The following is a 72,089-nucleotide window of genomic DNA, read 5'->3' on the forward strand; positions in this document are numbered from 1 at the left end:
CTATAACGATGCAGCGTATATTGTTTTTCCTATTATTATTTTGTACATATACTTTGTGTATTTCTCGAATTTTGGCCACAAAGGTGTTCTTCCCTCGGGGTTCGAAGACCGTCGACGGTCAAAAATAGGGGACCAGATGTCCAGCCGCGGAACGAGTAATTCCGGTCCCACAGTGGAAACCCACGAATACAATACAATATAAACGTGTTACAATCGATAAAACTAGTTCGATAGCCTTTCGATGACCCGGGAACGGCATGCGATACAAAATAAAAAAAATAGAATAATAATAATAATAATAATAATAATATAAAACTGGATTGACAGGAACGACCGGTATCGGCCCTTCGGTAAAACCCGATCGAACCCCCTTTTTTTTTCTCCGATGCATATTATCGTATATCGGTTCTCGCCGTTCACTCGGATTTCGAACACATCAGTACGGCACCCGATTCAGCCTAAGTAATGTCACGATCCCGGTTCCGCACGTTAAAAACAGTAAGTACCTATCTAACATTATTTTTTCTTTTAAGTTTTTCGTCTATATTATATTAGACGCGTATTGGTTTCGGATTTCCGATGATGTTTTTTGTGTATGATATCCGCGGTTTTCCTTCCGTCGTACCGCCGTATCGAATGTGCAGTGAGTTTTTCTGTACCGATTTGTTCTGTTTTTTTTTTTCGCATTGTAATACGTATTGTAATATTTCCTCATAGTCAACGTATTATATCCGCGACAACGGTCTTCCGGCGGTACGTTTGGTATTAATACCATAAATGTTTAATGCGCACGCGATTACGCGACGTTAAAAACAATTTCTTGGCAAAATAATTAAACACGTCTCGTCGCCGCCCGATGGCTGCCGTTGACGTCGCCGCCACAACCGTGTAGTCTTTCCGGCGGCAGCGTGTGAGCCGCAGCACATATAATAAATCGGCTCGGAAACTTTATTATTACGACGTGTCCTCTTTATATATTATTTCGCCTTCTTCGTCAACGCCGCCGCCGTCGTTTTATCACCAGCACGGCTTCAGCGACTCTCAGAATTATTTCACCCGCTCATTCGTCTTTTGCCCCGCGTACGCTATGTGTATATAAATATAATGGTGTTTACGTGTGTGTGTGCACGAATAATGCTTCCTTTCAACGTGTGTATACATATACGCACACAAAAATACGCACACGCGTACGTTTATTATATATAGGTACGCTTATATAATATATAAGAGAAAGAGTAATAGTACACGCACACACACACACACACACAAGTGTGTATAATGTATATGTGTGTATGTGCGTGCGTGAATGCGTGGAGGAGAGAAAGAGAGGATTGCACGTCAAAACTAAAGTTCGCCCTCTTTTCCCGAGGTTCAGCCATTGTGCCTGCCTGCCGCTGCTATCTAACCCCCGGTCGTCGTCATCCACCACCTCCGCCGCTGCCTGTCCGAAAAACCCTTCGACTTGCAGCAAGCGGGCTTCATTATTCATACAAAAGTTTTCTCGTCAACATTTTCCTTTGCTCTGCTGCCACCGCCACCGCCGCCTTCTCCCGACGTTCCATTTTTGCCTCCTTTTGCCTCGGCTCCGAGGGCGTTCTCTGCCACACCACCACGTCTCGTCTCGTCTCGACTCCTCGTCGTGGACTCCCCCCAACCCCGTACTCTCTTACAGACATCGCATAAATTATCTATCGACCCAGACCACCGCCACAGCCTCACCTCTCAGCCTGCAAGATCCCTTCGTTTCCTTTCCTAAACACCATCACCACCGACGTTGTTTCATATGTACGTATAGTTTTTCCCTTCGACTTTAAACAGACTTCTGCTACATGCTTTGTCCATTTACGAGAATCCCCGCTCATACTCTCATCCAAATTTCATTTCATTTCTATCACTACCTACACACAGTTTCTATACTGTCTGTTCTACAGCGTATGACAACCCGTCATCACATTTTTCTCGTTGTTAGATTATGCAGTAGGTATAGTGCGTCAGTGTCAGCAAAATAATTTATTTCTGTTCAATTAGAAATGTGTCCCTTCGACACAAATATAAATTCATATTTTCACTGCAATGATACATATTCACTTTGACTTATAGCAATTAAATAAATCACAATTATTATATGCGTGGTATAGATATAATGGTATCAATTTTCTGACAATGTTATATTTTTCAAATATGATTGATTTCGATAGGTAGTTCATATGATTTAAATATCTCTATCATAGATTAATTTTTAAGACTCGTGAGTTAGGTATTTAGTAACATCCACGTGATGTCACATCATTAGTCAAGATTCATCTTGTATAATATAATAATTTGCAATATTGTTTATGCTATATTTGACGGTCAATGGGATAGTAATTCGAACAATTTAGTGCAATATACCTATAGTTTACATTAAGTCTATAACGATTTCCGACCACTTGTCTGTGGGCCGCTCAATTAAATTTAAATTAACCACTAAAAATGCATAGTGTATAAATTATAAACATTATATAAATATATGAATATGTAAACTTTAAGTATGATCGCTGTTGGATTTCCATGGCTTGAAACAGTTCGGGTGTTTGACAAAATCTAGGAAATTACGAGGGAAGAATAATATTGGAGTGTATGCAGAAGAAAAATACTAATTTTAACTAATTCAAACGTCACAACTTCATGTTAAAATAAAATATGTTTATACTTTCAACGTATTTTACCATTCAATTGTGGTAAAAAGTTAAGTTTTTTAAATTGGAAATATAACATATTTCAACTATAAAACAAATTATAACTCTTAATAACGCAAAAATAGTTAAAATAATTGTACGTATATCTACTACTTAATTATAAGAAGTTTGCATGTATATCATTGCATGATATAAGTTACTTACATAAACACTGTAGATACTGCATAATACAATATTTGGCAATTAAAAGCTAACTAATCAATAATATATACTGGTAAATAATAAAATAAAAACTTGTGTGAGTAGAGTTTGTGTTGCTCTTGGGATTTTATGTGGACATGTAGTAAATTTAAACTAGAATAAACTTTACTCATTTCTTTTAGTTTTTTTTAATACAAATGTTTTATTATTTTACTACGTTTGACTTGTTTGTTCTATTATTATTATTCTTGGTTATTTTATTAATCATAAAATAAAATAGCTTAAATTTTTTATTACATCTATAAAATATGTAGATTATATAAACTGTAAATTAATAATTAATTTGGAAGTTTTTTTTTTTTAAATGAGATCAATATCTTGATGATCAGAATAATTAATATCAAACTCATGCATTATATTGATGATACATTTTATTAACTTTTTTTGAATATGAATATTAAATGTAGGTATTTTTCGTGTAATATTATTTACTAGCGTTATTATTCCATAAGTCCAAGCTTAGTAAGTCTAAATCAAAAATAGCATACACGATACACACATGGTTATTGGTTAAATGGTTTAATTTAAAAAATATTAACGCGTTTATGCAACTATTATATTATATGGGCAACTACAATTTAATTTTTATGTACTTACAAAGAAAAACATTTTTTAGAAATATATCAATATACCTAAACATTCTTATAGGTAATACGATAAAAATCAAAAGCTATAGTACCTATTTTATAACCTAGTTTACAATGATGGCAAGTACATACTGGGTTATTAGTTCTAAACCAGACATGTCTATCTGTCAACGATTAATTTATTCTATTCTATTGCCGTTTAATATGTCTATATCATATTATCGGATTATTATTCATTTATGAATACCATATATAACTCTATATTGTGTATAGTTTTAGTTTATAAGAAAATATTATTTATTTGCCCAACTTTTTCGGTATCTATATCGGCTGTATCTCGTAGCCCGTAGGTATTATATTTAGTAAATAATGATAATAATAATGAATAATATGCAGGTTTTGCGGGCAGATAGGAAGAAGCACGCATTCCTCAGACAGGTAAAACCTTTATAGATATATGAACAGCAATTCTTATTGTGGTGCTCGCGACACGACGGTAATAATAATAATAATATGGTACCCATAGCAAAGAGCTAGGGAATATTGTTATCGTCGAATTCCTATACACATACACACACACAGACATACAGTATATATAATAAACGCACGGAAACAGCAGCGGCGTGGTCGAAGTATTTCATATTATACTTAATAGGATTTCTTGGCACGGTTTATAACCTTACGGCCGTAATTCATACGGGTCCCCCGCGACGAGCCAACCTCCTTTCGTGCCCACTATGTACCGTGCATAATGTATATATATATATATAATGTGTGTATGTGTGTGTGTATCTATGGTAGTCGGGCCGTGTCGCGTGCACGACGACGATACTGCACACCGATAACGGCAAAGATGCCTTTAAAATGTTTCTCGCGCAAAAAGGGTTAGAGCGGCGTGTCGGCATGGAAGTATAATATATAGTGGCGGGTGAGTGCAGCAGCAGCGGCAGGGTTGAGCGCACCAAGAATGTATAGTTTTCCTCCGCCCGCGCCACCCTTTTCGGCCCGCCAAAGAATCCGTGGCGCGCGCGAGGGGGCGGCGCAAAGAAAATAGGGGATTCTTTACCCCCGGGCTGCCGCTGCCGCCATTATTCATTCGGCTTAGGGTGCGGCGAAGTGGTATACGAGTTTAAAACTGCTGCCGGGGTTCAGTGTATATATATATATATATATATATATGAATGTATATGAGTGTGTGTGTGTATATATATATACGTACATGTATATTATACTCTGCGAGTTCTCTTCCCGCCGCCGCCCTGTCCCGTTTCGCGTCCCTTATCGTGCCCGACAACAAGACGCACACACACGCACGGACCCACCCTAGTTTTCTCCTCTCCCGATCTCTTATTCCGCTCTCTTTCGGCCCGGGTAATTTTATCACATAATTATTACAATATATACGCGCGTAAACTATACGGAGACCGAGACGACGTTTGAACTCTTCTTCTCCCTACATACATCGCGTTCTCTCTCTTTTTCACTCGACCGAAAGAAACTCGCTGGTAGAAGGGACCCATACACACGTGCATATAGCTTATATAACTTATTATTGTATATATGTGCGGCCCGGGAATTTAACGTTCATCCTTTAAAAGCCGTCCCACTCGTGTCCGGCGCTGTGAAAGACGAAGCGACGCGTGTACCTGCGACGTATATTATTATATTACTATATATATGATATACATGTAAATATATTATATTTTATGCCCGCAGTCTTCGTATTGGTTTATTATAATATAATGACGTACCTTTTTGGCTGGCGTACATGACAAACGTAATTAGTTTTCATTTGCTTTCAAGGTGGAGAGACCACGACCGCTATTGTATATTATAGTATGCTGTATTGACTATATTATTGACTATAGGGAATAATATTATGCACAACAAAAATGATTATTTTGTTTTTAATTTTATGGATAGTATTTATCGAATGGTAATCGATTTGTTGTCAGTACATTCAAATTTAAAATAATTGTCTTAATAGTTTCCTTTATGGTGCATGGAAAAAATAAATTACAGACAACCAATAGAAGTTTTAGAAGAATTATTCTCAGAAAGCATGATAATAAATGACTTTTGCTCTTATTTTTTTGATTTTCTGCAAAGTAGGTATCTACCGTCATTGATTTGAATTTATTACAGTTCACATAATTTTAATTTTATTAAAAACCTAAAGGTAGATATTACTGATATTAGATAGGTATTAATATTGAACAATAATACCTATATAATATTAAAAAAAAAGCAAATATAATTTAAAACACTCATAATTTTATGCTTACTTTTAAAATGATTTCAGTTATTTATTTTAATTAGATTTTTTTATACATTTTGAATAATTTCATTGAATACATTAGATCTACTACGTCCTTATTAAATGCCTAAGAGATAATACAAATGTTATAATATAATTGTTTAATATAAATAACTGTGTTATAAAACTGAAATTATTGATTTATCGAGCTTAGCTAATTTAATATTACACTTTAAGCACTGATGTTTATAATAAAGTAATTGTTCAAACAACAATATGCATTTATATTTTTTTTTTTTTTTTTTTTTTTTTTTAATGAACCTCAACAGAAAAGGTTATTGGCCTTTAACGTTAATATATTTTTTTCACAAGAATGAGTTATTAACAATAATATATACAAAACAAAGGTAATAGTATGGACAAAAAAGGATTGAGATATATCTAGGTTAAATAATTTGATATAGTTTAGTTTGTTTTAAATAACTGATTAATTTTTCAATGTTGCTTGGCTGGAGACAGAGCTTCTTCTAGATTGTCTTCTATGTTGAGCTTGGTTCTGATGTCGGTGAATTTACGGCAGTGGCATATTAGATGTTCAACCGTGGAAGTTTTACCGCAAGTTTGACATTGGTCAGGATCTGATCTGTTCATAAGGTGTTTATGGGTCACCCATGTGTGACCTATCCGTAATCTGTTTAAAATTGCATTTATATTATACATATCCATATCATATATTATGTTTTTTTTTAAATGAAAATTTAGTACATGTAAAATATTTTTTTTTATTATGTAATAGATTATATTTTATTTATTTATCGTAATAATTCGGTTGCAATAATATTATATGGAGGACTTTAGAATTTCTCCATTTCGATGCTTTGAGGAATGACATGACATTTCTGACTGACAGTCGGCCCAGTAAGGTTTGATTATTTCGTATAGGTTCGTTGGTTTATTATGTTTTCTCTTTCTTATTAATTGCATTCTATCATCAAATGCTTTATAGTTAAGGTAACTCCACATGAGGTGCATTCCGTAGCTGATTAGTTTTTTATGAGGTGTGCATGTGTGAAGCTGATTCTCATTCGATGTATTATTATTTCTAAATAAGTTTATACGTAATATATTTTATTTCAATATAATAAATAGATATTATGTTATAAAATGTTGTAAATTTTTTATTTATGTAGATATAAAAATGGTTATTATAAACATGGTTTTAACTGATGTTTTTATCTTAACAGAAAAATACATTATGTTTGACTCTATGACAATCCGTTTAGGCATACTACCTTTTTGCATTTAACGTAACTTTTTTGTCGTTGAGGGATTTTAAAAACACCTTAAGATACATATTTTTGGTTTATTGTAAGATGCAGATATATTTGTATTTTAAACGCATTTTGACTATAGATAAGCAATTATTGTTTAATCAAAATTCAAAGTAAACTGATTCCAGGGGTCTAAACTATAAAATTTACAAAATACATAATGTCTATATATAATATATATGTATTTATGTATAATATATATATATATATATCAAAATAATAAAACATATTATGAACAACTTATAAACAGTGTATTATTGTATTGATTAATTATGGTAATTATATGGTATACTGATGTTATAAAATGCTGGTTATAGGATGAATAAGCGTGATGGGTCGTGTCTACGATAATATATAATACCTTGTTAAAGGATTGGTTTCAGGATAAGTAGTTTCTTGGTGGGTAAACGACTTTTACGTTAAAGTCTTAATAGTAAGTTTTACGTTTATACTACCTAATAAAGTAATATTATAATGACGTATCAATTAAATTCATGGCGATCGTTTATTTTGTGGCTCAAATCAACTTAAATATTTTATTTAACAAACAGAAAAATTATACTTTTGAATAACGTTTACTCAATAATCTAAGACATTTAATTAATTTTCCTATGTAAAATGTACGAAATTCATTTTCTTTTGGGGCTGTATGCACCTATATTATTATTCGTATAGCGTGTAAAGAGAAAATCGAGTCGGCATCCCGTGGGATAACTGTAGTGCAGTGCGTGCGACAAAGCTGCGCAGATACTGTCTTACGATAGTCAAAAAGGGGTTGTCATTAGACTTGTTGTCCGTGTATGGTGTAATTGGAGAGGACATTTTTCAGAAGAGGGTCGGTGTCCGTGTGTTTGTACTGTATACGAAGTTTAAATACGTTTAAATTAATGCGCACTTTTGTTCTGGTAATATTTATACGCACCAAAAAAGGGCGACGGAATACATTTTACAAAAACACGGGCATAATGTTTTTCTAAATTGTTCGTTGAATATATGATATTTTTGTATAAGTCACCCCTAACCACTGGTTTTGGGGGTGCATGGCGTGGGATGACGGAGAAGGTTATGAAAAAGTGAATTCCCACGACCCGGCAGTGGTGTAATTGGACGCGTTATATTATTTTGTATATTATACACGCGTACGTATTTCTCGAGAGCACCGCCTCGGTTGGACAAGAGGTGGAAATTAAATATTAATTTTTCCGCCGGCCATTGTTTTTTTGGAAAAGGGATTTTAAATCCCTTTTTAACGGCAGTATAGCCACCACGGCTTGTAACGAGAAACGAGGTTTTCGGTCACAACACATATATAATATATATGTATAAGTTATATGCTTTTTCTCTGTTACCCCAAAAGTGTATACATCCTCAGCCTTCGTATTTTACCTAGAGACAATATTATTCCCGATGGGTGGGCGCAACACAACACACTCGGCACTAAGCAATGCTGCCAGTTCGTGCCTTTTTGTCCTTATAATGGAATTGCTTTGCAAAATATTATACATATGTTTTTATACTATGTTGTAACTCAAAACGACGTGGTAGTTTGGAAATACAATAATTGCCGAAGAAATATATTTAAATACTAGCAATTTGATATTTTCACGACACCATAATATTTAATGTCATGGCAGTTATGGTGATCCGAACTCTAATATCATATCATTTTTCATAATGTTTGTCAGAATATTTCAAAACATATATTATGTTGAGTAATAAAAATCATTCATAAATATTGATCTCATAAAAATGTAATAGTGAATGCTTACCACCTTTTTGGTACCTATCAATGTATTAAGTTTTCGCAAAAATGATGACCCGTAAGTATTGCGATTGTTGTACTAAAAGTCTAAATTGACGGTTTTCAGTGGTTAAATATTCTGTTGGAAATATCATTATATGATATTTAATTATTATAAAACATTTTGTTTGTAAAAGTTGACGGAGTATGCGACAGAGTCGTTAACTGGCGTACACGATTCGGGAAGAGGAAAAACACGGTAATCGCGTTATCAAAAAGTCGTTTTTATTTCCGTCACGTAGTAGTCGTAGTACTATGGTCTACGTTAAACCGACCAAAAGTTTTGGATAACGCCACCGTTGGCCACGTCATATACATTTATAGGCGGAGTCACGTGGCGCGTGAGATACTCCGCCAACCTGATGGTAGCTTACAGTTGTTTCAGATACTTTTAAAATTAATTTTTTTTACGAATAATCCGTTTGTTCGTGTTTAGGTCGTCTACCATGACGGCGTGATGTTGGAAATATGGTGGTGGCTGGTTATCAAACGTATTATGGGCAAGGGTTAGACATTATTATTGGTGAGGAAAGGAAATCGGCGAAGGTTGAAATCACAGGTGAACCGTAATCGCTGGAGAAGTATATAATATAATATGGGAGCAGAGGTTTAAAATATAGAATAGTTCGGTTAATGTTTCATTCGTATAACTATACCCCGGAGAATATTCTTATCGCGGTCCAAGAACATAACGGCCGCCAATAATTTAAACGAGCTCGGTACCGCAGATAAGAAGACGGTGCGTGTTGTTGTTGTTGTTGCTACGTAGTCCTTTCGCGACACTGCTGAGGTCCTCCGAGGACGCGTTATCGAATCTAACTCGTTCACGCGTAAACTTATATAATAATATAATCGAAGAAAACGTTGGCTTGACGTCTTAAACTCCTACTCTGTATAGTATAATTTATTGTATCGGTAGTATAATTGTACACTACTAAGTCTAAAATATTTGAAATGAGGTAATCGTATATACTTCATACTTTACGGAAAACGAAAAGTTAGTGTTTTTTTTTTTTTTTTTTTAATTAATATTGAACAAAATGAAACATGTTGTTGCAATAATACATTTACTGCTGCAATATATTGCAATTATAGTGCAATTATGTATTCAATCAAACATACTCCATCAAAAAAAGAACTTTCACAACATTCATAACTATGATATATACAGGTGTTGTTTTATTTATGTTTGGATAAAAATTCGAAGTATTATGCGCTGCTGCTTACAATATCAGAGTCAAGTAGACAAGTATTAGAGTTGAGTATATTTTGTGAATTATTGTATCAGTATCGTATTTTTCGGCTTACGGACAAAATGTGTGTACGTTTGATTCTTGCGATGGCCCACTCAAATTGACTATATAATAATATGGTACTAAAATTTTCTTCAAAAACAAGCTCATATGTTTGTAAGTATAGTGAGATGGTTTTTTCTACCATTAAGGAAAAAATGTGTACATTTCCTTACAAAAATAAAATAAAAATGTTTTGTTTCAAATATTTATATTGTGTATTTAATTATTTATATATGCGATAAAGTTTGTTTGCTTCAAAGTCTTGCTCGTGTATGCATACGTATATAATATATATGTGCACGTACATTATAATTAAATGGTGGAGGGGGTTGCCGGCGTGCGCGCTCCGCCGTCGTCGTTGCCAGCACTCGTTCGCTTCTCCAATAGTTTGCCGCGTGGCTTTTAATTATTATTAAAACTTAGAACTACTAGCTAATTAGTTGACGAGCCGCACTCTTGGTATTCCCACTCGTGCCCCGTAGTCCACCCACAGCGTCTTTTTCGAAGGTCCCGCACGTATTGGCACGCCGGTCTTGGTTGTTTGTTGGATAGGGTGAGAGTGGAGGTGTATGAAGGTGCGAAGCCCAAATTACATTTTCTTATTCCGTTTGCGCCTGTCGCGCGCAATTACGAGGTGCGCCCGGAAAAACCCTTTTGCCGACAATGCGTTAAAGCGTCGTGCGCACGGTGCCGACAGTAATTACGAGCACCTGTACCTACAGCTTCGTTGGCTCTTACACCCCCCCCCCCCCACCCATCACATCCATTTCCTTTTCATTCCCCTATTGTTATTATATTGTTACCACGATGTCGCACTTACACGCGTTTCGTTATGTACGTTGTCACCCCACCCCCCTCCCACAGCATCGCCAGTTAACTATACCCATCCTAAAACGAACGCATTGAATCATGTTGGGGTGAAAATATCATAAAATATTGAACGTAATTGTATGGGTTTATAGTTTTTCACTCGATTATGTGTACCGTACACCACGAAGACAACCGTGATTTAGATTTTTTCTTAAAAATATACCCTTTGTTATTATCGAGTGGAACTAATTTTTCCTCGCATTTAATATTTTATTATTATGACCGTGCGACGCAATATTGAATTTTTAGCGCAGTGCATATTTTATGAGTGATTACTTTTTACGCATTGATTTAATACATTAAATGTATTTTATAATATAACATAATTTTAAACATCGATGAAATACCTACTAAGATACGTTTAAGAATATAGAAATTTAAGGTAAAATTGTATTACCTAATGAATAACAGAATACTCATCACTTTAATAATATCTAGTAATATATATGTAAGTTATATGCTTTTTCTCTGTTGCCACAAAAGGGTATGCATCCTCAGTCCTCAGCCTTAATACCTATTTTACCTAGAAACAATATTAGTCGTGACTTGATTTTAGGTATCTTAAATTGTACAATGAGATGTCTATATCGAGTATTAACTATTAATATTGTTTCTGAATAACATTAATTCGTGGAACAATTCATATTGTTAATTATTGATCAACTTAATAAATAATGTGCAATATAAATATTCTAAAATAAATATATAAAAAAATCACGTTTATGTTCGGTTCTTCTAATTCAAATGAATTACATACTTCAAGTTGTGCAATAATGATTTCAACTAGGACAGTGGCATGGTTGTTTTTTCACCTGCACTTTTGATCGCCGTTTCTCTTTTACTCTTGTCCATTAATCTTGTACTCCATCTTGCCACTCCCCATTTCTCTACATCATAATATTGATTATTCCTATTAATTTCTTCTCGGGTTTCCTTTCATGTCTATTCCAAACACCCTTTCAACTCCCCAGTGCTCCTTTCCTATTTTGAATACGTCTAAACCATCTCAATATAATCTCTCCTGCTTAATCAACAATATAGGGACCATTCCTACACACCCTCTAAAACTCATTTCTTACCATAATTACCCATGTCACGCCAGAAGACATCCATCTCATTCTATATAATACTTCTTAGTTTACATCTAATAAGCTTTTCCTCGTGAGTCATGGTGAATAACCTCGCCATTGTCGAGTAACCCAATATGTTGTGTCAAATATTTTACAAAATAGTTCAAATTTGTTTCCTATTTCATTTTTAGATTACAATTATTAAGAGCTAATAAATTATGATTTAAAAAATCTACTTTAAAAACAAAAGTTTCATTGCTAAAACATACTTTTTTTTTTAAATCTTCTTATACTATAATATTTATGACAATACAAATCTCAAATATTTTAATTATTAAATACGAATTAAGTTACACAAGTTTAATACAATATATAAAATACAACAAATTATTTTTTTTAATACTACATTGTGTGATAAAATATTGTATAATTATGATTATTGAAGCTTTTGAAAAATAAAACATTATATCATAATCATCCGTGATATTATATTATTATATTATTTTAACCAAGTTATTATAATAAAAGAAGATAGTTTGATTATTTTTATCACAACAGAATAATGTTCGTTTTCTTAAATTCGTAGTTATTTTCTAATAAAATAAGTTGTATTTTATTCTCTATCTCTACAATACCACTTTAATGATTATAGATTAGAGCATGAACAAATAAACAATAATTCAAATTTGTATAATACTAAATAATATATGTTTAATATTGAAAAATACGTAGGTATTATATTATTTTTAATAATAAGCGCATTAAGGTTTTAAAAATGTATACAATTTAAAATTGCGTACGAAATTATATCATCAACTAATAAAAAAAAAAACATGTCTTGTGCATTTTCAAATGTTTATTTAAGTTACCAAAGATTATAAGCTAAATTATTCACTTGGATTATTCTTTATGAAACATTTTTTAAACTTCAGCAAATAAGTCTTATGTATCTGTTATGTTATAACTTTGTTTTATTTCTTAAGTCAATCCAATTTTCACTCAAAATACTAAATCGCAAATAGTATTTTCCATAATATTATCACATTGGAAACATCACGTAAATTACCTTACACAAAAATTCGTTATATCTACGATTTTCATTAAGACAACTATAAGGAAAAACTAAGAAACGATTGATTTCATCAGTACGCAAATCAGTATTTACACAATGTAATAAAAATATGTTGCGTGTCATTTGATACCTGAATAGATAACAATTTTTCTTATACCAAAGTATACTGTACATATGTTTTATAACAATAGTTATACAATTTATCGATGGATCCATCGATTTCCCGATCGTAACAAATTAAAATTAACCAAAATATTGAAAAGCAATGTATTTATTTTATGCGACATTATATACATATATTATTACCTATGGGCTATTAATGTAACTTATAAGCATCAATATCAAATAATCAAATAATTTAATAACGGTTTATCGTATACCGGAGGTCATCCATTTACTTGATTCAAATATTATTTAATATTATTTAATTCACACACCCTTCTTACCCGACCGTAACCGTATATTATAATAATATCATTTATGCCAAGTTGGTTGCATACATGTATAATAATATTATTATAACGTCGTTGTGGTCGTGATCGATGAGTTTTTTGGGGGGGCGGTCGTGATTTCCTCCTCATACACCGGTAACTGGCACGACGATTGCAGGTGAACATTTATATTATTATTAATTACTAACAAGCGTGGGACTAGGGTGGTTGTGGTGCGCGCCACAAGTCGACCGACCCGCGAGGGTGATACAACCGTGTCGTATACAATATACAATATGTCAACTAAATATTATATAATATTCTGAATTCTCGATTTAATATTGTAATATTTTTCAGTAACGTTATTATCAATTTATACGGTACACAATAAATGATAATATTCGTTTAAAATATATAATATAATATGTATAGGTACCTATAGGGGTAACGTGTACGGGTCGGGTATTTAATATAATATTCCGCGGTAGCCGCGTAAATCGAATTATTATGTGAATGTGTAGAACGGATTTGAAAAACGCCAACGGAGGACAGCACGTGCAGCATTATTAAAATATTTATACCAACCGAAGACAAATCCTCGGAGGGGTGAGGAACCGGAGGGGGTGTTTGGTGGTTTTAAAATCTTGATTCCTCCTCGGGCAAACGAAACGGCATTCGCAAGCGCGCACACGTACACACGGACGCACAGTGGAAAACATTTCCGACCAATGGGGAGCGACCGATTTTAATTGCTTTTTCCTCTTTTACTTATTCCCGGGACGGCGAGTGGAGGAGTTTTGCTACGAAAAGTAGTTCAAACACAGTGTACCGCTCCACCGTTTCCTGTTTGCAGGCGCGCGCGCACATACACACACACACACACACACACACGCACACACACACGCACACGCACGCTCGTGTACAGTCAGCGACCCTACTACTCCGCTTGCACCATACGGATCTATATTTTCTCAACGTTTTCCGTTTTCTTTCTGCCGCGCCCGCGCGCCGCTGCCGCCATTTGTAATAACCCCCAGGCTTAAAATCCCTTACGTCGCCGCCGCCGCTTACCCCTTTCTTTTACTGCCATCCCGTCGTGTGTGCATATATATGTATGTATATATTTTATGTGTATTATAATTTGCCTGTATGTGTGAGTAAGAGCGTGTGGGGTTCGCTTTTATTGTGTGTGCATACGTATGTGTTTGTGAGTACACACACACACATATGTAATATATTTTCTCCGTCTCTCTCCTCCTCACCACTGCTACTGCGCGAATTCTCTTCGCTACAGGATTTCTTCGAATATTTCCATTTGCCCAGTCTTTGCTCCTCGGCTTACTTGTCTCCCTGTGCGTACATGCGTACGTGTGTATGTGTTTGTCGACTTATCGATTTTTTCCCCTAATATGTATATATATTATGTTTATATATATTATATTACTTGTACCGGCTGCTGCTGATTACAGGACGATTGTTTATATACCTATTATGCACACATATTCATACAGACACACGCACACATATGTATAATATTTTATATATTATTATAGTTCGTTCACGTTTATAAATAGTAGATAGTCCACGCGGTTACTCGCAACAAAAAAACGCACAAGCGTTCATAAGATAATATATAGTATTCATCAACGAATGTTCTGTTCAGACACTTTCTACTATCTTTTTTTCAAATAGCTATATCTATAGTTTGTGTAATAATTATCGACAATAACAATTATATTCAATTACATTTATATTTCTAGAAAATAACTAAGCTTACTTCGGGTTCATAACTTTTAGTTCAACATGATATAAACACAAAGTATGAACATAGATCCTTTTCAAAATGTTTCTTGAAATATTTATATATAAAAAAAAAAAATTATGTGGCTTAACTATTGTACAGTGATAACTGATAATCGATAATTCTCGGTGATCAGGCCATGTGAGTAATCTGTTGATTTTTCGATAATTATACGTTTATACTGTAAGCTTATACGCAGTAAAAATGTATACAGAAATAATAGTTATTAAAACTGTGTTAACAATAATATACATAATTCAATGCAGGCTAAAGACCTTTGATGTCGAAGCCTTAATAAATTTATATATAAAAAAAAAAAAATAATATACATTTGTGGTTTGAAGTTGATACGTAACGCACTTACTGATTTATGTGAATACAGTTTTTTACAAATAGCATTCACTATTACCTACATAATAATTGGATACCATATTAACGAATACACACAATAAACATTTTTATGCATTTATTTGACCCAAATGGTAGTTAAAACAAATATAATGAAAAATCATCAATTAATATACATAAATATTGTGAAATTACAATATATTTTTGATTAAAAAAAAAATGCGTCTCTATATGTTTCCAATTTTACCATCCGAAGATAGATAATCCAATTACCATTTAATATTAAATAAATAGATATTTCATCCATACATGTTTGAATAAAAAAGAAACTATACATACACGCATGTCTTAACTTCAAACACGTACCTACCTATTAGTTAAAGGAAATATTATTAGTTCAATATTTATACAAAACCATTTTAGAAAAGTATTCGGCTTCACATAATAAAATAAAAACATAAATAATAACTTAAAACCATAAGTTCACATTCCAATCTGAAAGTGAAGTAAAGGCGTTATTTAAGTTCACTATCTTAAATTTTTTATACATCATTTTTTCAAATTAATTATTATTTTTACTTTTAACGATATTATTAGCCGCACAGTAAAATTAGAGTACATTTATTTTCAAAGTTCTTCGAATAAAATAGTATTATGAATTATGATATATGTGGAATACTGACATCATGATTTGTCTTGATTTCATTAAATAAATGGATGGTGGTTGATAAATTCTAATTTCGTGAATCATAAAGTCAATTCTAATCATTATAAATTGGTCCCTTAATGTTTATACTTGGAATGATTTTAAGACATATTTTATAGAATATAAATATCGTAATAATAACATCGCATTCAACATTTATGTTCTATTCAACCATGAATGACTAAAACAATAAAGTTTTATATTTACAAATTAATAATAATTATACATTAATAATTTCATAGCGTTATATTTACTTGGAAAACCATTGTTACCAATTTAACGTTATTCATCATAAAGTGTATTGTATCACAAAACATTTTTTTTTTTTTTTAAATTAAAATCAAAATTGGATTTACGTCATATTTTCTCATTAATTTTGTTTATCTAAGTGTGACGTTTTGTGTATAATTATTGTTATTAATATAAATATAATTTACATAAAGTTATATAATTTTGTTAAACGTTAATTTAATTTTACTCAATCAAGCCAAATGCATAACTATAAAGTAATAATAGAGCCCTTTAGATGACCTGAATAAGTGCAGTATATTAAATGTATACATTTTTGTTATTCTATAATTGAAAACCTACCATTAATTATACTCACAAAATATTAATTAATTGCTAATCATTAGTTGACATTTTTCGGTACCTACTTAATTACCAAACAATAATTATGAAAATATTGATTTTAAGACAAGTGTAATATATTATTATATAATTGGATTCAAATGATAGTTAAAATGTTATGCCACCTTTCCAATTCTTAATCATTAATTGTACAAATATGTTTTATGAAAAAAGGTTATTAGTGGCTACGCAATACATAAAATGAGGAATTGCTTTCTTGACATAATAAATATAAGCACGGTGGCTTTATTCATTTTTAATCCTTATACAATTAATCGGGCAACCTCATCGTCAAAATTAGGACGGAACTATAAGAACTTAAGAATTTTAAGTTAAAAATACCAGTTTCAAAAAGTCCTATGTCTGTTTTAATCAAACAAACTCAATACACAAAAATAACCCCTACCGTACCACCCCACACCCAATGGTCTATGTATAGCTAATGGCCTTGGTCACCGGGCTTTAGATCAATAAAAAAGAAAAGAAAAAGTATTCTATAGTACGTCCAGTATTAAACTAATATTCTTTTAATAGTTGTAAATGTTATTCTCTATGCATCTGTAATGAATCTACATAATACCTACCATATCCACGACGTAGTATATTAGTAGCGACTAGCGAGTCATTTATTCATAAGCCATATATTCATAAGAATCTGAAAAACTGGCCACTGCATAAGAATAATTAATTATATACTAATAATTAATAATAAAAAAAAGGTTTTAGAAGTTACAAACCCTGGCACAACTATTTATATCAGCGTTAGGTGCTGGTAAAACGATACCTTGTCAATGATGTAGCGAAATTGCCTATTTAAGACGCCGTCTGATTTTGATTGAATACAATAATTATTATTATTAAATTGTAAAATTTGTTTAAAAATGTGCATTAATAAATAAAATGAATTGTAATATTTTTATTGTTCATTTAAATAAAACTATCATCATAAAATATCTAACTGCTCTGCTGTTCAGAGGATATAAATATATATCATGGATATTTGACTTTTTTAAATAATGTAATATTAATAGTAAACTATTTATTATTATTATATAATTAGTAAATTTAAGAAACAGGTTAGGAAGATCCCTAGAGAGCGTGTAAATTTCCAGTTTCAAAACGTGCTTCAAACAATTCCATATATAATTTTAGAAATAACTCGTTAACTTTTAATTATGTATATAGAAATATAAATTACTTAAATTTAAGATTTTAGTTTGTAGATATAAATATGAAGTTAAAATTAAAAATAAAATAAAATATAAATCATCATAATAAATGTTATTATTCATTATATTCAAAATAGAGGTATGGTATTTTCAATCGTCTTGCAGTTCACTACATTCATTTCTCAATCATAATTTATTGTTTATTTTTAAATTTTATTGATGAATTAAACTATACAAATAGTATGTTTACTGAATTAAATTCTGATACTATGGTCAAGATAATTTCATCAATAATTATATAAATATGAATAAAAAAATTCATACTGTTTGACAAGACATTTTTATTTATTTTTTGAATACGTATGAAATAACAAATACACTACCTTTAAAAACAACTTAATAGCATATTTTAATTATAGAAATAATTTTAAATAGGTACCTATAATTATTATCATGACTAATACATTATTAAATTGAAAATAACTTAAATGAAACAATTTATAGTTAATAGTTTGCTAATATCAATATAAATTATATTTTAATTTATAATATTTTTACTAAAGAGACTTCAAAATAATTTAATGCAGCTATTGAAAACAATTAGAGGAGAACCATATACAAAGAGAAATAAACTGCCTATAATGCAATTTGTATGCAGATGATAGTCTATTTCAGTAATTGAACATAAAGCTTCAAGAGATATTGCAGAAATTAATTTATTTTATCGACATCCTAAATTCCTTAAATATTTTTGATAAGTGTTATTAAAATTAATTGTAAGTTTATTATTTTAAATAATATGTAACTACTTTCATAATAATATAAAAATTACGGTACATATTATAAATAACATTTATATATTGTAACATGTAGGTAAATACTGTTCTTATGTACCTATAATATTAAAAACTTATTTGAGGTGATTCACTTAGAGGATGGAGTGCCGTAATGATCACGTAGTTGATTGCGACTCACAGAGTCATCGGTTCGATTCATAGCAAAGTGCGAAAAAATTGCGTGGTTTTTCGCAATCACCAATTTCTCGTGCTGCCGTCCGATTAGTTTATCTGGTTTCCAACTAGATCCTAATGCACTGGGAGCGAAGACTGCACATGTCTCCTCTTTGAGAAAGGGTAGTATATATATAAATAGATCACATGATTTCCCTACTACCCACTTGTGATACGTATACATAAAGACCTTTAGGTCGTCTCAATGAACAAATACAAAGAAAAAAAAAGGAGTTGATTCACCAAGCATGCTAATCCTAAATTCTTCTTAAATAATGAATTTTTTGAAATTCTGATTTTTGGAATTTTTAAACATTCCCAAACTCAATTTTTCAAATTCTTGAATTTGTTTGTACTACTGTGCGTTTTTAAACGAGATCCCCTCCTTTTTTACTGTAAGTTATTTAGTGGATAAACGTTTTGAATATATTAATGTAGGTACCAGGTTCAAAATTCAAATGAGTAGTTTCTTCGTTATTAAAATGTTCGTACATAGGATAATATTCCTTAAAAATTATTTTTACAAAAATTATAAATAGATATTATATTGGAACTAGTATTTACTGTGCTATTTTACAATTTATGAATGTTAATCGATTTATACTAAAGACTGAAATTTTCAAATCACCAAAACCTCCATATCATATAAACGTTTTATCTTGAGAACCTAGAGTTAAATAACTCAAAAGCTACTCGTTTATACTAAATTTGTATTTTGATTTAATATTTGAACTACTCAAAAATCGTGTTTTTTTAGTAAGTTCCTTCCCTTATCGAACTACTCATCACAAATTCGTAACGTACCAAAAATATAATCAACCTATTCCGAGTGCGTTACGTCGTTGTTTATTGTAAGACTTATCGTCACGCGTGCTCACCCGTCATGGCACGTCAAAATTAACCTGACAACAGTAAGAAGAAATATGTGCCCGCAGCACTCGTCTGGGATTTATGGTGTCGGGAAAACAAAATTTCTGGAAGACATCAACATTCTGCACTCGAAAACCTTTCCATGATACCGTACAGTTGAATAATTTAATCAGCATCCTTTGCGACCCGGCCTGTCTAAGGCAACAGAGTGAACGAGTCTTCATGCGTCGCATATATGTCTTATCGGATAAATGTCTACCAGACCCCGTATATGCGATGTATATCAAATCATTTTTGTCTCAATTTCAATTAGGCTTCTTATTATACATACAAACCGTAAACACTATAACACCCGAGGTGTATAAGCAAAAAGAGGGAGAATATTAAATTAAGTTTGTGTATGTATATACATAATACATTTTATATTAGTTATATAGCAGATAATATTAAAGTAATAAACTATTTTTGCTTATCATGTTATATAACTAGCAAATATTTCACAAAGTTTTGTAATTTTATTTTTTGCGATCATTTTCAATAACATAATATATTAATATTATGATTATAGCCCATGTGTATGTTTTGTATTTGTTTAAATCAAACAGAAATATCTATACTATCTTGACTATACGAAATCGTACTTTTACTATGGGTACATAATATACGAATTTGTTGGTGTATTCGTGTATATACAGTAATCATGCTATAGTGTTACCTATACGAATTCGAGTAAAATTTACTGAATGGGATGAATATAGACAAGTATTATAATAGTATCACTTTCAAGTGTCTTTATTCTTATCGTTATTTTTTGAAACAGATTGAATAAAACATTATAAAACACAAAAAAAAAGTTTCTTATAATTCCATCGTTTAGATAATATATATTAATATTATGAAAAATGTGATGTATATCATTTATAAGATATTATATATTTACCGTAATAGTATATGTTTATAGTTTTTAGTTTCTATTTATATTTTTAAAACTATATCGAGTTCTGACTTTGGATCTTAAAAGCATAAAAGAAATAATCTTAGTTCTAGTTTCAGTAGTAGAGTAATACTACAGATAACTGAGATACATATGTTAGTTTCTTAATCTTAACATATAGAAGTGATAAAAACAAAATAAATAGTTATCATGAGAAAGTGCTTTTGAGTACCTAGCAACCTAGTAAAATCATAACAAAAAAGCGGGTAAGTCGATTTCGCTCTGCTGTACATTAGGTGGTGGGGTGGACCTCTGACTAGGGTAGGTTAGATTTGAATGCAATGATAGGTATCATTGTATACGAAAAACGATTCTGAATGGAGATGATTTGTCAGTCTAGGATATATTATAGATAATTAAAAATTTTCAAATCTTTGATTTAAAAAAAAAATTTTGTATAAATTTCTAGCTTAAAATAATTTGCGAATTTTATTTATGCGGATATATCGTTATCGTTACGTTATTTCGAAAAAATTTAAAATTTTTCCTATAACGACGATTCGAGTTTTCTCTATAGCTATTTGAAGGAAAACATAGTGTTGTATTTTTAATCCTTATTTATAAACAGAAAAAATTTTATGATTTTTAAACTTCGAAATTACTTGTAAATTTTCGCGTTTTCGACATATTTCGTAAAAATTTGAACTATAAACGCTTATAAAAAAAATTATGACTAACGATTTTTAAGTTTTTTTAGCTACAATAAGAACAACTTATAAGGAACCTTGTATTAAATTTTCAAGTTTTTTTGGTCGTCAACTTTTTGAAAATTAAACTGTATAGTGTATATATATAACACTAACATAAACATTTGGTGAAAATTTCAAGTATTTACAGTGATTAGTTTTTGAATTACAACCATATAAAAAAATCAATTTGGTCGAAACTGGTTTTGCGTAAAAATTCCAGTTTTTCTGTCATTTTTTTATTGTTTTTCTCGATTTTTTTGAAAACTGTTGGAAAATGTTTACTTTTGACCTCTATAATGCACCAAGGCAAATTCGATTTTGAAATGAGATTAAGGCTCCAACCAGTTAGGTACCTGTTTGGATACTGGTATTTTTAATAAATGACGGTTCCAAGTATTTTGGATAACGATTCTACAGCAGAACGTAAACATCAGCCGTTTTAGCGGACACTGTATGTCTGTATAATAGTATTAAGTATAGCGTGGTGGAAGCACAGAGTGATTATATTGTGATGGGATGGCGACGGTAAGTGAACTGAGCGTCTGAGAAATAGTAGAAGAATAGCTACATAGTTGTTATATCCGTCAGCGCCTGTCGGTCGAATTCTCTCACAACACACACGCACGCACGCACTTGATCGTCGTCGTCGTCGTCATGAATATGCATCGTCCCCCCTTCATCTACTATCTTCACTCCTCCAACAGTCACTCACATCACCGTCTTAACCCCTTTGCAGCACCGACCATCGTCGTATATACACGTGAACACGTGATATTATAATATATAATATTATAGTCGGTTCCTTTGACCCTGCGGCCACACACAACTCATCCAGGTTTTGGTATATTATTATAATTTATTATAATATTATATAGTAGGTAGGTTGTTAAGTATTTCGGAGCATTAATATAACAGATTCACTTTTGCCAGCGGTTTTAACAACGAAAAAGGAGGGTAGGTCGTAGGTAAACACTAATGTGCGTGGCTGCCGAATGGTGTTATATCGATTATAATATATCAGAAGAAAAGGATTTTTAATTTGATTTCAGTGTGAAATATTTATTTAATCTTTAAAGATATAGGTAACCTATATTTATAATTAATTTTATTTTATACGACGATGTTGACTATAAGGGGGAGAGAGGTGAACAAGTATATGATTTATTATTATATATTTTTCAAATTTAAGAGATATTCATGCAAAATTGGTTAAATTCTTAATGCTACGATCAACAAAAATAAATGGACACAATGAACCGACTTCAGTGGCGTACGCAGAATTCTTTAATTTGGGGGGGGGGGGGGGGTACCATATTTTTTATATAAAAAAAATGTTTATACGATTGTTTTCTTTTTATATTTAAAGACATGCACAGTAATTTTTTTTTTTTAATTTACCTATATTTTAGGTCTAAAAACACTAATCTATTAAGTCATAACTTAATATAGATTCGTCTCGATGATTTTAATAATTCATTTATAGTACTGCGTCTGTTGAGATTTCAATATCCCGATGAATATTTAGCATTACTAATCCATATAAGTGAGATTCAAGTAGTCGTGTTATTTTATTTTATTTTATTATCACTCATATTAAATAAAAAAATTAATTACGTTTAAAATAATAAATAATTGTATGAATACAAAAATATTGAACACAGAACGAGAGTTCAAAATAAAATGTGAATATTCGCGTTGATTAGTGTAATCGACTAGTATCTAATCGTCGATCGGTTGTTATTTGTAGATTAGTTTAGTTGGTATATAATATTTATCATTATGTCAAATGATTTGACCTAAATCGCATGATTCAAAGTAGATAGCAACAATGTTACGATTACAAAATATTACCTATTATACACATGACAAGCACACGTATATCTGTGTATGCACTTAGTACTTTGCTCATAAACAACCATGTAATAAAATGTAACATGGAATGACAATAATTATGTTTCGACAAAAATAATTATTAACGCGTTATCGGGGCCAGACTAGACCGATGTTCGGAACCGTTTAAAACCACCGAGAAGCGACCGACCGACAAAACGCATAATATGATCATAGCCTAAATATAATATTCCATAAAAAAATCATTATTCGTATTTTACTTGGGAAGGTTAACCCCCTCCCCCTCCCCCATTGGAATGCCACTGACCAACTTTAATAAATATAAATAAACACAGGATAATGTTAAAACCTAATATTTTTCAAGTTTTTATGGAAAGAGTTCTTAGACGTATTCAGTCTACTGTATATCAAAGTTTGAGTGTTTCTTGTCAATGAGTAGGTCACAGTAATTGATGTGTTAAATTTGAATTCATTAATAAATTGTAAAAGAAAAAAAAATCGAGACGTATTGTTTAGCCTTTATTTCTGAAGATATTTTATAAAATGATTATTTTACTATTCGTAATTTGTTTTCTACTAGTAATACAGTAGGTTTGACTTGAACAAACTTTTGAAAAAACCATGGCAATATGGCATGGTGTATATATAGGGTGTCTTATGGATATCTGACATTCTCACAAATGAAATAACTTTTATTCTAATTAATATTTAAAAAACTATTTTTTTACATAATGCATAGACACTTGCGCTACATTTTTTATTTTTATTTTTTAATAATACCAAAAGTAAAAAAATAAATAAAAAAATCCCAAACATTCAATATAGCCAACTTGTAAATTTTATTTTGAGAAAAATTTTACATGGTATAAAAATGTATTTAAGTCAAATGGCTAATTTTTAAAAAAATTTTAAATAATCAATATTCTCGTTAAGTAAATTACGATATAGTTTATGTTAGAAACATTTTAATTTCAAAAAATATAAATTTACCTGGGTGCATATTATGGTATATAAGAATGTTTACAAAAGATGTTTAAAAAAAAATTTATATTTTTTTAAATTATAATGTTTCTACCATAAACGATCGTAATTTACTTTTAATAAGAATATTGATATTTAAAAAAAACGTAAAAAATCAGCCATTTGACTTAAATACATTTTTTTACCGTACACATTTTTCTAAAAATGAGATTTAGAAATTGGCTATATTGAATGTTTTGAAATTTTTTTTTCAATTTATAAGTTTTTATTTTCAGTATTAAAAAATAAAAATAGAAAATGTATACCAAAAATGTAGCACAAGACGTATCTATGAATTATATTTAAAAAACATTTTTAAAAGTATTGATTACAACAAAAGTTATTTCATTTGTAAAAATGTCAGATCTCCGTGGGACACCCTGTGTATGTATATATACTTTGTGATTACCCATTTGGTATGTATATCGTATAATTTATAAACAACGTACCTATCATAAAAAGGTTTATGGTTCATAAAATTAATCTGAATATTTTGAAAATATATAATTTTGCATTTGTGCATATTATGAAATGCTAATAGAATAGACGCAATGGTAAAAAAATTAAGACTGAAATTAATTGTATTTAAATGACAGTAACAACAACATAATAAAAATATCGTTATTTTTCGTTCATAAATATCGAATTTCGTCGAAATTTAGAGCACTGGATGTTATGAGAACAACTTTTGAGAAATCTGCGAGAAGAAAAGTAGCGGATATAATTCATCGCGAGGATGAAATAACGAACGAGCCGTTTCGTTCCGGCGACCCCACCTTCGTAAAACCACCCACAGACGTGTCGTGGGTACGACGTAGGTCGTGATCTATTTGCGCGCACGCCAGTCGCATTTCTCAACGGCAGAGTCAGTTGTAAGATGGAAGAGTTGTCGGTAGGAGGGTGCTGTGCCGACTATAAGGGCGATGTCGGGTAGTGGGTGCACTTTTGGAGTGAAATATATTATTATCCGGCGAACAATAATCATAATAATAATGATACACGTGCGTATATTTATGACGGCTGCTGTAGAAGTGCACGAGTTCGCGATGCGCGGTTTCTTATTATATATTATAATAGCGTTATTTCGTATGAGGCTCGCCGGTTTTCAGCAACAGCCACGGTGAACTATATACATACACATACATATGTACATATATAGTGTGTGCATCGTGCATGTGTCGCTTGTACGTTATATATTTATACTCGTACGTATAGTACCTATATACATCGTGCAAAGAATTTCTTGCTGTAGATCCTCTTTTCATAACTGTCTCCGCGAATAATACGTTTTATACATTTATTACACAAGTTAACGTATATAGTATACATGCATGAACGGGTGAGTGTGGGTCGACGACTTATTATTGTTGTTGTCAAGACAACCGATTTGTTTCGAAAATTTGATTTCCGTGTACAAGCAATTGTATAAAAAAAAGTTCTAGATTTTTGAAGATGTTTACAATTACCTATAGTAAAATCGTCACTTCAATAGAAAAAAATGTAATACGAACCAACTAATCAACCATACGTGAACAATGATTTATTTTGTGTTTTGATTATTGGTCTTATACAGAATTTTTAATGTAAAAAATATGTGAAATGAAAATGAATAAGAGTAAGAAAAAAATGGTTTAGCATGTTTCTCTTGGGGTGAATTACTTTTACTATGCCTTTTGTCGACTTCAGTTCTGAAAAACAAAGTTACCATAAACTATAAAATATTCTAATCAAAATCTGACATCTATTTTCAAAGATACTTTATTGTTACATTGGTATTAAATAAGAAAATATATATGTATAAATAATTTAAATACCAATTGAAAATATGTCAGAAATATTTTAAATTGATACGAATACTACTGATTTCAGCCTTGAACATTTTCGAGAAATGTTATATATTGTTAATAAATAAATATATTATGACATCATATTAAATAAAAAAATTACCTACAGACGTATTTATATATTTAAAATATGTTTATTTTTTAAATATTATTTATAATATCCAAAGAAGGCTTAAAGTTGAAACTATTAATTTGGATAGGTTTTTCATACTTTTGGAGAATGTACCTACCTATGTGTAAATACGCTAATACGTGCAATTATTTTTTCCAAAGTATTTTTCAGCAGACTTTTATATTTATATATGAACATGAACATAGCTTATGTATTTTAAAATTATCTCCTGAATTAATATCAAAATTATAATACCATAAAATATGTAATACGTAGGAAAATTGTTGTTGAATATATAATTCTGTAAAATATTTCGTATTTCCTGGGTACCTATGGTAAGACTTGATAGCATATTATTAAAAATAACAAAGTTAAGTATAGTCATATTTAGCGTTATAATTTTATTTTCGTTTCAAAATAACTTATAATCTAACATTTTTTTTATGGTATATAATTATTGTTATTACCTATATTTTACAATCCAATATTGGAGTGTAAAATATAACTTATAATATCTTCGAAAAAATTCTATCATGATAAGAAAATCAGTACGATGGTGTGACTATCTGTTATACTGGTTTTATTATTTATTCACAAAAAAAAAAAATATTGTATACGTACACAAAGCCTGTTAATTTTATAGTAAAAATAAATGACATATAGTTTTCAAATAACAAAAAAGATACATAATAAATTACCCTACAATGTTTGATTTTCGTAATATTATTTTGACAAAGTTTCCATAAGTAACTGGAAAATAAATATATACAATTATTATATATAATATATATAATATATGATGTAAAGTATAAAAATTATAAACGTATACGTTTTTGTCGCTAACAAATCAATAAGAATCAGGAAAAAATAAATATCATTAATACATGAGGAAAATCAACTTAATCTTCTAAACTAATTAAAAGGATTTGTTAAGTAACAGTTATCTATTTTATTTTTTCTTGATTAGTATAAGAAATTGTAAAATTAATATGTGATTTATTTTTTTTTTCTATTACAGTCGTCCTTAATTGTTAAGAACAATAGCCCTTAATTATAAAAAAAAAATTTAATTTTTAAAACGTTATAGTGCTTGAAAATACTTATAAAACTGCAAATAAATTATAGTTTATTTTATATTAAAAACGCATTTTAAAATTAATTTTCATGAAATACCTATTATATCGTATCTTAATAACAGAATATTTCAAATATAATAACTTTATCAGTTGGGGGTATTGAAAGAGGGGCTTTTGCTACTGTACCTCCAAAGATTATAACATTTTGAATTAATCCGAAGTATAGTTGATAAATCTCAAAATGTATTTACGCATTGCAGGAGCAATGATAGCTGTAAGAGCAATCATTCTTACAGAAAATCGTTCTAGAACAATAACGGAAAATCCCAAAGACTTAGCTACATCATTCAAATCCTCTTTCATTCCTGAAAATCTCTTGACTTATACTAGAACCACGGCAACTGCATACGCTCCAACAACTTTATAGAGGCCACTTGTTAAAAGCATTCAATATTGTCGTACATAATTCGTGTTAACATTGGAATAAACTCATTTTCCTTGTTGTATTACTTTTTTTTTTTTGTTACTCTGCGTCTTCATTATTAACGGGCAATAATGGGTTAGAGATAGTGAATTTTTTACATTCATGAACAATGACTTTAAAAAAATCTCTTGATGTCTTAAATAACTAATTTAATTATCAAAAGGTTGATTATTTAATTACAGTATCGATCTATTATCGTATAGGTATAGTTATTATGGATACTGTTGCTACTCAACTCTTATTTTATGAGTGAAATACAGAAATACAATTTTAAGATCTACATAGGTGTTAATAATTATACATAGAATTTTCTATTATCTTATCTTATCTGATGACCATGTATGTCAGAAACACTTTATAATAAAAAAAAAAAAAACATAGAATTGTAATTCATTTTAATTCATAGTAATTATAATTATCTGTATTATTTTTAGGTGATTCATATAATTAAAAAATGTACACTCTATATCTGGTCATGTGCATACCTAAAATAAATACATATTCATAAGTTAAAAAAAAAAAAAAATTAACTTGACAATTTGAACAATTGTGTTTTTATTTCAGATTTGAAAATGCATTCAAATGTTTACCGACACGATGAAAACCCATATACCAATTAGAAATGCAAATAAATAACAAACAACCAATTATTTGTGTCGTATATTCATATTATACGTCTAGGTAGGTATCTACTGATATTTTATTAAATTACGGTGATAATTTATATTAATTAAATGTATCATCATTTTTTGGTACAATTGAATTGTTTTACAAAAAATTTATACTTGTATGTTTCTTTTATGATGTTCCTATTGTGTATAGAGTATAGACATTGTGTTAGGTGCCTATTAGTTTCACGATTTACTTTTAAATATTTAGATTTAATACATTTAAATATTAATGTGTTTGTTTTATTTGGAAATCTATTAGATGTAAAAGTTTATTGCAAGTCTACAGAGAATACAGTGGAATTAAAATCAAATTTTGGAAATTACGTGTAAAATGTAAAATATGTTTTTCCCGATTTTGTTTGTCATACAATATTTTTTTCAAAGAGGTTTAGCAGGTGTACTCAGCAGTCATAGTAATAAAATACGAATGAAAAACTATCTTTATTATATAAAATATATTTTAAAAATCTATCGTTGTTTACCTTCCATTTTGTTCTAATAAATCATGATTAAATCAATCAATCAATCAATTGGTAATAATATATAACATAAATATAAATTTCTGTCTATCTATCTGTCTGTCTGTTCTTTATACATCCTATAAGGCTGCTGGACGGAATGGGATGAAATTTGGTACAGAGACATATCAGACCTATGGGAAAGACATATATAAGAAGCAGGATTTTAAACGGGCTACGAAGTGCATGGGTTCAGCTCGTAATATATAATATGGACGTGTTTCTCGTTTAAATTTGTCAACTTACTGCTGTTTATTATATGGTATATATACATATTCACAAATATTTTATATAATATATTATTTGAATACCCAATTCCTGGCTCTAGTCTCTGACGGAAATAAGACGACAAATGGGTTTATTATTATATACCATACATAACGTATCATAATGAGAGGCGATGAGCGTGCTCAATGCACATAGCACTTAAGTCGTCTCGTCTAGTCTTGAAGCATTGTAATTGTGCGTATCTATTCTATATATATAAATAATCACATATAACTGAGTCATGCCTATATTTTAATACCAACAGTTGGTGAAAGGGTCGAAGAGTCCAGCATAAAAGCAGTATACCTATAGTAGTGGCGTGGCGGGCGGGGGTTTTGATACTTTTTCGTAGTGCTTTTCCTCTTACTGAGCACCTACTCCTACTTGCACTGACACCGTCTCGTTGCTTCCACCCACACACCACGGGCGACGACCTATCAGCATTTTCTCACCACCTCCACCACCCTCCTACCATTTCTCACGGAACGGCGACGACAAACAGTCTCATCTCTCGTTTTGCAAAACTTTGTTTGCTGTTAAGGCGTCGAGATAAGGCGGCCCCGGTGGCGGATTTTAATGGTATTTAAACACGAACCGCCACCACCACGCACTGATACACACGAACGGACGGTACGAGCGGTGGCAATAACAAAATCTTTCGACGGCGACGAGAAGGCACCCACCCCTATCACCGTACACCTCATCATCTGCTCCTGCGCCGCCACTGAACTCGTAGTGTATCGTAAAACCAAAAGGGCCGTTAAAACTTTATCGCGTTTACCGGGCCTTAAGAATACGATGGCGGCGGAAAGAGAGAAAGTAGAGATTTGCAGGAGAGAAAACCGCTAAAACTACTCGCCATACACGGTTTATATGAAAATATATGCGTGCAAACACATATACGCTACACACATGTCTATGTATGTATTGTGTATACTGTATAGCTTCGAGTGGGAAGAGGGTATATGTGAGGTGCGGTTATTTGAACTCGGCACACAATAAAATTCCACTATATGCGGCCCACATCTCTTAGACTCAATGGTCTCGTACTACCCGAGAAAACGGTTTTCCTTGAGAGAACGTCACACTTATAATATGTTTTCTCCGTCTAGCAAACGTACACAATAACAATAATTTGCGTTCAGTATAAAATCAATATACCAAGAACTTATATTTCATTTTGTAAATAAATTATGACTTAGGAATATGAAAAATGTTACAATTTAAATTAAATAAACCGCAATGTGTTATTCTCATAAATTTGCAATATGCATGTATGTTGCTTATGCGTATCACTTAACAATAAAGTTTCTGCAACGGTTTACTCAGTTTCTAAACTTATTGTGAATATCGTTAGTCGTTTAATCAATTTTTTCCGTTTTCCTATAAAATCAAGCATAGAAAACTAAAAATTCGATCCCGAGTTATTGATTCCAAACTTTCCTATATTATATTATATTTTATTATTTTTTAGTACTATAAAAAAGTTAGAAAAATTTACTGTCGTCGTCATTATAGTTATCCGACGATCAACTTATTCAAAGTGGAAGCATGACGGAGTTACTATTACCCTAGGTTTAAATTAGTTAACCGCCAAGGGACACTTTATTATTGTATCTAAATTAAATTGTTTGAAACTAATACATATATATAAATATGTATTTAACACAGCACTAATATTAAAGTCAGTGTTTACTGTCTATAAATATATTTGTTTCCTCTACATACTATATACATACATATGACATTATCCACGGATCAATAAAAATCTATTATATATGTATATAATATATGCTAATATATTACAAAAGTATTTTCATGCTATACATTTAATAAAATAGAATATATATTGAATAATGTAATATTATTAAGAATTCATAACTCTTGAGTAGTTTGCGATTTAATGTACGAATATTAGGTAGGCACCTACTATAATGTTGAATAAAATTGTTCTAAAGTATTATATAATATGATTTTTGTTTTACAATTTCGATGAATTTATAAATTATATTTTTTTCAAAAAGTTAAACAGCTTTATGCTTATATCTTCATTCTACATATAGATTATTTTTTGGTATAATATAATAAACTATTTTGTTAAGAATAATTAATAATTTAGTTTACAGCTATAAACAAATTGTCTAGATTATAAAGTAAATAGTTTAAATAATCACAAAAGTATATATATAAATATATATATATATACCAAACGCATTAAAAATATACATAGAATAACAGAACATATAATATTATAAAATAATTTTATACGATTTTAATATTATAAATACTAAGTTTTTTACAACTTATATAAGCTAATTAAAAAAAAAAATATTATTTTTCTTGAAATAGTAAGTACGAAATTTTGTTGATTTAATAAACAACTCATTTCTAAGCTTGAATGCTTCCCTTTAAAGAAACTAACGTTTTATTCTTCAAGTCTATTTTATGCAGTAATAAATTACAGAGATATGTGATGAAGAAGATTAATCCTTGAATGGAAGGTTCTTAAAGGAGTAGTATATATTAATATGGATGCACGCATACAATATGATTAGGAATCAGAAAATTACGAAAGGAGAACGAATATGTAGGTATTACATTACGAGAATCTTCAATGGACCAAATATCCAAAAACGTTTCGTGACAAAAGGAAAGCCGGATGATACAAGTATTAGTTAGTAAGCCAAATAAGTGACTTTACATCGGAATACCGTGTTATTGTTATTGGGTAGATCGAGTAAAGGGAGATTTAAATCAGGTGTGGATGATAGGTAAGCAAGACAGATTGAAGCTTACATTAAACATCATGGTGAGATCAATCGGTAGAAGCCGCAAAGCTAAGCGCTAAAAAAAAGTTAATACAAATCAATATTGCAAATATGAATAAAAATACGAATATTACGTCTTGGATTAATAACAATCATTTTGCACAATTCACCTGTATATGTGCGTATACAATACATATTATATTATATGATATGCACACATGTACAATATTATATTATATTATATACAACCGAGTTTCCTGCCACATCACTACCCGCCTTGTCTGCAGTACACGGTTCATGCAACTGTGGGCAAGTGTGCAGGGTCGGTTCCGTAGTGGCGTCAGTCGGCGCTGTGATGGGTTGTTGGCGAGTGGGATGGGGGGAGGGGGGGGGGGGGGGTCACAAAGGCGGCGAGCACTCGACGGGTTCCTACTACAAAGTTTCTTTCTCCCGTTTTACACTGTCTCGATGTCTGTTGTTGATATTAAAATTCCATCCGTGTGCCTTTCGCGTATAACACGAACGTCGCCGTCGTCGTCGGATTGAAATTCAAGGCGTGGCGATATATTTCGCATTATACGAATATGTATAAAGTGTGATGCTGCGTCCTGAATACGTTCTATATATCAACCGGGGTGCGTGCACAGTACTGTAGTGGGGACCAGTGGTGGGAGGGAGAGCTCTTTCTCGAGTTTTGCACGATAAAATTTATGCAAAGCCTAACTACAAACAAAATGGCTGCTTCTTATAGCACGAAGATTCTCTGTGTATATATGAGTGAGTGTGAATGTGTGTACGTGCGCGCGCGCGCGCGCGTGTGTGTGTGTGTGTCGGAAACGTTAAATTATAAGAACAACAAAACTTTTAATTGAGTCTTGATGTGTCTTATTTATTATATATATATTAATAATATTATCTGAGTTTTATGAGACCGAGAAAATCCAGAGCGCGCCGAGGAACTTATTATTATATATGTATTATATAATAGAATATAGTCGTTGGTTATAATATAGCGATTTGATATTCTTTGCGACTCGCGTTATCGTTTAGAAAGCAAAATAAATGCCGTGTAATATAATAAATAATATAATCATCTCATAATATAATCCAAAATTTAAGATTGTAAATTAATAACGGGCTAAGTGCCAAAAAACTAAATATTGAGTTATACTCGAAAAACCGAGTTATGTGCCATCGCCAACAATCTATGTGCCACGACCATAATAAAAAGCCCAAACTAATTTCATGAGAGCACATATGCCGGGTGTGTTAAAAAATAAAAATAAATTGTATAACTCATATACAACTTTTTGGCACTTAGCCCGTTATTGATTTGTAGTCTTCATTAATGTAAAATCATATTTTTTTTCTCGGCCACATTTGATTATGATGGGTTCCAAAATTTTTATACGTAGGTTATTTCTCCAGTATATCAAACACATCGATATTTCAATTCCTCAATGATTAGTGATGTAAAATTTCAAAAATTTAAATGCTCAATTTATTTTTTTCTTAAAGTGTGTAAAAATTAAAAGTACTTATTGGATTATAGAGTACATTTCATAAAATTAAAAATATACTGTACAAATTGTATCAATTTAAATATTTTGTTTTTCAACATTATTAATAAATAAAGTGAAGTAAATAAGAATAATATTTAATACTTTTGCGATACTATATAGCTTTCACAGTATTGCTATTTTATGACAGGAAACGAATGTAATTGAAAACAAGTAATACTTAGGTATAATTTATTTCTTGGAGATTTCAAAAAGTTAAAAATTTCTGAAATGGAAAATCTCAATAGAAATTTTTTACATACATCACTATCTATGATTGATAGAAATTTTGGAATGTACATCATAATATTCGTTTATGGGACTTTAACATATCTCCAAAAAAAGAAGCAATACATAACGTAAAAATTGATAACGTAAGAAGCTATATGACAAAAGCATCAGATAAATCTATTGGATTAACCTTGTATTTTAATTTATAAATGTTACTGTTATTATATTTACGTTACTTTATTACGTATTAATATTACTTGATATACTTTTATGTAGATACTAGGTGCCACATTTATCACATTCATTGTAATATACAAACAAAATCAATATAAAATATTGGTATTCACGTGTTTTAATGAAAATCATCAAGACATAATTATGTATCATAGACTATCAATGTAAAATGTGAAAATGTATCATCTATTCTACTACTTAAGAGTTTACGAATAAAAAATTTGTTTGAGAAGAATTTTTTGCATAGGCAAAGTGCTCGATATATATTTACAAATTACTATTTCCTTGTATTTTACATAAAAAATATAATAAAAGAGAACATTTGAGATATTTTTAATGTTCGGAGAGGCAAAGAAATTGGAATGCAAAAAATTACAACTATTTTATTATATGCTATAAGTCTTTAACAATATTATACTCCCATAAATCCCAGTACACACAATTAAATAATATTAAATAATAATTTATTTTAACAATAAGGTTGATAAAGTAAAGAGCAACCAGAACAGACTATTTACTTTTGGACTTATTTTATGTAAGCAGTTTATTCACGTATAAAACGGTTTCACAAATATAAGTAATATAGCCTTATCCCATCCTAAAAACATAACACCTGAGGAAAAGTCAACACACTAGAGTGACTTTATAAACGGTATCCGATAAGTCTGTATTCTAATAAGTTTAACGTCTATTCTATATACCTACAGAGGAGTGTTGACGTTTTATGAGAAAAACTAGTGTACTTAAAATGATATATGATTTTATTCAGAGTTATTAAATATTTTAATTATTATTTAATTATTAGCGTTTCATATTAACTAATAAACCTATTGGTTGGATCTAGATAGTGTTAAAGCTAAAAATAAAAGTAATATCATTAAGGTTCTGCATTTTTCAATAGGAAAAAAAAATTAAAGAAGGTGGTTTCAACTGGTTAGTAATAAATTATTTATATTTTTAATTGCTTACATGACCATTTGAAGATTAAATACAACTGTAATAAATTAATATGATGTTATATACTTTTTTAAATTACAATACATTGTTTTATGTATGATTATATATTATGGTACTATGAAACACAGAATTTTATCATTATAGTTAGATGTGTTCGTGTGTTTTTCAAACGACTTTGAGAGAAATACAAACACAAACATTTGGACATTTGAAAAATGTTTTGTCCTTTTGGTTTTCTTCCGGCTTCCTTTACGGCGTGGAGTTTCCCTTTCCTTATCACATCTACCACTCTCACCCATTGTAAAATTGTATTATGCCGTTGATTTACGGGACTCCATCCGAGAGAGCGCCTTTTGATACATTATTACGTAATAAATCAAATTTAGCGCCCGATGTTGGCGAAAATTAAGACGAGTCGGCAGTGTGAGAGAGGGAACCGACTGCACTGTTGTCGGCGACGATGGAAAATACTGTGGGCGGTGGTAGGACTAGCGGCGAAGGGATCCATAATTTAAGACTTTCTGGGCACGGGCCCCTGAGTTTAAAACTAATTAATTTTACCGCGAACTCGTCGGGTTTCCAACTAGACAGACTGAAACAGAGAGAATAAGAGAACGAGTGAGAACGAGAGAAATATATAATATTATAATAAGTATATATATATATATATATATATATGCGTTGTCTACGCGTGGTGTGTGGGCCATGGTGAACACTTAAAGTCGTCCGAGGTTGGTTGAGGGTACTCTGGCACACAAAATTCCTAAGTTATTATTCGTGGAATATATTATATTTTAGAATGGGACTACGTGTACAATGTATATATATATATATATATATACATACATTCACTATATATATGCGTGCGAGAGAAAGACGACAACGGCGGTGTGGGTAAAGAATACAACAACGACGGTGACGACGGCAACAACGACTACGCCGAGGCTAAGGGAATAGAAAGGGTGGAAAGTTTGCGAGGAAAACTTTGTGCACGAGAAAACCGGATAAATAATAATTATTAAGGATTCCGCCGCCGCCGCTGTCGTCATACACGACCCATCTCCTCATCGCTACCAATGGCCTCGTTGTAGTGAGTGCCGGAGGCGTCGCGCGTCGACACGATTACGATGACGTTACGTAATTATTCAGCAATATGTAACAATGTTCGTATCTGGAAATTGAATTATCAGGTTCATTGGCGGGAATTTAATTTTTATTTCTTATCACCGAAATGAATAAATTACGCTGGAAATTAGGCCGGCGAACTCCCTTTAGTTTCCCCAGCAGGTAAATCCCTATTATACGTTTCCCGACCAACCACCCTGTCACTGCAACTACCGACACATTTACCTCGTCCTTCCGCAACATTATGCCATTAAGTAATGATTTCGGTGGAAGCAAACACTTAAATCTATTTGGAATGACGCCTTTAAATACTGGGAAAATACACGCGAAATAATTAAATTCAATATTATTATTTACGTCGCTCATTCTGAGAAAACTGAAATTTTATTGGTTTAATAAACCCACAACGATTTATAGGATATTTAATTTCTTTTTTTATGTTGTAGCAAAGTCCGAAACGTCAAATTCCATTGCACGTTACAATTTAACCAATAAATATTTACAATGATAGAATAGCTGACATTAAATCACCCATTAGTTGACCCGCAGCAACATAGACCATTGGGTGTAGGGTGGGAACTATAGGGTTTTTAAATTTGGATAGGTTTTTGGTAAGTACACGTGTATGTGTGTGTGTGTGTGTGTGTGTGTGTGTGTGTGTGTGTGTGTGTGTGTGTGTGTGTGTGTGTGTGTGTGTGTGTGTGTGTGTGTGTGTGTGTGTGTGTGTGTGTGTGTGTGTGTTTTGGCAGAACTTCTAGTGGGCATCCGTAGGTTTCTGCCATGCCCGCCATATCTTATAATTATTATAAGTAATAACTTCATTATTTCTTAAGAAGGTTTACTAAAACCAAAAGTTGATCGAACGTTGCATTTTGATGTTTAACTGAATGATATTTTTAAATTCGATTTTATTTTATTTTATTAAGTACCGATTCTTTCACGAAAATGTATTCCATTAGTAGGTACTATTGTAAGAACCTTGTATGATTTTTTTTATTATTCGCAAAAGTCTGAATAAAATATAATATTCTCTTCTACTCAATTTGGTATGATTTTCAAATATTCGAGTGGCAAACTGTGCCTATACAATTAATTTATATGGCTTATAAACGATTTAAGTGCCGAAAATGTGGTGGATATCCGATTTATCTGTCATGCGGTTTTCCTTAAAGCCAACAACTATAAAGGGGTTAAATAACATTTGTGGTTAAAGCGTGTAATATTTACGAGAACTTTTGAATAAACAACGGAAACTTGTTAAACTTGTTAAATGGTGACCGTTATTAATAATATTATTCAAAGTGTACTTTTTAATTCTAATTTCCTTAACATATTTGTTGTCTTTTAGACTTCCTCCAAATTATTTTTAATTTAAATTTTTGCTACCAGACTAGAATTTTATTACGCATTGGTGGTTTGAAATGGGCTGCAAAGTCATGAGATGCAACAAAATAAGACTGACCTAATTAACTTTATAAATAAATCTAGCCGGCAGTGAATCACTCACGGTTTGATTCGTGAATATGTTCATCTTCTTCATTAACTGCATCCGACGTATTATCTATTTACGCTGTACAATATTACCCGTAAACAAAAGGAGATTGATTTCCATTTCTAACGTTACACTTAATTAGTATATTATCATCATTATGTGGACGATATTGAGATATGTTTGAGTGGTAACAAACGCGGGCGGCGGGCTTTATTGTTATAATTATTGTACAGAGGTAGTTAAAACGTTGCTATGAATCTGAAAAGTTGTATTTAAATGTATATAGATGCCAAAGCTGACAGCCGTTCAATATTAAATCTGAATCGTTTATTCGCCAACCTCAAAATATACATGCGAAACACTACTCTAATTAACAGGCAGGAACTCCGTTCATGTCGGGCGGCACTCTGGCTCGTTCAAGTGAGTGTAATGGCTGTAGTGGGTGTAGCGGGTTTTTGATCGAAGCTTAACCCACTGAGGTTTTAAGGTTTTGCTTTACAATATATTGCTTATACCCTCGATATATTGTAAGCCGTGACTATTAATAATAATAATCATCTTTTCAATAAATTTGAAACTACCTCCGTTGATTGTGACTGATTTTAATGACGATAATTTTGTATCTAGTTTATTATGACACCTTTATGATAAACTCTTTTGACTTAATTAAATACTTAAATGCTAAATAATATTATTTGAGCAGGTATGTACATGTTTATGCCTGGCATCTAGGCTGTATCTGAGAAAGGTTTTGAGGTTAAATCTACTCCCCCCCACCCGACAAAAAAAAAAAATAATAAAAAAATAAAATAATTAGTTGGTATAAAATTATTAATGTTAAAATTAATATTTTCAACAGTTTTAGAAGTATACTGCACAATAAAATTGTTATCTCAGAAAATTACGACTGGTCTTACTTGCTGGTATGTAGTTGGCAGCCAACCGGAACAATAATTTCATTTTTGAATTTGAATTATCGTCACTATTCTTAGTTAAGGTTTAACATTTAATTGGTTAAGCATATAGTGGTGCTTCAGCGATAAGTTGATATATTTAAAAAACTTATAAGCTTATAAACACGTATTAGAGAAACTCATACGGCATCAGGCTGTACCTAGTGTAGATATTTTAAATTAAGCATTAAAACATCCATGGGGTGACTGTTTGACATATTAACAGAAATTGTGCGGGAACAGTCAAATCTGTTCGACATTATTATAAAGATTTCAGGTATGTGGAGAAATGTATTGAAAAATAGTATTAAAACATACGTACATGAAATGTGAGTACACACATTAAACTACGACGAAAGTTTAAATTTTTTTTGGAATTTTTAGATATAACGCATGAACCGATTATGTAAAGACGTTTTTGAGAAAACTCAATTTTTTTTTTAAATCCATCAATGATAAAAATAATAAATATATTTACCAGTATTATAGATTGTCACTACCCAAATTACTTATATGTCTTGAACTTAATTTCCATAAAGTCATATTTTATTATTTTCGATGATTTTATTAGTCAGCAGTCGCAACAAAATGTCTACAATAATTTTGTATAAATCTAATCATAAATCACTGTTTACTAGATTTTAATTCTACACCCCATCCACTTCAGCCACTAACTCATTCAAGGTACAGCCTTATTAACTTATAAAAGATTAAGACGATAACTCAATAACCTTATAACACATTAGATTTAATTTCAAATTAAATATTTACTATAAAAATAACAAATCATCAATTTATCGTAGGTACATTTTAAAGCGATCGGGAGATAAATTATTTCAGTGTCTTGTTTGGTTATAAAAAAAAAACTCTGAATCTTACTATCGTCCCAATATTATTGTGCAACCTTAATTGAAAATATTCCCAATTAATTATAAATTAAAACTAGAGATCGAACTTCTACAGTTAATGAATAAAAATACCTTCTTACATGAATCATAATTCATAGTTTTCATAAGCTATACGAAATCATCATTAATTTTTTTATCAAAAAGTTAATACAGGGCGAGACTCATGTGCAAAACATGTTAATCACAATTTAATACTGATCTATATTTCAGTGTGTATCACTCGCCCGGGTCATATTGTAAGTATAGCGTAGGTACCTACGGCCGAGGTGCGTTATTATAAAATAATAATATATTACCACTTATAGGTACTCGATGTGCGAAAATTCAATTTTGTCGGTTGCAGTGAATTAAAATGACTGCCGGTTGCTTTTATGTGCATAATTCACACTCAAACACACTGTATACACACTACATAATACATAATATATGTATATTATATTATATTATATCCATTAAGGTGCCACATGAATGATTGTTACAAGTGCTCCTGGTTTCCGCCTCTTCCACTGAATCAGTACACAACTAGTACTATATACTTAAATAATATACTCTAATCGCTCTATACACTTCAGCTGTAAGGACCTTTGTCGTTCCGTTTTTGTGTTGGTATACTATGTATAGCCGTTGTACGTACATCATATATAGCTATTGGTACGCACATTCAAAGAAAACAATTTAGCGCGTGCAATGGTCTCTCTTTCTCTCTCAATCACACCTTTTCCTCCCTACCATTTTACAATCTACACATCGACCTTTCTTCTTCGTGTTACTTATATATAGTTATATATATATATACATATACTCTTCGTAACTAGGTATATTATATATTTATATATATATATATATATATATATATATATATATATATATATGTGTGTGTGTGTATATATGTGTGTGTGCGTGTGCACTGCCCGGTAACGGCAATGTTGGTGTGCCTATATATATGCACATATACACGGTACAGTCGTGTGTACGGCAGTGGTGAAAGTTCTACGGAGAAATTCCAAGGTGGAACGCTCACTGGTAATTGACTTACCGTCCCACCCCCTTAGGTCGATTTATCACGAATACGAATGGATGGTACCTACCACCGCACACGCTCAAAACTAACTAGGGGGATGAGGTTGGGGGGGTAGTGTAATTTCGTTGCCTTCAAGCGCACTCTTTTGAGTAATGCCATTCTCGGGTCACAACGACGGGAGGGGGAGGCGAGAAACTTCCAACTTGTAATTTATGACTCGGTAGCGCGCGCGTTTTGTATGCAACTTTCTTCGTATACTCACACACACACACACACACTTAGGCTCACACTGCACGTGCTCGACGACAACACACACACATACATCAGTTTTCACGTCGTCATCGTAGTCGTTGAGGAGGTTTGTTGTCGAAATAATTATTGACGAGCACCGGAGACTTTTGTCTCTGGCTCGACCCGGGGATTAATCAACCACCGTTTCGCTACCCTTCCCCCCTTATTCTCCCATTACCACAACCCCGTTGCTGCATGTTCTATTTAGCCACACTTGAACACTCAGAACTCCACACTCGACACACCTCTCGCTACTAGAGAAAACGACAAAAAGACTCGCCAATGACGACGACTTCAATGCCGTATAGCTAAAGTCCAACAAGAGTACAAGACTAACCTGTTCTTTAAAAACAAATCTCTGAATTCAAAAGCAAGGATATCCCGCACCCCTCTCGTCTCTATTTTTACCTTTTCCTTCTTACGATAGACTTTTACATTGTTTATACACGCATATATAGAAAGCGAGCTTTTTTAGTAGCTCCACTGTATACCCACGGTGGCTTATTTGGTTTCCACGATATACTATTATATTCATATGGCTTATCTTTTGTCACCATTGCTCATCTTGAGCGTGACCTCCACCACTGTTGCGTCACTGTATAAAATTATTATTATACAAATACACGACTACACCCAAGAGTGGATTGTATTTTACGTGTGATTTAACTGAGTATAGAATGCTTTTCGTTACATTCGTTAATGTAGGAACTTAACACGATGTTTATTTTATGACCGCTTGCTTTTTTAATAAAATGTTTAGTTTTAGTTTTGAATTGATTTTAATTAAAATTATATTATAGGTTTGACTATAAGCAGGAATTTTTTTCGCCAAAAAAAAAAGAACTCTAAATGAATAATTGTTTATATTTTTTTTATTATAGCATTATTTTGGAACATTTTAACACTTGTAATAAATTTCCACCTTGATCGAGCAATGTCTCTGTTTCAAAAATAGGTACTAAACTTTACTAGAACGGTAAAAAATCTGTGGCCACCATATACGTACATACTTACCACTTACCACGTAATTATCGTGAACGCCAGTATTAAGTACTTCTGTTTTTGATTTTATTGAATGGAAATTTATAAAAACGTGATAAAATCGTACCTCGGGAAAATTATCATTTAATTTTAATTTTAAATACTAAATACGTATTCGGGATAATAAAAACTGTAATATCAATAACATGAGTAGTATTTAAAAATATAACTAAACGTTTATTAATTGATAACAAACATTTGACAATTATTATGTTAGGTTTGGAGTGGAGCCAACGTACTAATCCTGTATGTAGAAACTTACCACCAATTAGTAAAAATCATTGTGGTAGTTATTTATTTATTTATTAGTACCTAGTTTACCACTTAGTCATGTTACCGTGGTTTCTTTTGATCATTAACAGAATTAATAATATCGCAATTATATATTTAATTCCGTCTATTAACTGGGTATATTCAATTGTTTTGAACACATATTTTAAAATGTAAAATATGTTTTTTCATTTATTGTAAAACGATTAGTGAAGTGAAATTATATATAGAATTCTGGTTAATGTACGTGTCTAGAGCAAAATAAAACACATCGGAATTACCCATCTGTACCTTATTTGAAACATATATTATGTTTATTTTATAAAATATTCAAAGTAAGGGTTGTCAATTTAATCATAATATTATCCCTGACAACCTGTACGAAGCAAAAATATAATTTTATACCTTAAAAAAATCGAATTATACAATAACATGTAATATTGTAAAAATGTATTACTTTCATTAAACCTAAATAGTTGATCTTTAACGAGTGAAAAAAAAAATAATAATATTCAAATATATATACATATTATATTCATAAATAATGTTTATAAAAGACAAAGAAATTGCTTGTGCATTTTTCAATAAATTTAAAATTAACGGTTTTATATAATAAATTATCGCTACAATCATTTAATTATAATCAAATATTTTAAAAACATTTTTTTATTAGATGAAGTTCTCTCGATATTCAACATAAGATGGTTTTCAAACTAACTTAATGTCGCATTATAATTTTGACATAAGTCTATTTGTAGTACGTAAAACGTTATTTGGATAACCAAAATTAATTATGACTTAAAAATAATATAATTATCTCATTCAGGTGTTTCAGATTGAATACATATATAATATATGCAAAAAAAAACTTTTAAAAAACTCTCATATTGTAATGACTATTTATGCAGATATAAAAAAAAATATTTGCCTTTATTTGTAATTTAAAATTCCATTATAGATTAAAACTTTAATCGCTGTTAATTATGGCGGATTTCTCCGAGATCCAGATAAACATTTAACAAATATTTTTTAAACTACCGTAGGAAACAGATTGGTAAAAACAACAATAATAACAACAGGTGATACCCAAACGGTCGGTAGTTATAAATTAGTAGCCCGTTACTCACCCCTTTCCAGTGTTCTCTTTTTTTTTTATCCCAAACAGATTTTATTGTTGAACAATTTATGCCCCTTTTTCACTTAACAATATGCGGTTTTTACCCTTTTAAAATTCTGTTTACTTCTAATTTTGAACTAACACAAAAATAAAGTTTGACATATTATATATACAATTTGATTTCATTCTGATAATTATCGAAGAAAATATCATTATTTTAATGACTACACATTTTTATTTAAATGTAAGAAATAGGAAACCCTCTTTTTGATGTATTAGTAAATAGTAGTTAATATCTTATAACAATAATGTCTAAACTAAATGACTAAACTACATAAACTTAAATTAAATTCCATGCAATATTATTACAGACAAATTAAGACTTTTTGATATAAACTGAATTAATAACGTTTATAGTTACATCTAATCAATTGAGTCATATATTATATCAATCATCATTGTATGTTCAAAATAATGTCACCAAAGTGAAATTCTATACGGTAGGTACACATTTCACATTATAATAATCTATCAATAACAATAATTAAAACCTTTCAGGAGTATTTATTATATATAGTATACTATTTCTTGTGAATTACTTCATTCAGCTTCATAATATATAGCCATTTATATTGATGTAAATTATAATGTAATATCTACCATATAGAAAATGTGTACCTATGAATTATTATGATACATATATGCACTCTCCGTGAGTAATTCGAGTATCGAAAATATTACGAAACTTTTGAAATGTCGGAGAAGTTGTGTACAACAGTTACCATCCATGAAGCGATGCCCTTTATATTGTGAAAACTTTACGAAACGCTAGAGGGATTTTCAATTATTATTTTAGAATCATACTTTGGAAATTTCTTCATACACCACATGTTCTACATAGAATATTGTACAATAATAGAATATTATTGAGAGTAGATCTGCACAACTCTATATACCTACTTATAAACTAATTTTCAATCGTCGATTACACATTTCGGGTCCGACACTTTAAACAACTGTACCTATACCTACCTATCCGTATTGGAATGTTAAATGATGTAAGACATAGCTGAGTATTATAGTTAAAAATTTCAAAGAATATAAATAATTCAAATTTTATGGAAATATATTTTAAATACGGTATTTTGTATTTCAGGATGTTATTAACAATAGTTTTTTTTTTTATTGAGTAAGGCTTCAACAGCTAGGTCATTACCCTGTGGTTGTAGATACAATATTAATGGATTCCATAGTTATGATTGTATGTTACATAGTTACAGATTAAGTGATACAGTATTATATATTTACATTATATTTGATATGCGTAGATTTAGCTTAATATTAAGATTTGTTTGTCGATGCCAATGGATTTGAAGAAGCTATGGATCAGGTGGGTGTTATGTTCTCCAAGTGCTTCCTCAATTGTTGAAGGTTGGTTGAGGATAAACGATAGTTCTCCACATTTAACCGAGTTATTCTTAAATATCTGTCAAAAATGAAATAATTTAAATTTGTATTGACCCATTTAAATATTAATCATAGGCCCAAAGCATCGTAACGACTTAACATTGGTTCGAGTGTTTTGCTGTGACATATTTTTCTTATTTGTCAACAACGTTTTTGTTTTAAAACACAGGTTGATTCTCCAAGCATGCTCATTCCCATTTTAGATTCTCCACTGAGTGGTGCCAAAGATGGTGATTGATGTATTGAGTTTACAGTTTTTTTTCCGAAGTTAATAACACATTTTATACTACAAAAAATGTTTCAATTTTCAACTTTAAAATCTTTTTTGATCGGAAAGTGAATTAAGTATTGGTACTTTTGGCAGTAAAATTTAAAAACCCCAATACTTAATCCAATTATTGAATGTGGGAAAATATTAAGAAAAACAAGTATTTTTCCAAAACACTATGCATTTGAAACTTTTATAAAATATTGTTTATATATTAGCATTATATACAGTAAATAATAATATCCAAACGATTTTGACTGTACACAAATATATTTTTGACATGACATTTTTTTTAAATTAATGTCGATGAAAAACATTTTGCCATGTCAAAAAACTTGAAAATTGAATTCATGATTTCTCATGAGTTTTCAACACCTAAACATAAATATTTATCTATTTTTCCTTTTATACGACACTTCATGGAGGCGTGACGTCCTGATATTAATTTTTCGATGTATTTTTATAATTATTAAAATGTCTAAGTATAAATAATAAATATAATAACCATGCATCATATTAAATGTTACATCTGTTTTAAAGTTTTGTCAAACTAATCTATTAATAGACTTTTAAGTAAATAACATTTTAATAACTCAGAATTATTATTCAAAATTCAAATTTTAATTTAGATACATCAACATCTTCAAAAAAAATAAACATTTACAAAGAATCCTATGTCCCTAAATGGTGTAAAAATCTTATAACTTGAAAATATGATTCTTAAAAATGTTTATAATTTCAAAAATCAGAATTTGATCTAACTAATTTTTAAAAGAAAAAAATGGAGATGATTATGATTGGAGAATCACTTCATAAATACCCTTAATTATTCAACGCATATTTTTATGATTATGTTTCAGAGCATTATGTGGCATAATGTTTCCATAAAAAATCAAATCTTATATAGTATCCATATTATATTTCGTTCAAATATAAGTACGAAAAAGAAAAAAATCTGTGGATATATTATATGATATTTTATTGGTGGTCGGTATATCTAACAATTAATAACAATAACTAACACAATATTTTTAAGTATCTTGTATATGATATTAATAGGTCCATCGCCCACAGTGAATATCGTGAAATATTGAGATGACGTGTGATTCCAATACAATAGTATTATTATATAATGACTTGACTTGCACCAAGTCGCCGATGGAATACTTAGCGACGATGACGACAAATGACAATATTATTTCTCCGAAAATAACTGCAGCATGCGTGATTCACTCCACCAGGCCGGTATGTATACGTGTATAATAATAATCATGTTATAATTGTCGTTGAAATGCGTCGTCGGTGATTTTCTCGTATATTAGACCTATACCGTCACCATAATAAATTGTTATATTATTTTAAATCGTATCCCGACGTCGTTTGCTGAACTCAATCGTCCGGCACCGCGAATGGCGATTAAGGAACGAATCTGCGCACGTATATTATATTTATGTATATATAATATAATATGCGTAGGTACTTCGGAAGCGGGTGGGCGATGAATCGGAAAATTAACGAATTAACACGAGGCCGGTGGCGATGCGGATCATCGTGAAAATATAATCGCTGCGACTTCGGCGGTGGTGACGGTGGGTGCAGGCAGGGACGGTCACCGCACCGAAGTCTCCGTGCGCATTATATGACGATTAAAACGATAATGGTTTACATCGTCGACGGGGACTCGTCATCGTGATAATGGTCAGCAGTATATTATTTTGTTACAGCGGCGGCGACGTAATCGTCAATGTGGGAATGCGATCAAAAATCCGTTTCGGTCGCGTACACAGCTGCATCGCGGACGAAGGATTTAATAAATAAATGTCGTCCGCCAACTACAGAGACGTAACATTATATACCTTGGCTACGAGCAATATTAGCCGCAGTACTGCAGAAGATCTGACGAAGACGCGAGTCAAAAGACGATTCGTTCAGACTTTGTAAGTCTAACGAATTTCGTCCAAATAATTTACAAAGTGCGTTTATGTTTAATTATGACCATTATATATATTTTAAAAAAAAAACTGAGACATTTATAGTCAAAGAATATAGTTGAGTGGGTACAGTAAGAATCTATTTCTGACATTATCCGATATTCTAAGACTAAGATCACTACATTACTAATCAAAAATTCATAAATATTTACACGATAAAAGAGAATATATATGTTTTGTATTAGTAAACAAATATACAATATACAAAATAAAAATATTTACAATATACCATACTTAACTAAAACTGTGTTGATATAATATGTGTTATTGATAGTGTCATCAGACAAATTACAGTGATATATGAATGCTATTTCCATATTTGGATCTATTTGGTAGTAAACTAAATAATTAATGTTTCAGGACTAAATTAAAACTGGAAGAAACCATCACACAAAAATAACGATTAAACTTATTGTTAGTTGGACCAATGTCAGTCAAAGCTCGTAAGTTGTAACCAGTTTATTAAACCAAAGACTATCAATTTAAACACAAATTTATATAAATATAATATATAATTACAATATTAGGTAACTAAATAAATGAACGATGTTCATTATTTATATATTTATAGATGCTTTAACAGTAAACCTTAAATAAGTAGGTGCCAATAACTGATTTTACAAATTACAAGAAATGTTGATAGTAAGTATTCCTCTATACCGGTGACTTTCAAAATACCTTTTCTAATTTATCTTAATTTATTTAACGATTTAATAGTATTTCATTTATTTCGATAACCTACGTTTTTCTAATAAGTATAATTTTCCCACCTCGGCACGTGCCCATTGATGCCTTTAATGTTTCTCCACGAAACAGGCCCGTCGAGATTTATTCGTCTTTTTCTTAGGTATAGCTGCTTATTTTCATTGTTGTTGTTGATATTATTATTACTCCTTTTAAGCACTCACCGCTAAACTATTCGGCTGATCAGTACCCTACAAGTAATAATAATATAATATACACCTTCGCAACATCTGACGACTGCACGTGGTCCATGATCGTCGAAATAATTAAAATTGTAAATAAAACACGCTTATGTGTTTAGAACATCTGTTGTGCTATATAATAATTATATGATTCCAGCAGGGCAACATAGATAGTAGATACTATAGATTTTCTTGTAATTTAATATCCAACAGGTTGGTGTAAAAAAAAATATACATATATATATATATATATATATATATATATATATCCAAACGTATTCCGAACCGTAGATTATGAGGGAAAATATTCTGAACAAAATACAGACCTAAGACAGTTGCAGATAAGTGTTAGGCACTCGACTCAAGACACGTTGCAAGTGTTATTAACCATTAAACATTTTTTTTTTTTAGACACTGATTAATTATTTCATTGAATAACGATTCCGAGCCGAGCTCATTTATTTATCATTACGCATCTCTTGACATTTCATTAAAATTAATCAACAGTTAACGGTGGTTTTTTTCTTTGTGGCCACGGAAAGCTTACTAATTAAATCTAAACATTACTCCACTAGATTCAATTTTAAACATTTTACCTGAAAAAGTGTTTATGAAAATTAACGATAAACATAAAAATTAAGAAAGAACGCTTCACCTGAAATCTAAAACAAATAAGTATTTATATAGATATTTAACAAATTATTATTTAAAATAATTTGTATAAGTAACCCATATTATTAAAATATATTGTACATAGTGTTTGATTTTCATAATGCATTTCAATAATTATTAACATAATTTTTTAATGTACCTAAGTTAATTTTAAATCGTAAAGTACAACTTTTCGTTTTGTTTTATTAGATATAAGAAGCAACTCATATTTTGTAAATTTTTGATAAGTCGCATAAAATCGATTGTATATTGTTTCGTAACTGCAAAAACCGTAAAATTATTGTCTTAGCTTAATTAAAACGTTTTGCTCGACTTAACTCACGATACTGCCGTATAACCACACTGAAGAAACATGCAGAAGTTTCCACAGCACATAAAACGTTGTTCTACAGAATAGAAAATATTAAGATTAAAAAGAGTCTGAGAGTACCTATGTTTATTGAAATGAAAAACAAAACAGCTTTACAACAGAAACTAGCCATTAATTAGTTATAGGAGTAATATTTATTGTTTTTAATTCAAAAATCGAATAAACTAAAAAAAAAATAATCTATTTCTGTTTAATATATTTTTCATGAAACGTGTCGCAGACGTTTATAGTATTTTCATTCTGGAATACATTTTTCATTCATATTTAAAATAATAGGTGAATTATTTATGCACTTCTGAGCAAAAACCTCTCCCACGACCCACGTAGACTCTGCTATAATGTTAACTGCTATCAATAAAATAAAGTACCTGCCTCATAGTATAGGACCAATTCATACAAATGTATACCTATAGATAGGTACAACGTTAAGACACGCCTAGCGCATATTAGGCACATTTTCATGGTGGGAGATGAATTGGTACGGAGGATAAATCTCCTCCCACTCTTCTTTTTATAATCTCAAATAACCAGTGATTTTGATATTTTAGAATGTTTTTAATGCACTTGATGTAGTGAGTGGCAAAAATAATATGTATATATTTTTATAATATTGTGAAATAATTTTTGATTCGTTTTATTACTTTTATTTGTTCTCATATATATATATTTTTTTTATCGAATATCAACCATTTGAAAAACGTGTTATATTTTACCTTGAATTAAGCATTCAAACTTCAAATAATTACTACTAAATTAAGAATATGACAAGCAAAGCTAAAAATAAACCATTTATTTCCTGAAAAAATATTAAAGCATTAATTTTATGCAATCATTTAATATTAGAACAACATGTATTCTTAGTTTTAAATTCCAAAGAAAAATTATTATAAACATTATGTAAACAACATTTTGTTTTTAATAATACATAATAAATTACATTTACTGATAAAATAACTGTTAAGTGATAAATAAATCATCTTAAATATAATATTAATAGGTATGTTTCTGGTATCTACTAATAGTAATAAATGAAATAATTTAAACGTTTTCATCATATTATATTATTATTATTATTATTATATTAGGTTGATACTTTGATAGTAACCGTGTTGTTCTAATTATATTTTGAGTTCCAACAAACACCTCTCGGGCAATAATTGTCAATATCTTTATTGACTATTGTACCATAATTATTATTGCCATACCCAACAATATTACCGTTAGGCCAGCGAAGCGAAGCGTTAGCCTGTGAAACCCATGTAGATCACCAAAATTGCGTACAATTAACGATTTTAGAAATATATGAATATACATGTATTATACATACATTTATATAAAATCTTTGTAGGGAGCAAATCATCGAAATAAATAAATATGGAGGTTGTGGGTCAAAAAAGATTATGTATAATTTAAGCGATAAGCTGCGTAAAAATTATAATTATATATTATTAAAACAAACTGCTGATAGTTATTTAAATTTTTATACAAAATAAAAATGCATTTAAAAACAGAATTATTATTTATTTGTTCATAAAAATTAGTAAAATTTGTGAGTAATAAGAAATAATTATTTAAATTTTTATTTATTTGCATATGTTGTACTATTATGGCATTTTTAATATGTATAAAAATTTAAATAACTGTCAGTAATTTGTTTTAATAATATATGATTATAATTTTTACGCAGCTTATCGCTTAAATGTTATGTGTCGTGTATTGATCAGTTTTTACTAAGTCAATTTGTATATCTTAGGACCAAGGATGTACACAACGTGTTAAGTAAAAGCCCGAATAAAATTAAGAATTTCAGCATTTACTGAGTGCAAACAGTAAAACCTAGGTTTCGGATGGGGCATTTACGGTAACTTTATATATAAAATAAAGATATCTGTCTCAATATAGACAAAAAATGTCGTTTCATTTAAACCCATTCGATTTTGTTTATATTCTCATAAAAATTATACACAACGTTAAAATAGTGATTTGTCTAATATATACAGGGTGATTCTTTTAAGTGGGTACACTAATTATCTCGAAAAGTATTTACTTTTTTCAAATTATTTTTTTACATGGTTCCAAGTTGTTAAAAAACCAACGTTTTTATTAAACAATAATATTTTAAAATATTTTTTATCCTTATCATTTTTTAAGTTTTTTACTTTTTTGATTGACAACAGAGAGTTTTAATTTCATATTCCAAAGCAGAATATTTTTCTAAGTATTTTGATTCATAAAAATCGAATTTAAGACGAGTAGTTTATGAGTTATATGTATTTAAAGTTTAAACAAGCGGAGTAGTGGACAAACATTTTGCGGGGTAACCCCGTACCACTCCACTCTGCCAAACTAAACTTTAAATACATACAACTCATAAACTACTCGTCCTAAATTCGATTTTTATGAATCAAAATACTTAGAAAAATATTCTGCTTTGGAATATGAAATTAAAACTCTATGTTGTAATCCAAAAAAGTAAAAATTAAAAAAATAATAAGGATAAAAAATATTTAAAAATATAATTTTTTAATAAAAACGTTGGTTTTTTAACAACTTGAAACCATATAAAAAAATAGTTTGAAAAAAGTAAATACTTTTCGAGATAATTAGTGTACCCACTTAAAAGAATCACCCTGTATATTTAAAATATAGACAACTTGCCAGTTAAAGTTTATTTTTATTTTGTACATGATATACATTTATTGGCAATATTAAAAACTAAAACAAAAATATTTGGAAAAATTACTTTACATTCACAACATGTCTCACGGTAGACCATTTCGCTCCACAGCGACCATATTTATGCATTTTTTCTAAAATAAACCTCAAAAATATACTTTTATTGCTTACTCCTTAGTTCTCAAACAAGTTGTTTGGAAAAAAAAAAAACCAAGAATAATATACAAATTATCTAATCTAGAATATTTGCGTAGTATAAATCTATTTTTACTCAGTGTAAATATTTTCAGCCTTCGATTATGGGTAACCATAGAATTAAATAAGAAAAATACAAATTAAAACCGATATAAAATAATGACTTATTAGTATATATTTTATGAAATAAATTATTTCAAGAAAAAATAATCCAAGCAAAACTCAGAGGTTCAAACATATTCCTCATCTGGATCTCTGGGTACAGTAATATTAAAGGCAGACGAAAATCCAAAGAAAGCAACAAAATCTTCAGACGTCCAAAAGCTAAACATTACAACATATTATGCAGATTTAAAAGACCAAATCAAGGAACGCATACTTCTTAGATGGCAAACGCACTGGCTTAATCAGAACACTAAACTAAGACGAATAAAAAACACAAACTTCAGCTGGCCTAATTTCTCCCTGAATAGAAGGGATAAGACAATCATAACAGACTCCACATCGGCCACACCCGTCTTACACATGGACACCTCATGAAAAAGGGAGAATAAGCGCTGTGCATTTCTTGTGGAATTGAACTAATTGTCTGCCACATAATCACAGAATGCCGCAAATTTATGAATGAACGAAGAAATCCAAACGTACCTATCACGTTGGACACCATCGATTCTCAAATTTAAAAAAAAAAATTGTGTATACTAATTGTGACTATTAACCTTTGCTGTTGATGTCAAATATGTTCAATAAAAAAAAAATTATTTTCACTTAAGCGTATTTTTTTATTAAATATTATTATTATGAGTAATACGCCATATAAATCTCATATTCCATATACCTTTACGTAAATATTTATAAATTATAATATCTACGTATAACGTTATTATAGTTTATTGGTTTGTATTTGCCACAGTTCATCGCTGTCAAAACGTCAATCATTTTGAAATTGTGATCATAAAATAATAATTTATTAATTCGAATATAAAATCCAATATAAAACTCGGTCGGTAACACCAAGTGTAGATATTCATAACAATAACATTATGATATGATAACTATAACGACCATTTGGGTCATGGGTGTTACGGGTTATATATATTTTTTTATGAACCGAGTTTCGATTCGTATATTTTGTATTTTCCGTTTTTCAACAGAGTGAAACATACAAAGTATCAGGCACCTAACCTTTACTAAATGAAACAAAAGATCAATAATCCTATATTTTTCTACGGTCTCGCCCGCCGACTTTAGTAGTACTTTAAAACGGACAGTCGAAAAATAAACAAAATATTAAATTTATTAATTTAATTTTCAGAAACCAATAAACCAGCAATATCATTGGGTGCTGCCATCTGCGTGGTACGTCATGAGCAAAACGAGGACATCGCCATCTCTTGAAATCTGATTATTCGATGATAACAACTGATGCTGCAAATGTATAAACGCAGAATCTTAAATTACTTGATTATCCGTTAAAATGTTTGTAATTATTATTATATTATTTATCATAACACAAAATCGTTTCTTGATAATATATAAAAATTACTGACCATCTGAATCGACTGAATCACGTTTGGTTAAAATAAATTACTCAACTTGCGAGTAAATTTGAAAATATTATTAATTATTTGGTGCTTATAATATTAACTGCAACTTAAAAATATATATCGAACATGTGTTGATTTAAACATGTAACACTTGCGTTGTTAAGTCGATCAATTAAAAAAAATATTCAGTATAGATTATATGTATATTGTATATATTATTTTATATTATATTACAAAGTATAATTTTAAGAAAACATCTTGACCAAGTGTTTCTGTTTTACAAAAGTTTAATATAACAAATGTTACAATTTTAAAATTATCATAACTCGTATTAAAACTTAAGTGAATTTAAACAGTACGAAACTTTAAACATAAAAACACAAAATTGGTTATGATGAACATAAATTTAGACGTTACTCGTTTGTAAGACAAATATAACACAATATGACGTGTGATATGTTAAACAAATAAACATCAACAGTGATAATGATAAATATTTGCCTGCATATTAATATTATCATTGGTGAAAGGAGTTGGTTATAGGTACCTATATATGGTACAACATTTAAAGTTTTCAATAAAATTATCCTTAATTCGTATCTGTATACTTTACACTTCCAAATAAACACAATTGGTATTCTTGTCTTATGCGGTCTACCGCACGCTTGTCATTTACCACGCGTCTACCGAGTCGATGGAAACGACAATTAAACTTTTTCATAATTATAGTTGATAATTATATTAATTGTTAACCAAACATTTCAATTAGAGTACAGAGGAAAATACTGTTACATGATTATTGACAAAAATATGGAACTTATTAAAATTTATAACCCTCAAACAAAATATTGTTTACCTATTCGAATAAAAATTTGATGGAAACATCAAAACTTTAACTATAATTTAAAAAAAAGTACAAGGCATACCACCATACTTCCTGTCATCATATTTTTAGCAAAAATTGACGTTTGAAAAATAATAAAGATGTGCCCATTCGAATGTTTCTTAAAAGATGTCGAATGATATAGTGATACATAATAATAATTTTTTAATAATAACTACTTATAAATAATTATTTGATTTTATATTTACATAAAGTTTATGATGTAAAAAACTTATAAGTATAAATAATTGTATGTTTGTATTTGAACTTAGATAATAGTTTTCGATTTATACGTTTGTGTATTATTGAATGATATTTTATTAGATTATATTTAAATATATGTTTAGTTAAATATGCAACTATTATTTTTGTATTTATGTATTTATTTATAATTTAATTGATTATAAAAACATGTGATTGACTTTATATGATGTATAGAAACGTGAGTTAAACCACTACGAAAAGAATATCAAATAATTGTATGATTATTGTGTATTTTATATATTATTAAATTATAATCGAATTGAATATCGTGATGTCACCACCATAATGGTATAGTAATATGTGTAATTTAAAATGATGAAAAAAAGGTTATTTTTCGTTTAAATATGTAATTTTGTCAAAGTAAAAACTTCAATGTCTATAAATTTAATTTTTTTTATTACTGTTAGAACAACTAAGAAATTATGAAATTTGAGTTGAATTTATTTTCAATTGAAATTCTCACCAAGTTTTAACAAATTTGCTTTTTCAAATTATATATTCTGAGTAAAACCAGAAACGATGATTTTACATCAAATATAACATAAGCAAATGATATTAGAAACAATAATTGTCCAAGCATATTTTTTTGAAAAATTATCCTTAATTATAAGATATTGCTATACATTCATAAATATTTTGTGTTTTATGTGTTAGTATAATATTATATATAATATATAATCTGTATTTTTGAAAAATTTACATAGATTTTTGACTTTAGAAGAAGGTATTCATATTCATAAATCTTCAAACTTAAGTTTAACATATAATATGATTTAACTATCAGTATAAATCAAAATTTATATTAGTATACTGACTGTAACATGTAATTGTACCAATCTAAAAAAAGCAATTTAATTTTTTATAAATTGTAAAAATATCTAACTAAAAAAAACAACTTATAATTTTTTACTAAATACGGTTAATTTTTCAATGATGCATTCTAAAATTATTAATATACATTTTTTGAAAACAAATAGGTAGATATAATTAAAAATATTTAAATAGTTAAATAAAAAAATTCATCTATGCGATAGCCTTGTATAAATCTATGTTAAATATTCATTTATTGATATTTTTGATATTAGTAAATTTACTTCAAATAGAATCGTTATTAAATCATTTTATTGTTCAACTTAATTAAGAAAATATTTATATAAACAGACTCTAGTTAAGCATATTTCTATTTTATTGTTTTGATTTATGAATTCTAATAATATTAAAAATACAAGAAAAGACATATTTACAACCGAAACTATGTACTGGTAATTTTAAGGTATAAGGGTATAAGGTATTCAAAAAAGTATGTTCAGAAATCTAAAACACCCCGTTTTAAAATAATATTTAAAAATATTAATAAACTTGAAGAAAATCTATTGTATATCTATTGTGGTTTGATTGAACTTCAACAACTTTGATATTTGTATTACATAATTTAATATTTATTAGTACATAATTGAATATCATTGCTATGAATACTTTAATTTCTCATTTGTTTAGTATAAACTATAACAGTATAATGTATTAACGCCTTTATTTGTTTTTATTCAACTTGTATGCCACATTTTCACAAAATGTATTTAATAAAATCTTGTTACAAGATTGTAATCATCAATATATCATATTATATTGTTAAAAATTGTGAGCGGATTTAAGATTTTACAATTATATATGTTTAAAATTATATAGAATTATATAATATGCTGTATGTATAAAATACTATAATGTACTTTAGAAGTTTGAAGTACTTACCCACGCATAGTTAAAATTTTTTGATTACAATTTTTTGTTAAATGTTAATGATATGAACTTACTACTAATGAGAATTCTTGTTTTAAGCTTTCAATCCTTAGCTGTAAAACTGAATATTTTAACTAAACAATATTATAGAAACTTTTTGATGAATTGTATAAACATTTTAATTCAGTTTAATAGTTGCTTAATAAAAAGCAAATAATAATAATGCATGTAATGATTGAATTTTCAAGCTTTTTTTAATGTCACAAAATGTTTCACATTTTTTTAATGTCATGCTTGGAAAAAAATTTAAAATTTCCATCATCTATAGCTACTAAAACTGAATAAAAATATTTTGATAAATTATATTGTGTATATAGAATGATAAAATAAATCAATAATTTACTGAAGAGATCTAAATAATTAATTTACGGATCAATATGAAATTTAGAAAATACGATATAAAATAAGAAGAAGTTGTACAAAAAAATTCGAAAATTTTCGCAATTCGACGGTGTACAAGTTGACTTTATGTAACATGTACACAGGTACAAATTTAAAGGTAGCAAATACAAGATTATTCTATGGGCACAAATATATAAAAAGTAAATTTCAAAAAAAACAAAAATACTTTGGAGCAAAGGTTAATTTACAGGTAAATATCTAATGTTAAAAACATTTAAACTTCAAAAGTTTAAACACTCATAAAAAAATTAATGTAATTTTCCAGAAAACTTTTCTTTTTTGTTTAACTAAAAAAATATTATGAGAATTTTAGCATTAAATCTTCTAAGTCTTAAATAAAAAATAACTTGAATTTCTAACTACAAAATAATTTACTTTTTTTAGCCTTTGGAATGGATTTTTTCAAACAATCTAACGTTTATGCTCATCAAAATTGTTGAAATTATGCATTTTAGATAATTTATGCATGATATAATTATATGAACAACTCATGGAGAAACTTGTATTACATTTTCAAACTTTATAACTGACATTTAAAGAAAAACTTAGAAAAATGTTCTTAGAAATTCTGATTTTCCATCTAAAACAACATTCACTGATGAAAATTAACGCAATTTTTTACTACTGTTTCATGTGTAACGGACACGATAAAATTAAAACTCACATTATTGTAAAATCAATTATCATCATTATGTAAAAACTTTTAAAAAAAAAAATGTATCCTATCCCAATGGCCAAGTTGCCGAGGGTTATTTCTTTAATAAAAAAAATAATAATCATTCTGCTCTGAATGTAAGGCAAGTGGAGTAGAATGCAAGATATGTTAAATTTGGAAATTGATAAATCACTGTATACAATGAATCATTGATTCTGAGTGAAAACAATCTAACTTTTTGGTTAGCTAGGTTACTAAACAACTATTTTAATGAATATTGGGATTTTTTTTTAGTTTTTCAGTTTTTCTGGATTATTTTAAAATTTACCGATAATTTTAAATTTTGATCTTCTCAGTAGTACCTATTTACAAGATACATTTTGCTATATAAAACCTCAATCGGAGATCAAAGAATTTTAACATGTTTTTTGGTCTGCTAGTTACAACTTTTTTTTTCTAATCCATTTTTGGTAATCCTTGTTAGTTTTTTATTGCCATAGAAACGCAAATCAACAATTATTATTCTATAAAACAAACTATAAGAAATATATAAGACTTTAGATTACCTTAGCGCTCAAAAACTTAACACTTTATTTTTTAACTAGATATATATTATATAATAAATATAGTTGGAGAAAAATATTAATATTATTTTATTATTATTAATTAACTCGTGGCAACATATGCCATTGTGTGGTTTTATTCTAAGTAGGTTTTTAACTGTGGGTCGTGGGGGTTAGTACGTTAGGTTGGCAACACATGTATGTGTGGCAAGTTTTGTCACTAAAATGCTGGGTGATCACCCATCCTTAATCTAGTAGCAGCGGACGATGCGTACTCTCAATCATGTTGCGTGATTGATTGCAGTAACCGCGCCATGCCAAACCACACAAATATTAATATTAATTGTTATGCCCAAACCAATTCTCATTTATTATTTATTAATTATGTAGTAATTTGCTTGATTGCCTATACTCAAATGTAGAATACTAATTAACTTTCTAAATAAACTTTCTCTAAGAAACTACATATTTTTGGGCGATGATATTATTAAGGCCGTACAAGTTATTTTGTCTAACAAATTTAAGTTAGTTGAATCAAAAACAAATTTTAATTTATTATAATATAAATTTTAAATTTTCCTTATAATAATTGATATTAACAAAAATGGAATATTAAATACCTACATAAATATAATAAAAGTATCTAATTTGTTTTAAAGTATCCTATAGTACCAGTGTACTTGAGGGGGAGATTGAGTTGGGTGTAGGCGGAGATATAGGGTGACTTAAGCCATACGTTTTTAGCCTCTCCTGGTTAAAATTCAAAGCATTTTATAAAAATAAATCACGTGTTAAATGTGTTAAATGTGTAAAATACTTAATAATTGTACATGCAACATTAAATTATTATATCATATTAATAATGCGAATATACATTATAATATGAGTCTAGGTATGTATAAGGAGAATCACAACACAAATCATTTCGGCTACAACTCAAAAGATATTCGGTAATCTACCAATAATAAGTTTAGAGAAAAATAATCTAATAAAATTATAGAATATGATATTTTATCGATTCTATAAATATAGGTGATATAGTATTAGAGTAAGTGGTATGTGATAAGATATATATTATTTTATTTTGTACTTTTATTTTTACTGGCATGGGGGGGGGGGGGATTTCAACCTATGTACTACAAAATCGCAAGGCTGGTGACGCTCGTGATGGAAGTTATTTAGAAGTTTTGTTTTTCAGGATTTCTTTTCTTGCAACAATTAAATCCTAAGTTACACCTAATACCTAGGCTCATTAGTTTATGTATAGTGTATATTAAGTATTATTGAATAATTGTATTTGCTAATATTTTACATTTATCTAAAACTCTAATTAAAACTGCAAAGCAAAATATTTTTATCGAAAGTAAAAATTAATAAGATCACGATACATATGATTTCTTTATTGTATAACAATATGAAAATTACTTCGAGGTTAATAAATAATGCTTCATACTGTACTAAAAAAATAAAACCATCTATAAACGGCCTGACTAGAAATTATTTCAATACCCCAATAATTCACAAACATGAAATATTAAGCGAGCTTAACAATTATTATAGGTACAATATTTTCTGACAAATTAAAAACCAAAAAGTACCTCTAATAAATTAAGCTAGAATTATTTAAATACAAGCTGCCATATAAATGACTATTTCTCTTAACCCTATAATAAGCACTTAATAAATTTTTAATTTTGTTCACAGAATTTCTGATAAAGCCTCATATTATATAAATGATTTGGCAAGTATTATTTGTAAAGTTATTCTTAAAAAAACGGTTGTCAGCATAATTTCGATACCACTTTCAATTACCTTCAACACAGCAATTATTGTCTCTGGTAAATACCCTTTTACGTATAAAAATGCTATTATTTTATCTCTTTTAAAATCAAGTGACAGAAAATTATGTTGTAACTAAAGATTTATATTTTAACTATCACAAAAATTTTATAATTATAAAAATTTTATTTAGAATAGGTAAATGCTTTTCCTGAATAAACAATCGCCTTTAACCATTAATCAATATGGGTTTCGTGCAAATTTGCCTACTACAGACTATACAATTAAAACTTCTCACTTAAAACATAAAGTGTTTGACTGTGTAAGATATGGCCATAACAATTAAAAAACTCGAATTCTGTGACATAGGAGGTAATGCTCAAAATTGTATTAAACTTCAGCAAGTTCAACTAGAAGAAATTCTTAGCGATAAATGTACGAATAATTTTTCAGTGTCTCAAGGTACTGTTCTAGATCTGACCTTACCAATTATTTATACTAATGGCCTTTTAAATCTAAACCTAAATGTTGATATTATATGATTTGCTTGAAAAAATAAAAAATATAATGATCTATTTAAAAAAAAATGAATATTTATCTTGATTTAATTAAGGAACGAATGACTGATGTTATTTTTAATATTACTCACTATAATAGTATTTATAATGTTAGTACCTACTGATTTATCTATATTATGTGCACATTCTTATAATTGCAAATATTAAAATATATCGTGTAAATGTATTCTTTTAGAACCTAGGTATTAATTTTGATCATAGGCTAAAATTTGTGGAACATATATATTTAGTAAATAATGTGATAGAAAAAATATTTAAAAGTTTAAAATACTTCACAATATCTTAGATTTACAAACTTTAAGATGTTTTTAGCTTTAAAACAATCAGTTTATTTATGGTTCATCGATATTTGGAGCTGTACCTCAGCTACATTAATGTATTAAATATAACTATACATTTTTAAATAAAATAATTTTAAATAAACATAGATTAAAGCAAACAAATGGTTTAATATTTGAACTTTTAATTTACTATACAAACCATTATTATATATGTCTAGAATCATATCTATTTTTAATGATTATAAATACATATATGTATGTTATATCTGTTACCGGAAATGTTGACATTTAGGAAATGATGACAGTTCCTAGGAAATGATGACAATTCCTAATAGCGGAAGGAAATGATATCAGTGCCTAGTTCATGTTATCATTTCCTAACGATATCAGGCAAAGATGCCATATATATTTAAATTTAATCTGTCACAATTATTAATTACCCTGCAATTACACTAATATACATAATCAATGATTAATGAAATGAATAATTAATAAAAAAATTAGATATTTTTTTTTTAATCACTTTATTAAATTCACTTCGCATTTTATTCAAATCCATTTTAATGAACACGTGCTGCACTAAGAAGATAGGCACACACTACTAAGCGGACCGTGTTGTATGGACAGGTATAGGGACACTTTTAATAAAACACGTAAATGGTAGGTTAAACATATTATGCGATACCTATGTGATAGCCATGACATTTTCCAATCAACCATTTTAACGATATCAGTCATTACCCACCTGATATTTTTATATAGAACACGGACAATATAGACAGTAATGGCAGTATAATGGTTTTTAGCATCTCACCGTTCCGAGTTAGGTAGGTAGTTAATAGTTATCATTATAATAGCTTTACATTGTAAAGCCACTACATGACCTGAAACATCATAATCACCAATGCTTTCGTGTAAGAAACCGATACGTGATAATTAGGTCTCGAATGTTTATGCACTTAAAACTACTATAGGTAATATAAATAAATAAAATTATATAATATTTATTTTTAGCCAATAAAAACACAAAAATATGTAAAATAAAAATAGTATTATTTGATTCAGTAAAACATGAATTAAATTTGTACCTAGGTTAGCATTAAATTGAATAAATAGAAAAAAAATATGCAATTTCATAAAAATCCGAGCCCCAGTGATAACATTGCCTAAAAAAATACGGAAATGATGACAATTCCTAGGCGATGATATCATTTCCTTCGGCTATTAGGAATTGTCATAATTTCCCAAAAACTGTCATCATTTCCTAAATTGTCAACATTTCCGGTAACATATCTATGAATAATAAATATGGGTAAGTTTTAAGTACGCTAAGGTTAAAACTCAAAATATTAATGATTAAAACATATTATGATATAAGTATGAACAACCTTATTCCAATATATTAGCACCTATTATAAATCACATCAAATTCAAAACCTATAAATATTAAATTGTATAAAATAAACTGTGGTTTCTATTACTATAGATAGTCAATCTTTCCTCATTGTATAACATTGTTCACATGTATGTTGTATGTATATATTAAAAAATATAAAAATAATTACTGTAATATAGCAAAAAATATTATTGAATATAACAAATAATATTTATTAATATAGCTATTTTACTACATATATTCGAGGAGTGTTTAATTTAGTGCTAAAAGTATCTATAATTTTCAGAAAAAAATCTTTCACGATTAATATCAACAAAAAATTCACGACATCATGAAAATCGTAGATTATAGGTACTAACATGCATAAAATCAGATATTTTAACTATTCATAATTTGATTGTTTCTCAACTAATATTTCTATTAATAATCAATATATATCGTAAAATAGTTACAACATGTGAGGCTCGAAATTGCACTCACGCATACACGTCATATTCTACTATACATCTAGGCAGTGCTTGTAAAGATATGATTTTCCTCTCCTCTGGTCATTCATGGTTCGTCGATAACACCACCGCAACACATAAGCCCTCTCATCACCACCGCGCTGTCGATGTACAGTGTCGGACGTAGGCGCCAATGTTTCACGACATGCATAATTATTATTATTATCATGAATATTAGCCAATGTTTTTTTTTCACTTTTACTTTTGTCACCGTACCCGTAGCAGTAGCACACGCGTGGAACCAGCTCCGCGGGACAGTTTTTATGGTAGTTTCGTTTGTTGTAACGACATGGAGTAGGCTACCAAAATCATCTCCGATGCGCCCCGTGGGCAGAGGCCTCCGAAGTAATGGCTCGGAGTACGTATATATATCATGTATATAATGCCCATTTAATATATTATCACACCTTGGCCGGTATTCATTATTTTTTTATTGTCATGTTTTAAGTATTATTATTATTATATTTATAATGTATTACTAGTATATCAATAAGTATATCGATTTATTGCGTGGTAACCCGAGGTGGGCCGCAGCCGTAGGGAAACGATACATACAAAATGAATAACAATGATATTATTGTAAGAATAAGAATTTATACCGTGGTCGGACGCCCGTGGTGTGACCGATACGCTGTATTACTATTATTACTTTCATACTGCAGAATATATTATATTATTATGTGTAAGATGTTAAGTCTCATCGTCATTTATGACGATATTGTACCTTATATTTTTATTTTATTTTTCAAACAAAGTTTTTATGCCGCAAGGCTTTTCTCCGTTTTTACCTTAACCTATGACTTTACCTAAAGAATATAATATTATTATAAAATAATCTTTGACGATGTCATGTTATTTGATTAAAACCCAGAGTACTCTGTCTTCGGTCTCGGACTCTGGTTGGCGACCCTACCAATGTGACCGGTTGTCACATAACACTCCATAGAACCTGGTACTATGGCTATGTGAGATGTTAATATTACATAAATTATAGTAATAATATATAATATATCATGACTTTTTAATTTTATTTTAATAATTCACCACGTCAACAAACAACCATTTGAGCTTCTACAGTACACGTATATTAACTCGTATTATCATAAAATACTGTAGAGGGAAGGGTTGTGATCCGTTTGATAAAACGCGGCAAGCAAAATATTAATTAGAAGCGGGCGCGAAATGTTGCGACTGCGACTTCGTATGAAGGAGCCTTGGCCGTCGGTGGAGGGGGAAGGATTCGAATTTCATTCCAGACACACTGCGACGATGCCGACGGGGTGGTGGGACTTTGACGTACCACCCCCCCCCCCCCCCGTTCAGCAGTTAACAGGCGGGGTAGTGCGAGCGGGGTTTATGTCTTCGGGTTTTGTATTAAGGTATACGAGATTATTCGGAAGGAACAAAGGATCCCTGCGGGTCTACTTTCGATCCGTCTTAGCGTGCATTATTAAATTGTATGCCGCGTCAAGAGAGCTAAAAGACAGTGGCTCCGGGAAATTCTAATTTAACACGAAACGCCCGGAACACGTCGTCCACTAGAATGGTAGGGTGGAGGGTGGCTGCAAAACTCATCCCTCTGTGTGTTTTGTGCTTCGCTTAGGTACATCGTATATACTTATATAGAACTGAGCAAGCTCATGTATATGTGTGTGCGTGCGTGCGTAAATATGTACGTGTGTGTTTGTGTGCGCTGGCGCGTGTGTGCGTGTGGGAATTCTTTGGGCCAATAAGAATGCCGGAGATACTTTGGGAGCTCCACCCTTTCCTTGACAAACACCTTACCGTTCCAACCCTCCGGGCTACCGGCGGGGTAGGTTTTAAGAAGAAGCCATCATGGAAAATGCCATCCACTCCTCCAACGCTACCGACCCACTTTCCACCCACCGCCGCAGATACCGTGCGATTTAATTTTCTATACAAAGTTCTGACGACATTTCCGTCAAAGTCTCTTTCTCTCACAGTTCTCTCTCGCTCTCTTATTCAATCCATCCATCTTTCTCCTACCTATATGTCTCCTTATCGTTTTCTCTCTTTCTACCTCTTTACCACTCTTCTGCACATACGTATATAATGTAATATGTATATCCTCTTTCCCTTATCAACTTTACTACCCCCGTCGAAATTTTCCACTGTTTTCAATCGAATGCATTCCAGCGGCAGCAGAGCTGGCTGAAGAGAAAAGTTATCGCATGAGAAAACTTTCCTATTAAAGTAATGGGCAATATGCGCGTCTATAGAAGAACTCCTCAAGTTTTAACCAAGATAAATACTTAAGTTTCGGACTAATGGTTATTGAACGTTTTGAATTGATGTGCAGAGCAAAATACTAAAATGCGTGAGGAGCGTTATGTTTTGTATAAACTATAAAGTATTTTTTTTGAAGACTTGAAGAGTTTTGAAGACCAGATTTACTATACTAGATAGTAAATATCAACAAAATAAGCTTATAATATAATTTTTTTAACCTGCAAGTTGTTAAGACCAGAATTTTAGTATATTTAATATATTTATATATCATCTGTATACATGTATGTACATTTTATATCAATATATGATTTTTAAAAAAATAAATTATTTTTGTCAAAAATTATCACAACATAAAACTAATCGCTAATTACATACAAATTTTAGCTGGTATACTTTCAAAAAATCTAAATTTTACACAAAATGGATGAACTGATTTTAATAAACTGTCAATTTTTTTTTAATCACTTTTTCAGTGTCTCTACAAAAGTATCGTAAATTACTATTAAAATGAATGCGCTAATAAAAATAATAACTATTTTACTAATTTTTACTATATATTATGTTATTTTATTGGCCACTTAATAATATTTCACACTGAAGCGCATCACAGTAAAGACTTTGCCAGTGCATAAACAAGATTGTTATCTTAATATGTACTCATTGTTATACGATGATTACCAATTTACAAATCCCGCTGATATGTTAGTTTGATTGTAAAATGGGCTTTATTTAATTTAAAAATAAAAACAATATCATTAATATTTTGGTCTGAAGTATCTACCTCATAATTTGTACAATAAAAATGCATTGTCGTTATGTAATATTACGAAAATCGACTATCGAGCACATTTTTATTTTACATTTTATTAAAAAACACATATCTATATAAAGAAGTGAATATCTAAAAGCGCTCTATACTCATATTCATTGGTAACAAACTAAAGACATATAGATATACCTTTTTATAATTCATAACAATGTCTTGACATGTATTTAACATTTGACTTATAAGAATGGACTGGTTTAAGTCTTTAAAACTGCAATAGAAACCAAATGCATACTAAATAGGTCTTACTCTTATTTAAGTTGTTAAATCATACCGGCATATTAAAATTTGATTAATATGTAGCTAGATATCAAGATTTTTTTTTTACAAAAAATGTGACTTTATTTCATTAATACAAATTGTGAATTATCATATTTAAGACCACAATATTTGAGTAATAATATAATATAATATTAGTTTTGAAACGTATATTAACTGAAATATCGTATTTGATTAATGATTGTTGGGTAGTTTTTTTTTTTTATTATTAAAATAAATTCTTTTTGGACAAAGTTTAACTTTTAGGTCATCCTATACTTTAATATTTTATATCTAAGAGACAAAGAAAACTTTCATTTATAAAAACTATCTTAAACTAAATACGTCACGGAATTAGTAGTATTCAAGTAAAAAAAGTGGCTAATCCCTTTAATTTGAATACACTCTTTAGCAATTATTAATTTTAATTGTACATTTTATCGTTGCATAAAATATATTATTTTTAAATTCTAAAGATTTCATAGTTTCAAGTGTAGATACATTTAGTACTTAGGTACTCTTCATATACAGGTCATCCTTACGACTGTTTACAGTGTGTCTATGTGTTAGCATATAACATTAACATAATATTATAATAAATTATTATATATTATGGAATTTTTATGTTATTTAATAGGTATAACACTCTCATCTATAGATTTAATGTGTTTTTTTTATTTATTGAGAATTCGTATACTTACGAGTATACTATTATTGTTTATATGAACCAATTAATACTCATAATATATTATATTCAGTATATTATACACAATGTTCATTTGGGTCAATGACTCTCTCAAGATAAATAAAGATGTAAATTTGTATTTGTTTTCAGATATAAAGTTGATTTATCTAATCAAATGTTCGATTTAAATTAAGAATTCGAACGGTTAGATTAGCTTTAAAGGTTGGACAGGAGTAGAGTTGCAAAAACGGTGAAACACCCTGTATAATATATGTATAAAATGTTATATTTATGCACCGACTTACAGTTTTAAAACAAATAAACTAAAATTCTGCTTAAACAAATCGTGCCGAAAACCTTTTCGATAAATTACTATATACGTAAAACTGAGTTTCGACGACGACGAAACGCATTTAATTGCACGGGCATTCTTGCAGGCCCGGGAAAACGACAGTGATGGTGTTTATACCAGCGGACGTGAACGTGTAGGTGTGTGAGGCTGCTAAGAACGGAAAACGGGTGAAAGGAAAGTACAAATTATGTATACTATATATATATACACGTGCGCAGAATGAAATCACTCATTCTCCTCTCAGCCATCAAACCAACAACGACGACGACGACAAGACCGTCGCGTGGGCGGCTGTTTTCTCCATTTATGCTTCGATGAATATGTGTTTGTTCGCCCGAGAGGAAACACTCAGAAGCGGTGGTGGGGTTTTATTATTCCTGTAGAACCCCGTGAGCGCATTATCATCGTCGTCGTCGACGTCGTTTCCCTTTTTAACTATCTGTGTGTATACATTTTATGTACCGAGTGCGTGTGGTGTAGATGATTGTAAAGTAGTATATTTCATCGTATTGCAGCACACGTCGAAAATCTAGACGAAAAATCTCCGTGAGAGAGCAAGAGAAAATTATAATTTCCGTAGACAGTTATAGATAGGAATTTTATATGTGTACATGTAACATCGCTGTTTTTGTAGTTTTTGATATATTTCTTTTAGTTTTACCAATTTAAATTTGAAGGTATACCTACTATCCATTTGTTCGCTTAAAATATTTAGATACGCTTTTTATATTTCTCATTTTAGTTCTTTAGAATTCAAGTTAATTGTAATCATTTTAACTTTTATTAACTAATTATAAAATTAATATTCACTTAAAGGTGTGGAGTAGAAAATAAAACATTATTGATACAGATAAAAAACATGATCTTAAGATAAAGGTGTTTAGTGGAAAATCAAATAACAGTATAATATTATGCATATAATATTCCAATGATCATAAATGCCAAAAATAAAAATAAAGCAATAAAAAACGGCCATATTTCCAACCTACAAATTACAATACTCGATACACACACCCTTCGCGGTATACGCTGTTATTATAATATATAATATACAGTAAAGGTACGTAAATAGACATATTTTATAAGATCCCGACAACCAATAATCTCAAAGTTTATAACTTACACGTATTTACTGAAGTCATATAGGTATAGGTATATACAAATAGTGTGGTAGTGAGCTAGGTGGACGAGACTTATAGCTGACAGAGTTTATAGGATAATAATATATAAATCACCGCTTCAGCAGCCTACTCCCGGTAATAATAATAATAATAATAATATTAATAGTTATTATTATTCATCGGCTGACGTGACAGAGATTTATTGTCGACGCCGTGCAACGATTTCACATCGAACCCTCCTCCATTGCCTCGCGTATAAATCCATTTGCTATTTCACCTGAACTTCTGTTTCGTCGCTGCTGCCTTGATACAGTCATTAAGAAAATCCGTCATCGTTTATCGGCCAAGAAACATGAAAACCCGGCACAGTTTTCTAGGAAGAATCGCCGAGGGGTTGTTATTCATAATAATAATTTATCGTTATTACGATTAACTCGAATAGGTCGGTAAACGAGACTATAATATATAGGTACAGCGTAAATACAACCATACAATATTATTTATAAATAAATGTTTATACATCATACCTATAAAAATTAATGCCTAATTATTTAAATATACATTAGGTGGTGAGTGTATAAGAATTGTTGTCTTAGTCCATTACTTATTTTGTATGTTCACAGCTGCGAATGACGGTGAAATATTAACTACCGCAATAGTCGCATTAAAATGATGTAACATAATTATAATTTTTTTACTATCAAACAATAAATGTACTTAATTACAGTTTATAGTGTAAAATGTTTGAAAATGTAATGCTTTTAAATAAGTAATGTAGGATTATAGGAATGTTAAGCAGTTTTTATAAATATTTTAAATAAATACGAAACGAGAGGTACAAATTATTATTTCTTATATTCTAACCGATTTTTGTTATACTCTATTTATTACTATAGAAACGGACATCAACAATAAAAACAAAAACAAATATGATTTAATTCCTATCAAAATGTAGCATGCTGATGTTTTTCCACTGCACTATATAACCAAAAACATATTATTGTGTATGATTCCTCAATTTTTCTTGCAGAAGAAAAATATCTAAAAGCATGCTACTTATATACAAACAAAATTTAACTTTATAATAACTTATCATGAAAAAAAAAACTTACTATCAAAACAGAGTGTAATATTATCAAAACATCTTTGGCGATCTCATGATATTTTATTTGTAGAGGTATACTATCGTAAAGAAATTATACGTTGTATCTAACTATATGTATAATAACCACTCGTCCCCTCGATATTATCGTATAATACACCAAACGCATTAACGCAATTAACCTTTTAACGCTTATTCGAATCTCAACCGCGCGTATCATATTCCTATATCCGTAGTCCGTGGTATAATATACCTCTCGTCAGCCTTATATTATACAGTATACGCGATGTGAGTGTAATATTACCTACGTAAGAATATTATTGATTATTTGTAATTCGCATCTACAAAATTATATTCCAGGAACTTAGGTAAATCTTTACATAATATTATAATTAGGCATATAGCACGCATACACGACGTCTTATATATGATGATTATAATACTATATTAATGAACTCATAGTATAACACATCAATATGATGGTTTAGACTTACACGCAAGTGCCCAAATATTTTTGTTGGATTTTCAAGAAGATTAAATGGGTCACACTGAACATGCCAGTGTGGTGACCCAAAGATATAGTTTAAAAAGTTACTTCATCTAAACTGTTTGTTAAAAACTTGAGATAACAGCCAATTTTCGTAAATTGAAAATATTAAAGGTAATTCAAGAGATACAGTGCTACAACGACAACTTTGATACTAAAGTATCGACAATTATTAACGGCGAGTTGAGTGTAATTTAGATTGGTTATTAAAAATAAGCGACCAAATGATATTCAATAGAAATTTTGTTTCCAACAGATTATGTTATATTAATTAATAATTATATCATAAAAAAAGTTGTAAGCAATGAGTTGTTATCAGCTTCAAAATTATATTACAAGTTGAATCACGCACACCCGTAACTCGAGTGTGCAAATGGAACAACAAGCCTCAGACGCATAGCAATCGTTTGAAATCGATGGTTGGTATAGTTCATAACGAATTACGGAGTTGTATAGCCGGCAAGACGTCTGTGAAATTTTCTCTTCAAATTTGCTACTATTTGCAACATGCTTTTAAAAGCAAACATTTTTATTTTATACAATACAATAATACTGACGGACAACGGAAACGTCGACGCATTACTTGAAATCGCCGATAACGATGACTGTTTGATCGAAAATCGAACGGTACAATAGAAAAAAAAGGACGGTGTGAACCACATTTTCCTGGCTGACTGACAAAAATTTTCACAGTTGCCCACTCGCTAGCATACTGTGCCCACAATGCGATCGTATTCGTCGAAATTTATATCGCCGTCGAATAAACTACCGTTCACATTGTATACGAAACTCCTACAGAACGGTGGCCACCAACGACCGTTTTTCTCCACGTCCGGTACTCATCATTGACTCCTTTATGATGGTCAACTAATGCAAAACATATAAAATCGTAAATGATTTACTCATGAGCAAGTAGCCGTGAAAATCTTCACGTAATTGGTTATAGTCGTTCACAAGAAAACTCATCACCAGACTTTTCACCACGTGTAATTCTCAGTCATATTGTTTTCAGGTCGCACTCCGCTACACTAAACAACAATACAGCGATACGAGTACATAATATACATAATTTCATATCATGAGTTTCTCTTCGCTTTTCGTCTTCCGAGGATTTTCTTAGGATAGTATGCCAAGATAAAACGAAAATCAGTGGACTAAACGTTATTCCCAGTCAGAGCAAGGCATATAGGCATATAGGTACCTATACGAAGATTTTAAATACATTTTATCGTCGTAATAATAATAATAGTAATAATAATATTCGAAGACTACATATATTAATATTATCAGATTTTAAGAGTTTACTATAATAGTATAATATGACAGTAACAACATTGTTTTTTTAATTTTAAAATTACCACAAAAACATTTCATAATGCTTATTTATATTTGTTTTTTAATAAAAAATGTATTAAACTGATTCGGCTGCCTATGGGCATGTGCTCACTCGTGTCCATCAAATATGACCCTGGAAGGGGGATTCCTGTGTAACAAAAAACAGTTAAGTACAAACTATATAAATTACAGTAGTATTTAGTGGTGGACATTTCGATGAGAATAAGTACTTACTGTGGCAATCGGACGACATAAATCGGTTATTGGAAAACCTGTATCCGTCATCCCCTAAATATTATAATATACATTAGCGGCATCGGCTCGGACCGTGAGAAAATTTGACTACCGAACGTAAGACACTAACGCTGCCTGCCGTCTCCGGTCGAACGGGTTTGATCGGTCAGCGGAATGTGAATCGCATAATAAAAAAAGTGTACAAAATAATAATATTGTTACTATCGGGACGAGTGTAAGGGGCGCACAAAACCTGATCGGACTGATTCCGATACGTTCGACAAAGTCACGGATACGGCCGACCGAGGAGATATATTGTGGGAAATCGAACTCCGTGCATATTATTATAATTCAAGGTACATAACATTATAACGATTTCAGCTATGATCCGTAACAGTATAGTACGAGTAGCATGACAACAGGTTTTTTTTGTATATTTGAAGGGTTCGATTCTGCGCCCGGTCGACAAACGCGTTTCCGTAT

At 30.1% G+C, this 72,089-nt stretch overlaps 2 long non-coding RNA genes across 3 annotated transcripts in view; one reads left to right on the top strand and one right to left on the bottom strand.

The window, feature by feature from the left end:
• The first annotated feature begins 414 nt into the window (after nucleotides 1-414).
• LOC107167246 (uncharacterized) lies at nucleotides 415-55,588 on the top strand. 2 transcript variants are annotated; one of them, XR_016191624.1, is made up of 8 exons: nucleotides 415-498; nucleotides 28,822-28,938; nucleotides 46,276-46,402; nucleotides 46,475-46,660; nucleotides 46,892-47,004; nucleotides 47,140-47,388; nucleotides 47,767-47,849; nucleotides 53,561-55,588. It is a non-coding gene; the product is annotated as an uncharacterized LOC107167246 (long non-coding RNA). The 2 variants fall into 2 exon arrangements; XR_016191623.1 differs by lacking the exon at nucleotides 46,892-47,004 and having other exon boundaries at nucleotides 53,561-55,579.
• A 15,704-nt stretch (nucleotides 55,589-71,292) lies between these two features.
• Nucleotides 71,293-72,089, bottom strand: part of LOC149056129 (uncharacterized) — a 3,529-nt gene continuing 2,732 nt past the window's right edge. The window contains exons 1-2 of the long non-coding RNA XR_016191449.1: nucleotides 71,607-72,089; nucleotides 71,293-71,520 (exon numbers count right to left, since the gene is read on the bottom strand). The exon at nucleotides 71,607-72,089 is cut by the window's right edge and continues 2,732 nt beyond it. This is a non-coding gene — a long non-coding RNA (uncharacterized LOC149056129). The remainder of the gene's footprint in view (nucleotides 71,521-71,606) is intronic.

This window comes from Diuraphis noxia, unplaced genomic scaffold (assembly GCF_037042655.1).
Source record: "Diuraphis noxia isolate RWA-SAM2 unplaced genomic scaffold, SU_Dnox_SAM2 contig0004, whole genome shotgun sequence".
NCBI classification, from domain to species: Eukaryota; Metazoa; Arthropoda; class Insecta; order Hemiptera; family Aphididae; genus Diuraphis; species Diuraphis noxia.